At 43.4% G+C, this 60,948-nt stretch overlaps 2 protein-coding genes across 2 annotated transcripts; one reads left to right on the top strand and one right to left on the bottom strand.

The window, feature by feature from the left end:
• Positions 1 to 1,733: 1,733 nt before the first annotated feature.
• On the bottom strand, positions 1,734 to 23,796 carry LOC107227730. The gene is made up of 4 exons (XM_046734339.1): positions 23,665 to 23,796; positions 4,546 to 4,612; positions 2,274 to 3,064; positions 1,734 to 2,171 (listed from the first exon to the last, which is right to left on the bottom strand). Exons 1-4 carry the CDS (start codon positions 23,794 to 23,796, stop codon positions 1,734 to 1,736), a joined length of 1,428 nt encoding a protein of 475 aa, XP_046590295.1.
• A 682-nt stretch (positions 23,797 to 24,478) lies between these two features.
• Positions 24,479 to 27,804, top strand: LOC107227729 (cytochrome P450 4C1). The gene is made up of 13 exons (XM_046733617.1): positions 24,479 to 24,496; positions 24,719 to 24,833; positions 24,910 to 25,016; positions 25,085 to 25,175; positions 25,296 to 25,481; positions 25,565 to 25,634; positions 25,741 to 25,867; positions 26,063 to 26,138; positions 26,261 to 26,376; positions 26,628 to 26,696; positions 26,824 to 27,004; positions 27,114 to 27,293; positions 27,533 to 27,804. The coding sequence occupies exons 3-13, from the start codon at positions 24,915 to 24,917 to the stop codon at positions 27,697 to 27,699; spliced, it is 1,365 nt and encodes a 454-aa protein (XP_046589573.1). The 5' UTR covers positions 24,479 to 24,496; positions 24,719 to 24,833; positions 24,910 to 24,914; the 3' UTR covers positions 27,700 to 27,804.
• The last annotated feature ends 33,144 nt before the right edge of the window (positions 27,805 to 60,948 follow it).

Raw genomic sequence — 60,948 nt, 5'->3', positions numbered from 1 at the left:
GCATTGTGATATACCTAAATGCACTATACCTTCTTTTCACGAATTAATGTACGCGGCGATAATCTCTTCAATGCTCGAGGAAAAAATAAAGCGGCGAATGATCGTCGTAATGACGACAATAATGATGATAATAACAGTAAAAGGAGCAGAGAACAATCGCCGTGAACGGACAAACGCGGAAAGCCGCCACCAAGCACCGTCGAAAAGAATGTAGGTGTTATCATTATCATTATTATTATTATCATCATCATTATTATTATTAGAATTATTCTTCTTCTTCTTCTTATTATTATTATTAATATTATTACTATTACTATTATTATTTATATATATATAAAAATAAAAAGGTCATTTCTAACGGTGTAACGATACTTTCGTTCTTTGTTGCCTACGGCGATTTCTTGTTCTGCGTTGCGTTGGTGGAGTAGGATAAAATGAGATGAAAATAAGATATATATATATATGTGTTCAGGTTTCTTCTTTTGACTTTTTCTCTTCCATTAACGAAGCGAAGCTTGAACGAGAAGTAAAGTTTGGTGGTCACCGCGTGGACAACCATTTCAGAGCCTTGCGGTTACCGTTTTATGTAATGTTTTTTTCTTGCTATCCCCAAACTGCGTTGGGAATTTTTTTCGCGCGTTTCTTTCTTTCTCGAAAAACGATGTTTGTCCAAATTTTTTTTTTCCCCGTTTCATATAAATTGGATTACAATAATATTCGTGGGGTTCTTCACGCAATTAGATTTCACCTCCTTTAACGGTGTCCATTTCGAGGCTGTAGAAGCATTTCATATGTACACGTTATAATATATTATATATTGTATTATTCTTACTTTGCATAAAATAAGAAAAATTCACCCGACTCAAAATCACTCGCCTCGCGATTTAATTTGAATTATCGGTCAGAGATGATGGATTATTATTTTTACTATTACGATTATTATCATCATTATAATTATAGTTATTATTAATATGAACTTTATCATTGTTATTATCATAGTGTCTTTCAGCGGGATATGACTGATCATAACCAGATTCTCGATCATCGGGTAAGTGTAATGGAATTCATGATATCTATTTACACTGGATTTGGGTTAGCTTGTCTTTTCTTTCCTCTCGGTAATCATACCTACGTACAGGTTGTTAAGTTTCTATCTTTGTGCGTCACTGTATATATTTTGAAAATGTTTTCTTCTCATTTCGCTCTTGGCCCGACACTGCAATTAACCTCCGTTCCTAAAACTGCACACGCGTAGGAAAATAGTAAAACTATTTTTAATTACAACAATTAATATTATTATTTGTCTATTATTTTCACCACGAGTTTCACGCAATGATCAAAAGTCCAGTAAATTATTATCTCCGCGACTGTATCGATACATCGCTGTTGCGTATTAAAATTCAATGATACACAAACCGCTGCGCTTCGCTCCGAGTAATTACACGTTTTCAGCGAAAATAATTGATATCTTTTATCGTCGAAAGTCAATTAAGTAATTCGTGTCGTAATTCAGCGTTGATTCCCGCATTACAACCGCGCACCTGTTTCACATCACACGTAACCGATCAAAGAACAAAAATCTCTTCGAGTTTGATACGACGCGTTTAAAAATGAAGCTGCGATTCCTCGGCGAAGGTCGAGCAGCCGGTGTCGAAGTTGCGGTTCGGCGAAGAGTTTTGCGGGATATCGAGCGAGGTAAGCGATGAGGTGCGACACCCTCAGCCGGGGCTGCGTCACATGAACACGTCGCCAAGAGCGGCGAGGTTTTTCCTCGTCGGAGTAGAGCCGACGGCGGATGTGCCCTCGTCCTCGAAGGTCACCATCTTCTCCCGGCTCTTGGCGGCGTTGATGGCGTCGGCGATGCGTCCACCACCCTGCGGTCCCCCCCCGGGGGCCCGAAGCGCCGACGTTGCGGAGGCGGGCCTGAGAACGGAGGCCGGGGGCGGGGGGACGGCGATGTCGGAAACGGCGGCGGCCAGGTTGAACTCGCTGACGCTTCGTGGGACGAAGTACTCGAAGTGCGCGGGTCCGTCGTCGGGGGAGATTCCGGGCCCTCCGGACCGTCGCGTCGGCTGGCCCCGCTGGAAGTGAGAGTTGGCACGGCAGTCCGGGACGCCGATCTTCTTCCGAGGCAGGGAGTGGTGCCCGGGTGACGGGGCGGGCCGTTTGCTCTGGGAGATGTGCGAGAGGGTGTTGTGGTTGTGGGGGTGGGGCAGCGCGGGGGCGAGCTTGCCGTCCCCCGCGGTGCGGGGGTGTCAGGAGGCCGCGGAGACGACGGACATCGGTATGCCCTCGTCGTCGGGGGCGCCAGGGCCCCGACAGTCGGGGGCCCCCTCGGCCGGACCGGCGCCCCCCATGCCGCAGAACCGTCCGACGGCCCGGACGACGTGGAGAACCTGCTCCTGCACCAGGTTGAAGCACATCGCGATCAGGCCCATACCGAGGAGGATGTAGAGCGAGGTGGCGCAGAGCGAGAGCTCCTCGAGGATCGCCGAGGGCGCTGCCGCACCACCGGGGACCAGGTCGCCGAACCCGATCGTGCCGAGGCTCGTGAAGCAGAAGTAGCTGCTCTCGAGCAGCGACCAACCCTCGAGGCGATTGAAGAGGACAGCGCCGCCGCAGATGTACGCGATTATGATGAGCAGGCAGAGAGTTATCGGGATCCTGACGGCCTTCGGACACGGCAGACGATGGTGGAAGCCGTGGTGGAGGTGCCCCTTGCTGCCAGGGTCCAGCGCCGTCGACGACGAGGCCGCCTGCAGCCCCTCGCTGCCGCAGTCGAGGAGGACCACGCTCCCCGCCCTTCCAAGGTCGTCGCAGGAGCTGTCCTTGCTCGGGTAGTAATTGCCCCCGGATTTCGAGTCCACGTGGTTGTGGTACGCCTTCGACGGCTTCCGCGTGCAGCTTCGGGGGCGGCACAGCCGCCCGTAGAGCCGACCGAAGCTCCGCGCCAGGACGTCGCCGACGGTGCTCAGGTACACCAGCAGCAGCGGGATCCCCGTCAGTGCGTAGATTATCGAGATCAGCCGGCCCCACAGCGTCTTCGGCACGACGTTGCTGTACCCTGAAATCACACGACGGTCAATTTTTAAGAGGGTGCTGTACGGGTATTCTTATCGACCGGGTTGAATGTCGCTTAATTTGGTTGTTTTCAAAGCCTAGGAATTATCGGTGCGAAGATTGGGTCTAAATGACGTTAATATTTTCAGTAAAAAATACATCATCTTCATCATCGTAAACGACGTATCGATATTACTATCGTTATCTGTGTAAATTAGATGATTTTAGAAAAACAGAAGCTTCAGATCCTCTCAAGGATTCTAAATGGTTGCAAAATTTTTACTCGGATTTCGGGGAATCCCGAAAATTTCGACAGAAGTGATATTTTCGCGATCGCCGATGTTTTTTTTACGAGAAACCCGACATTTGACAAGTGAATCAGTGACGCGTATGCTTTGATAATAGTCGAAATAAGTGACATTTTACTCGGTCGATAAAAACTGACTATAGCATCCTCCTGATACAACTGTCTTGCACAGTTACAAATTTATGAAACCGTTGAAATAAATTATCAACAATTCCGGTCTCTAAATTTTGCGGAATGAAAACTGAGTCGCTCGGACAAGAGTGAGATTTTACTCTAGAAAATTAAAAAAAGAACTCTCTGAATCTCTAAATATTTTTCATAAATATCCCTACAAGGGTAAAATTTTATTACAGAAAATATTCTGTCCTTTTACTTTGTTTTTGATTTTTTTTGGAGCTAAGCGTCACTCCTCGTCAAAAAAGCTCGCGGTTTTTACTCTAACGTAGCGACACCTTGTACACTCGATAAGATTTAGAGTGTTCAAAGCGACAAGAAAGTCTGGCACTATCAGTGACCGTAATAAAGAAGAATCGTGACTAAATCAATTATCGTTTCTTACTCAGAATGATACATTTTATTTTATATTAAGCACCGTAAAATCGGTGATCCGCAGAGCTAAAAATTTCTCCCGTTGCACCGTGCGCCGTTCTTCGCGCACTATTCGTATAAACCAGCAGTGCTGCCCGGCTATTCCACGTCCTCGTTTCACCCTGTCTCGGTTTGGTATTCCTGGGCGTCCGGATCGACGGAAACGCGAGCTTTACGGCCCCTCGTAAATGCCCCTGGAGGACCGGGGCGACGGTCCCTCGCACCTCGCCATATGGGGGAACATGGAACGAGGAGGTAACCAAGGGACGAAAGCAAGCATCCGATCCGAGACATCGACGGCATAATTTGATCGCTTCGTGAGATGAATATTTCAGATTTTTTTCCCAATTTTTTTCCCGAGCGTGTCGAGGACGGAGGCGAGATTTATTTCCGGATTGGATAGAAGAAGATGGTGCGACGAGGGATTCTGACCGTCCACTTTGATTCGGCTCAATCAATAGTCATCGTAGGTTTATTACGCCTCGGTGCTGCCGGTGAGGATATCGCATTTTAATCGTCTTATGGCCCAAGGTTTCGGTCACGTTTTATATTATTCTTACTATTATAATTAAAAAGAATATTAATATTACACTTGGCTCCAATTTTAATTGGATTCACGCCTGGCAATAAAATATTCTGCGAACCTTCTTTGGGATACTAAAAGAAGTAAGACAGAGGGGAACAAATTACATGGAAAGGATTTGTAATCCGTGTTGTACGAGATTTTTCAGAAATTGGCAAAATTATCATTCGGCAGAAAGATTTTAGAAGATAATTCAACTCACTCCCTTACCCAGATGAATAGTTCCTGTAACCGAACTACGTCTCGCCGACAAACAGGAAATACAAACCTTATTCGAGTGTGCTCGATAACGTCGCAAACTAAAAGCGAATACTCAATAGTCGCAGAAACAAATAAACGTGTATATACAGGTATGCAAACTTTATCCGAATAGCAAACAGATATATAGGATTTTGATTTTTCTGATATTTGCACTTGGATTTATCTCGTTATTTCCGCTACGTGAATATATCGTGGCTGAATTCCGTGGATATACGACACTGTCATCCCTCGAGCTTTTGTATCGCGATGTAAATAACGTAATATGAATATTCACTCTCTCATGTTTCCGTTATCCCGCCTAGATATTCGAGATCCCTACAGTAGTTGCAGTTCGTATAATAACTCTTTGCGAAGAGGCATGGATCTGCTAAAAATTAAAAAACGAGGAAATTCAAAATTCTACAATAACGATGAACTTTTCCAATGCAGGAATAAAGCGCTCTGAATTATTTTCGTACATTGCATTGAAAAGTTCGACGCAGCTCATTATCCAGGAAAAGCGAGTATTTTCTCCAAGCAATAAAACACCGTCGCGACTTTTTTCAAGAGCAGCTCTTGAGCTCTGAGGGTTTTCAAAGGGATTCCCCGGAGCGAATAGAAACCCACAAAGATACTCTAGTTCACGGTGTTCGTCATACCGTCTTCGAAAGAATACCGGATTACGTGAAAGCTCGTAAATGGCAGCGTATCTTCTCATTAACCGAAACAAAGTCAGACACTGATCCGTCCTCCGCATTCCTACATCGCGACGTTTAGATCGTTCCCCGCATGGGTCCCTTTGTCGAGAAGCGACGAAGGCAAGGGGGTGGCTTTCCAACCCCCGATAACGGATTATGGCCAGCCAATTTAATGGCGGGTCGGAAGAAAGCTCTGCGAAGAGTGGGCGCGATAGCGAAGTTGATGTAACGGGGTGGGAAGGACGCCAGCGACTTGGCTCGAGGGTTCCATCGAGGGGTAGTTGACAGTGGATCGAGGCCGAAGAGTGTGCCAGACTCCCCTCGTGGGAAATCATCCCATTCGCTTCACATCGCTTTTCCTTTAACGGAGGCTCCACAATGAATTTTCCTCGAACGTGTCGCGCGCCTCGGCCAATAAGGAGCTGATAGTTACCGGTCGACAATTAGCTCTCAAACTTGGAGATGAGTTTCGTCTCGACCGGTTCGATATTCCCGGTTGGGTTCACGGACCGGATGTAAGAACGCTTTTAGAAAATTGGAGAAACTAATCGGTTATTTTTTATTGAGATTGTCACTTTGCAATGTATCATTTGTTGGAAAAAAAATCAAACTAATGTAACCAAGCTGACATTTTGCCGTTGACTGTCTTTTTTCGCGTGTAGATAGTAGAACAGGGATATTATTGATTATGTGTAATTAATTTATGTAACATGAGTGCCTAATTTGAAACCCCGAGAATTACGATTTGCTTCCATTAAAATTAAAAATTCAGGTTATTTGGTGATAAAATGGCGCCGATAACCAGGCTGTGACGTTATGAGGACATTTTCCAATACTGTTATAAAGGGTGAAATCACACCTTATGCCTTTTTTTTGATCTAGCAGTCGTCATAGATAAAATACACGTGAAAGCTATATCGAATGTTTATCAATAGAATAAGGCTGCTGCGTCTATCCAAATTATTGTAAAAGCAGCCTTGTTTTTAACTTCAATCTGGAAACACGTGTTGTGAATGAAAGCATTTTTCTTTGCCTCTTATTTTTCGCCTGTTTGGTCATTTATTTTCGCTCGCTATCGGGCTGCGACGCAGTTTTGCAGTAATATTTAAAGGGGATAAGATGTGGTAATATTTACCTGTTATCTGGAATTTAAAATGCAAAATCACAGCCTCTATTATTGTATAATTATGCTGCAGAATAAGAAATATGATTTGACCGAGAGGAAAATTTTGGATGATGCGGAATATTTTTCAGGTGAAAATCGGCTCGCATAAATATCGTGGGGGGTGAAGATCTTCTGCGTTAATGAAATGGGGTGAGAATGAGAAGCTCCTGACGAGCTTGCCGCCTCCCTCTTTTCGACCGTTAACGATCAAATATATTTATTCCTGTATCGCTAAGCACCTCCCAAGACTTTTCCAATACGTCCCTTTAACCAAATTACGCGAAAATGGTTTGATTTCCACAGAACGGCCAATGGTTCCTGGGAAATTCATGAATAACTCATCAAGTCGCGAGAGTCGAAAATTACGATTTAACGACACTAAGCTCGAAATTTCAAAATGCAATTCAACCGAGAATTCCAAGATGGTCTCTGGCCGATAAATTAAGGAATTAATCATACGGAAAATCCTCTCATTATCCGCGATACTCCTCGAGGAATTTCGTTTTTGTAAAAAGTCTAGCGAGCCGATTATCACCCGCTGTCAATTTAGAGTTTCCGGAGTAAGTTGCGAGTGTAACGAGATTATAGGGCAATGCGATACATGCGGAGGTAAATAAGCACGCCGCGTCGTCGAGTGGGCGCCGAGTTTTTCTGAGCGTGCATGGTTGTTGTTGATTACAAGTGTGAACGTGTGTTTCAATTACAAGTTTGCAATGCACACGCGAGAAATTAACCCCCCTGTGTGCTGAGCTTTGGACCGCCATTATTTATCACCGCCATGCGCTGATTATAATCTCTTCTTGCACCTTTTCGCAAGCCTTAAATTACACAGGCCTGAGTACCTACCTTGGCTTTGCCACCAGATCTGCACGCCACGGTCTCCCGTATTTTAATGGATTATTCGTGATAATATCCCACGCGATATTACGGCTGAAACGTCGTTTGTTGGCACTGGTGCCTTTGCCAACGGCAATAAAAGTAAATCTCATTTTTCAGTTGCTCTTCTCGCTTTAGCGTCGCGGTATTCTCGCCCCCACGTTACCCTTCATCCCCTGGTAAAGTGAAATACGAATTAAAAAAAAAAAAAAAAATATAAAAAAATAAGCTGAAACGCTTTTCGGAGCTTGATCGCGATCATTCGATAATTCCGTAACGTGAAACAGAAATGCAAATTAATACAACAAAAAAAAAAAAAACAAAGTTCACCGTGATCCTGTTTTACCAACGATACGTGAACTCTCGCAATAAGGTGTTGGAAAAATTGCGCTTCGGTAAATCCTGACAATGACAAGAGTGCAAATTCTGAGGTAAGTACTTTTCTCAATGGATTCCGCATGACGGATATTATCTAGGTAAGAGTACAACTTCCGTAGCGCCAATATCTGATGGTGAATTTTGGGTTTTCGCGTCGAAAGAAAGAAAAGTTAAATAGTGGTAAAACATGATATTTTAATCATTTTACGAGATATGTATTACTAAACAAATATTATCTCACAGAGGCCGAACTCTGCTAAAAGTAAACAATCGTCGAATATTGACATATTTTCAATTACCGTTAAAAGCGCTTATATTTGCTCAAAGAAGCCGAAACAGCAAATTTTTTTCACTCGAAATTCTCATGATTTTGCTGAAAATATCAAGAATCAATGGTCGAAAATTAGCGCCACGAATATCGCACCATCCTCAAATTCTGTGCTGCGACTGAAGCTACACGTTTTGTCTCGGATTCGATTTCCTCGTTGGATAACGTGTAACGCGGGTCCGGGGACGCAGACGGTGCTGCATCAAGGCTCCCGCACGTGGATTTCGGTCGATTAAAGCTGCAACGGTGGATCGCAGGTGGTAGGTAGACCATAGATCGTAGATTGGAGTCGGCAGCCGGCGGACGGATCCTGCAGCCGCTGCGGCTTATCCAAAGCGCAATGTTGATTGCTATAATCGGGAGATGAATGGGTCCTGCGGTGATGCTATCGGTCGACGCTGTCCGTTGATTACTTTGCACCGGGTTGCGCGATCCGACAAGGTGCCAGCATCAGCCGTGTCTTTCGCTGCTGGCTCCCGCAAAGCCACGGTGAAGTCACTTCGCACGGGAATTAACACTCGATCGATTCGCGGCGGAAATTCGATCTTGATTGTTCTGTCTCGTTTTCGTATTTGGTCGTTTTTCCACCGACGATTCGATCGGAAAGCGCAACCCTGCTCGACGCCGATTGCACGGAATGGGTTCGTGTAGTAATCAGATGATAGACGCCGAGATGTGAAGTCGCGACGAAATCCGGTCAACACGTCGAGCCCACCCTGACACGCGTACAAAATCGTGAGATATGACGCGGGTTTGATATTTAATGAGATCCAGAGACTGTTTTTACCATTAACTGTCAGAGGTGGTCGTGGGCCCGACTTGACGAGGGTCAGCTGATGTCGCTACGGAGATCGACGCCGTTGTTCCACGAGGACAGGGCGTCGTCCGCGTCCCCTGCGGAAAGGCTGACCACAGTTACGAGCGGATGTTTAACCCATTTCGAGAAACTCCCACCAATATTCTACGGAATTCGCGCAACTCCGGCCTCTCCTGTACGGTCCCAACGGTACGCGGTGTGTCTCTTTCAGTTTTCTCGTTGAGCTGTGTTGATATATATATATATATATATTTTTCAATCACATCGGAACTCGAAACTTGCCCCGAAGTTGCTGGGATCACGGTCCGGGAGTTTGGGTGTAGCTGTTCACTTTATTTGAGGTCCCATTTTCACTCGGATAACAAAGCGTCTCAAGTTGGTATTTTTGTGCGATCACGTATTTAACTACAAGTTCCGTTGGCCTGTGATCGATACTCAATTTCAGAGGATCCGGACATTGCGTCGATGATTTTATCAATTTTGAAACGTTCCTGTTTCATTCAGTTCACGATTAGCAAGTGCAGGGATTCTCTCACGTCTCGGACAATATTCGCTCTCAAGGATTATTGCTGGCAAAGCCCATTCGGAGATCGAGTTACATTCGTACAACTTCACTTTCTGTACTTTAGAAAGATTTTTAACCCGACGACTTTATAACTAAATTTTCTACAGTAAGAAAGTGGGCTCTTCTCCACAAGTCTGGACCTCGATCTATTTTTTTTCCCCTGAAAGACACTGAGAATCGTTGTTTCAAAGTAAAGTCGACTCTTAGAAAATCCATTTTCAGCCACACGAGTCCCTAAAAACATCCTTCTTCGGGCTGTCGGTTTATACACCCTCTGGAGGCTGCTAGTTACAAGAGAAAAGAAAGGTGGAAGTTTTGTAACGTCCTACGCTAAGCCCACCCGATCCTTTGAGTTCTCTTTGAAGACCTCTTTCAAAGTAAAACCGTGGTAAAACTGGCCGTTGCCAATGTACATACATACTTTCCGAGGCTGCAAGGAGGCATTAAATATTGGAAAAACACCAGGGGTCGAGAAAAATAACAGAGAATTTTCGAACGGGTCCTATAACCAATTCAGAGTATGAAAATCTTTTGCATGAATTATAGCGCGTGGAAAACCAAGCGGATTTATTCCCTCTTCGTTTTAGAGAGAAAAATTAATCGCAAAAGTACTTTCGCTATTCGCAACAGCTTTGCCAACGTACAGCGAAGAATGTGGTGAAGGGTGAAAAAATTTGAGGGTAAAAAGTGACGCCGAAAAATGGTAGAGGGCAAAGCTCGATGGTATAATGAAATCACGGTGAGATTGTTGTCGAAAATTTCTTTCAAACATGTTTATTCATCGAGCCACGAATCCGACTCGGTGCGATTTCAAATCTTGTTAAATTTCTGTGTTTGTTCTACCAACGTTTCGACAATAGTCTCGTTCACCTACGCTTCGCCATCGCAGCTGGTCCATTAATTCACGACTCTTCAAGCCGTGGCTTATACGGCTGATAGAGTTTGCGATGCAAATTGGGGCATAATGTAAACCGCGAAAAGTGGCTCGCGTTCCGCGAGGAGAAAGAAAGAAATGGAGAGGCATTGATCTCCATATCACACTACGCAATCGTGTATCGGTGTACCGACGTCGGCGTCTCTCTCAGCTTCGAGTGACTGTCAGGAGGATTGAGTGTATCGACTAGGTTTTTCCCCAGGGTGACCCGGGCGGAGTTGAAGTCTGCGTCGCGAGTAAATTAAAAGCACATTCTATCCATCATCGGTTGGCTTCCCTTGAAGAATGTTGTGAGAATAAAGTGAATCACTCTCGGCGTGTTTCGGGCATACGAGCTTTTCCGTAAGTTATTCTTCATCCCCCTTTACAAAGACGACGGAACGCCAGTCCATCCGTGGACGGTGAATATTTGTTAATTTTCCTGCGGCATAGAAAGCGATGCCATTTTCATTAATGCGGATGCTTTTAAAGTGCACCGTTCTTTCCCGTCTCGCTTGCAATCACGGATGCTGAAGCTAAAAAAGGAGGAGAAAAGGAATGTTCAATTCTTGAAAGTTTCCAACCGCGGTGTTTCGATCATTGTGCGAGTCGCTACTTTTTACGTCCATGATCATCGGTTGGAAACGGCTATTCCTACCGTCTGTAACATCGAAGAAATCGTTTAAAGAAGAATGCGTAATCATTGCGGGGAATTCCGTCTTTCGAATTCGTAGACACGTTTGTAGTTTAGTTATACATATACCGTTGAAAGTTGAGACTACTCCGACTTCTTTCGAGCCGCTGTTACGGCCAATAGAAAAGGAGGTAGGGATCTAGAGGCATTGACGTGAACCGGAAATTAACAGTACCAACTCTCGCGCCGTCTCCAGGGACGAACAATGGTCCTTTCGGGGTGGGAATCTGCGTCGTGGTAGAGAAAAATTCAGCTCTGAGATGGGAGCAGGCTTCAGAGTACGAATGTACACCGAGTTTGTTATTATACGGTTGAAGTGAAACTCTGTTGTTTTTATTGTTCTTTCTGAAAGTGTGGGTAACTCTGTGCACGACTAATAACGGCGGTTCGTTTGACAAAAGCGTTGAATTCTTTTTACAAATAAAAATTATCGTGTAAAATCACTTTATTCGAGTAGCCCGGTACTTTTATGGTGCAGTAATTATGCTTATGAGGGTTGAGCGATTCACCGAGTAACAATTACCGTCACAATGTGCAGAGCTCTGCAGTATAACTGGCTGGTCAGCTCTCTGATTTAATCCGCACTCCACGGATTTCAACCCTCTCTTCAAATTCGTTGGCAGCTTTATGTTTATTCCACATATTCATAACGCGTTTGGATTTCACTTTTTGTCAAATAGTTAAAAGTCGCGTTTATCCCGACCTGATTCAGACAGGTGTATCGTAATCCATGCGGAAAGATTTCAATACCGAAGACTGATCAGAACGTATACTTTGGGTTTGCCGGAGCAACTGTACCTGATTTAATAGCCGAAACGAATTTTGGCGAATAGTCAATTACGCTCGAGTTTGATAGATATCGATTCACCGAAGTCGCTGTCATCCGGGCGTAAGTGAGCTGAACGTGCATTCAATTCACGCCCAGTGTCAATTACTCCGTCGCAGTGATCATCGTGCAGACTAGCTAGACGTCTAGTCGGTGAGGGAGTGTGGATTTTTTTTTCTGTTTTTAACGCCGGTTAAAAACAACGCGGCCAGATCCATTTGCCAAGATTAAAACCACGGCGGCCTGTAGCCTGCAACGAATAAAATTACTCAAGCGAATTGCGCCGCTCGCAAAGAAATAAACCAGCCTCTACACGCCGCTGCATTCCTCTCTGCGAGATAATCCACGCCCGTGCGAACAACGAATGCGGGATTCAATGACGCCCATCAACCAGATCGGAGATGATAAAAAAATGCAGGTCTGCCGTCATTCCGGAACTCGTCGTTCACTTACAGGCGCATCGCGAATCACGAGAGTGATGATTCTGATTTACAAAAATTCTAGGGCGATGAATCACTTTTTACCGTGCGAAAATGTGTCATCGCGAAAAAAACTTGTCCGCATTATCATAAAATCATTGCAATGGTTAAAAGAAAGTATGGTACCTGCGATGATAGTGATAAAAAAATAATAGAGTCACATCCCAGATTTTCTCGTCACAGTTACAAAACCCGTTCTCATTTTATACTCGGAACCGTATTCTTCGGTTACGTTGAAAATTTAAAATAGTCGAGGACTACACAGGAACCAAAACTAGAAAATCCGCCGAATGTAACAAAGTTTTCAGGCCACATGCGCACGGCACGGAGTTTCCCGAGGTAAAGCCAACTCCAACACCCGGAGTGTCTGTGAAGGCTCTTTGACGAGCAAATTCGCGATTCGAAACAGCTCCCGGTGCAGTTCAGCGACAGCCCATTTACTTCCGCCGGCACGAACCGTTTCAAAGTGGATGAAATCAACTGTCGAGTAAATAATAGACTTTAGCGAGAGGAGCGGATTCTTTTATTTTTCTTGCAGGAAGCTGCAATCCTCAGGCGCTTTGGCAATCATATACCTTATACGCCGCGCCGTCTCGACTCACGACTCTCGGCATCCTGGCTCGATACTTTTTCACTTTCGGAAACATCTCACACAGGCGTACTTGCATTCCCGTGTGTGTACATAAGTTATGTACATTGTACGTATACCTTTACGACGTACGTTACACGTATATACCTTTCAGGATCACAGCGCTGTTCGTCAAACAAAAAATTATTACTTCGGTAAACTGTTTGATTTCGGAATCGTAAATCAGCAACGGATCTCGCCATACGGAAAATAGGATCAGTGATCATTCTTTGTTGGGCAAAGATAACAAGCCGCTGAAGCTTTTCGTCTCGATCGAAATTTCAGAATAATTGAGATTAATGACGTGAACTCTTACGCTCATTTTGGGTGAACTTCTACGGGAAGCGAGAATTGAATTTCCTGTAGCAATGACCCGTGCTTAACCCGAATTCACGAATACGCAAATATCTTTACGATGTGTGGACTTCGCATAACCGCGAATAACCATAAAAATCAAATTTCCGTACGCGACTCGAAGAATGGTACGAACAAACCGTATTCAAATTTATTCAAATATGTCTTCGGGCCTTCAAAAAAGAGTTTTCCAAACAGAGCTCTTCAATAAAAATCTCGTCATTTATTCAAATTTTTTAGTCTCCGTGTAAAAAAAATTCAATGTTTTTTCTCTCTATTCGGACGAGCTTATTGAAAGCGAATTATCCGTACAAAGACAACATTCGGACTGTTCGATTTTGAGTAAAATCTACTCTCTTATTCACTCCGTGTTTACGAGTATATTGACCGAACGTATTTTTGGAAAAAAGCATATTTTACAGGGATGAAAAGAGCGCGGGGATTAAGGACGTGAACGTAATGGTAAATAAAGAATCTAAGTACACAAATCACCATTCCTTTCAAAAATGTAACCAAAATCTAGTGAATCAATTCAAAGCACCTTAAAATCTGGTCGCAACGATGATTCAAACGATTCGCGAATGTGGAATTTTCACTCCAATTCTGACGTGCGATTGTCAGTCACGTCGGAGTTGACGTTTGCTCCTCTACGGTAGCGTTGGTTTAGCGAAGATGCACCCGACGTCAGCTGCTGACGGTGGTTCACGGTACCCCAGACACACCGTTGAATCATGAGATCCCGTCAAACGCAGCCTCCCGGTTGTGACTGGTTGCCCTGCTGAGCTGGCGATCTGGTCAGCATCTCGAATCGTATAGCTGCCACAACTGTTATGACCGTGCGTTTGTACCGAGAAACCCTTAAGATTCCTTCGTTTCGTCGAAGGTATCCGCTTCTGTTTACGAGCGTGAACTTGAAAAATTATATCGTGGTCGGTCCTACTTATAATCAGCTATTCAATAATCGTCGACGAGAAAACTAGCCGAAGATTTGACGGATCCTTCTCACTTCTTCCGGGCGAAAGCAGCGGGATGCCAAACGATCGGACGGCTAGGAAAATCGCTTCTTCGAGGTTATTCATCCCCTAAGGTCAACGGCCGGTTTGGCTCTGCACGTAAACCTTCGTCTCGGAGCGAATTATGTCACTCCTTAGGGTCGAACGTCGAACGCGCGTTGACGTGCCAAATCGGATTGTTCCCCGTTGACAATCCGATTGATCGACCTTGGCCTGGGAATTAGCGAGTGATTTGTGATATCCGGAGTGCAACTGGAATTCCCGCGGATACACTAGAGAGGGGACACGTTACGGAGTTTGGTAAAATTCGGAGTGGCTGGAGAGGATGGAGCCGTTCAAACGACGGGGCAATTAACGAGAACCGTTCGGGCAATTAACGAGATCCCCGACACTTGGGTTAGTAACGATCGTCCACTAGCTCAGGATTATCACCCCGCAGGGTGAACGGCACGCGTGCCAACGTCCCGAATCCCTTTTATATGCACCTCCACCTGATATACCTACCTGTCCTACGAGCTCCTCGAACCCTCTTCCGCACAGCCTACTCTGATCGCTAAGCCGTCGTGATACTCCGCGACTAAGTCCCTGATAATTTTGATCAACGTAACGGGCGATGCACCCCTTGACGCGATGCGGAATACCAAAATCATGGGCGATGAGACCGGACGTTATTCTGTATTGCAGGCCTCTTACCCTGCACTCGAACTTAGCTTCAGTGGCTGTAGGCTTGTCTCACCCCCCAGGAGGGTTGTTATGGTTCTGGTTTAATCGCCTTAGCGCTTGATTTCCGAGGCCCGAGTCCACTCGAACAAAGGATCTTAGCTCAAAATCTTCTTTTATGATGCAGTAAGCGGCTTCCGGCTTGTTCGAGTGTACCTTCGGACCGGTACGATATCCTCGATACCTGGATGTGGTTTCATTTCCAATCTCATGCCTCGAACGGCGGAGTGGAATAATTCGGATTCGGTTCCATCTTATATCCGTCCATTGACGAATCTCTCCCTTCCGTGACTCGAACCTGCATCTCTTAACGCACGTAACGAGCATTGCGGTTCGCGATACGCGAGCGCAGAGTAGTGCGTTCGAAACACTCGGCAGAATTGCGTTATGACATAAGTCGGCATTACACTCGAAGTTGCAGGGGTTGTAAGGAGTCGAGACAACGAGTATGGTATGGTAAATAAACTGCGAAGAATAATGGAATCGAAAAGTTTTCCGTAGAATACTGTTTCTTCGGGACGAAGTTTAGATCGGAACGCAGATTGATGGTCTTCGTAAAAGAATATTGACACACCGAAAGTATATTTAAGGTTCTATTCCCACACCTGCGCGGTGGAATACGTAATGGAGAAAGAGGGGGGGGGGGGGGGGGGGGGGGGGGAGAGAGCCTTTCTTTCGACAGCTGGAATTTCGACAATTTAGAACTTGCAGAAACTAAGGAGTCACGTCCTACTGCTTGAATAATTTGCAGTTGATAAACAGATTTCATAAAACAGAGGGTGGCTGCTGGATCATCTTTTCTTCCTCCCTTCCGTCAAATGGATCCAACGAATTTTGTATACGCAGTCCCAGCCCGGATTTTTTACATCCATGCAAGAAATTTATAGTTGGAGGACATGTTCGCGTCCACTAACGTACACACACACACACACACACATACTGCATGCAAATATCTCGAAAACGGGAATTCATCTAGACTTTTTCAAGTCTCAAAAAAGTGAAAATGCCATCGAGGTGAGCTGCCAATGGCGGGGGATAGGCCGAAGTGAGATGGAGCCAATTCGGGAGTGCGGATAAAGAGGGAGAGGAAGAGGAAGAGAGAGAGAGATGAAATGGCGTCCGGGTAGCGAAGCGCCATATAAAAGCTAAGTGAAATCGACGCCACGGCGAAGTGTCAGAAGTCGTGTAAGAGCCTGCAGATTGTCGATATTGTCGATATCGCGAGTCGTTGTCGAAATCTGTGAAATATCAGTTGATTTCAGTAGAACAAAGCAGACGCCGCTCGACTTCTTGTACGTGGTTATTAATAAGCAGCTACGCACGCGGGAAGAAAGAATCCGTTAATGAAAATTACGCGGCCTCCTCCTCTGAAGTTTCCCAAATAACAGACTGCCAGGGCGTATTGTAGAGGTTATATATACGGAGAGTGCGGTGAGAGGGCGAACCGGATATGAGGCCCTAATGGTCGCGTTTGCAATTACATTACATCCGGAGTAATTTCCACCTTCCCTCCCTGCAGCCACCTTTTCCTCGACCTCTTGTCTGTCTGGCCAAGATGGCGACTTCCGTCACGATAAACTATCTCCGTTTCCACAACCCGGTTGTCCCGGTTTTCCTTTATTTTTTCCCGTCGCGCTCCGCGAGCGGGAAGAAAGAATATTTTCCTCCTATTTTTCTCGCTCTTTCGCTCTCTTGTCGCTAGTTTATATAAAAATGCTGAATTGGAGTCGCACGCGGCTTCTTACAATATTATATATTGCTCGCGAATTTTTTCAATTCAGCTAACCAACCAATCCCGATTATCATTTCTCGCGATGTAATTTCGAAATGAAATTCTGGCTGGGGATACTCAATTATAAAAACTGGCTGGTACCAAGAAAAAGAGTCAGCTCGATTATGCAAATTATTCAACGGCTTCGTTCAAATCTTCCGAGGGGTGTTCAGGTCCGATTAACCCAATTTCCTCCCGTTAATGAAACAAGTATAAGGTAGAAATTGGGGGCAAGAAATCTTCACGGTTGGATCAGGAATTTTCAACTGTCAAGATTTAGCAAGCTAATGGCCGTAATAGCTGCAAACAGAACGTGCGGAGTATATTTTTAGATAATAATAATAATAATAGCTACGACCACCGCGTCGGAAATTTTCAACGTTCAGATTGCTAAATTAGTCGTTTATCATACACAAGTATTATACTTTCTTTTTTTCGTTACAAAGTCCGCATATTTTCCATTCTTATCTCACCATCGGGCAAAAGTTTTCCTTAATCATTAAACTTTGATTATAATAATGTCTTACGTTGTTTCATAATTTTTTAATGCGAACCTCGGTTTAACGTTCCCTTGATATTTATGTTCGAAGGACTATGTAAAGTAATACCATCTCTTGGTAAGAAATTTTTCTGGAAGAATACAGATCACTACAGCACGGCTGGTAGCGGTAAATTGATCTAACAAAAAAAAAAAAAAAAATGAGAAAAGCGACTTTCAGATCAAAAACGTGACTCAGAAGTGACTGATCAGAATTAATTATTGCACAGTAATTCAACGAAAAATGCTACCACCGTGTTGTTGATCTCATCATAAGCAGTCTTACTTTTCATTATGTCGCTGTAAACAACCTGTAGCTGATTTTTTCATAAAAAATACTACGATACTTGACAAACAAAATCTTGTTTAGCGGATGTCGCGTTGGAAAAAAATTGTGTAACAGAATATTTTTCTGCACGAAACTTATTTGCGACAGAAAACGTGACGATTCCTTGGAAAAAAGTGACAAAAAGTGACTGATAGGGAGAAAAGTAACCGACGACCAGCCCTACTATAAAATTTTATTGTTATTTCGTAAACCTATGGCATAAGAAAACGTTGGGTCGATCAAGATCGATTGCTTGTAAGAATAATTCAGATGACGGTGTAACGCATCATTCAGCCGCGATTGATAAGGTATAAGCGGCGGATTTGTCGAGGTAACGATTCGCGAGTAGAGAAAACTCGTAGAAGCGATAGCGGCAACAGACTAACAGGCAAATTTCATCTAACTACAATTTGCATTCTAATTAGCAGACTGCAAGAGCGACTGGGTAGAAACTAACGAAGTTTATCCTACACAGCGTATTTTATAAAAGATAAGGAAGAGAAAAATCGGCCGGTCATCAAGATTGGACAAAGAGAAAAAATTCATCTGCTATATAGTCACTCGCAGAAAATTTTCCTATAATGGATTTCGTAACATTTTCGCGTATTGAATATTAGTTTAATTACCAGAAAATGTGGCACATACGAGTGATTATTTAGTGCGATTATAGTTGTTAATAATAAATTTTTGGTCGTTCTAACAATGAACATGCTTATTTATTTAGCTTGCTATATTGTGCAAGTTAAATAAGGTGTTTACATCAATTTGTTGGCGTGCCAGCACGAAATCATCATACAATAGTTACAGGAAAATATTATACAGAAAAACAGTTAATACATATTAACACATGCCAGATTTTCTCGTTGCTACAAAAAAACTTACATTCATTTTGTATCCAGACGAACTACATTTGCCGATTTTACTTACGGACTGTAAGATTGATATTTACAAATTCCACAACTATGCAAATTTCTCCTGCTTTCATATTCGAATTCAGCACCGGTTCGCAAACCCGAGTAGCCATTTCTTGGCCGTATAACTCCTGGGCCGAAATGGTACTTCGGATTTCGGTTCGTTTCGCGGGCCCTGATCGCTGACGGTGATCAGGACGTCGGCTCCAACCAACAGCCACAGAAGGGGTTCCGCGGGCTAATGTCTCGTGTATATGGTAATGTGGGGACACATGCCAACACGCTGCGTTGCCGTGCGCGAAAGGCGGCGTTTGCTTAGCCGGTATATCTGTAGACCATTTCCGGTCATCTCTCCGGGTGGGTCTTAATAAGAGGACGACCTGGAAGTGGCGATAAGCCATTAAGCCATTAGCATTGACAGGCAATCATCGAACCGTCTTTAAATTATCACTAACGACAGCTGTCGGAGTTGCATCCAGTCTCCTTTCACCCGTAAACCCGCCTTATAGCTGCGGGACCCAAGGTGCGAGGCACCGATACGAGATGATGGATGATCCCGAAATAACGAGGTTCACGGAATCAAACGATCCGTTATGGAAGTTGCACCATATACCGAAGAAAAATTACAGATTTGTCTCAATACAGCACGATGCATAAGGTATTCCGAAATCGGGACGCCAACTGCATCGGCGTCCTAATTGGTATCTATAATTACGAGCTGTGGCTGTCGGAGGAACGTTAATGAACCGAAGATCGGATATCCGTGCTGATTACGGAGCTTCGTTGTTACGGGTACGCGAACTGCAGACTCAACCCCGGGGACGAATTCGAACCGAACGTGTACGAGGACGTAAAAGCGTCCTCGGGTTTATACGTATCTACACGTGATAAACGATGACCTAAAGTTGACCGTTCCAGTTTTAATTCGCGTTAATGGGGCGACGCGATGTAGGCGCACAGCTCGGCTGGACGGGTGCGAAGCAAGCTGCGCGTTGATGGGTAAAATACTGCACTGACATTTTCCATCTTGTGGAAACGACGGGTTAATACACTTCAGCTCCCCGAATATTATACGGGCTGGCAGTTATGTCGTATAAGTCGACATTTTTATTAGGTTGGAAAACAAATTGGTCCTGTAGTCGCTATTTTTCATAAGACAAAATTGCTGGTAGTTCAGACTTTTTTACTGCAACAACTTTCCTCCCGGAATGGTGCTTGATATCATTTTCATCGTTATTGCGCCTCTGCTGCAACATTCGTGAAATTATTAGCGATAGTGCGAAAAAAGCTGCAGCGCTGTGGGAGGTTAAATTGCGGATAACAAACCGGTGGCCATATAAATGCTATAAATCCAAAATTTGAAGGTTCTTTCGAATCAAGGTTCGAAACGGATTGTCCGAATATCGTGAAACATGCGCAAAGTCAGAGACTCTTCAGGCGGTTCTCAGCGTTAAGGGCAGGCCTTAGAGTGCCATTGACTTAATTAATTTCCCTGTGTCTAATATACTCTGCCCTATAACGACTCAAAGAAATCTCATGTAATCTCGATCCCCTCCGAGGTGCGAGACTTGTCTGTTGCATTAATACATTATATGTATGTCGCACATGAATTAAAGCTAGAGATGAAAGGGAAAGGGAGAGAGCCAAGGAGAGGAGAATATCTCTGACAGGAACGAGTGACGCTGAAATACGCGAGACTCGCGTTGTATTTCTCTTATGTTGGTGGAGTTTAATGAACGCGAAGTCATTCCGCGCTCTGCCACCCGCAGACTCATTTCCCGACATCTACGATTTAGGTACCAACGCCGTGTGTACGAACGAAACTGCAAGGGATTCAATCGCGGCTGGAAACACGTCGAGGACTTCAAATTTCACGGATATCTATACAGACCATTGCGATTTGTTCTCGTGCGTACGACAAAACGCGGCTAATTTCTACATACTTGTTTTAGAAGTTCGAACACGTCTTGACTCCGATCAAACGACGAGGGACTCGAATTGCGGACGGAAGCTCTACGCAGATTGGAAAATGGCTGAGATGGCTTCTCGGCATTCCCGACGGACCATTTCCATTCATGACGATCGAATTACTTCCGTGGAACTCCGACGGACGACGATATAAAACATTCTCCAAATTTCCTTCACTCTTTTCCATACTGTAGATGCGAATTTTTCAATTTCTCCGAACACCCGTTTTTTTTTTTTTTCCTTTAATTCTGCGCCGAATGAAAACTCGTTGTACGTACGAACTTTCAAAGTTTCCGTCACAAATTTCCGGCTCGTATCGTTTGCAGTTCAGGTGTTATTGGACGTGCGTATTTCCGGGGAAAATTCATCCCGTGCACTCTGTACCTCCTACGACGGGCTCGGCATAATGAAATTACAAAATTTACATAACGAGGGCAAAGAACCAGAAGGGTGCAGGCTTTATTCTTATACATGGGCTTTGTCCCATCTGCTTTTTAATCCACGACGATATTATGTTTTTTTTATTAACCACTCCGGAGCACAAATTCATCGGCTTACACGGGAAATAACAGCGTTGAAAATTTATTCTTCCGTGGTTTTTTTTTTTTTTTGTTACCTTGAAGCACTACGTTTGAAAATTTTTTTTACGGAATTCGCGAGAACGATGATTCGGAGAATATTAAGGCGTCCGACAGCAACGGCTCGAAACTTTGCGGCGACGATGTTACTTCAGCTATGAGGTCGCAATTATCAACATTCTAATTGATACGTTTGTAGGAAATTGGTAAAAATTACTCCGCGGCGTCGTGCCATTCAGTCTCATTACCTGCACTGTGTCCATTCTATCTGTATTCATTGCCGCGCTGCATGGAGGAAATGGGTTATAAAGGAACTACGCTGTTCAAGTTTGCAGTTAACTGCAGACTGAAGTAGAAACCAATTGAAATAGATTTCGCCCAGTCAGCCTTCTACAAGCTTACCACTTTTCATCGATGAATTGTCATTGATTACGAATGCGTCCTAATTATCAGAATTCGATTTCCCAGGAATAACCATGTAGTTCATGTTGTTATCACTAATAAGTCTCGAAAATGAAAAATCAGAGTGAATTGAACATGATAAAATTGTGCAAAAATGACGAGTGTCTCTTGTTTTTGTTTAAATTTAATCAAGTCATCGTGCTCATTCTTCACGTGAAGTTGGATGCAGAAATTGAAGTCGATTTGCGCAATTTCAAACGAGACGCGAATGAGTTTCGAAGCTAAAGTTATACGCGAATAATCGTCTCAGCGCCTCAGCATTCGACCAATTTTGTATTATTTTGGTATACAATACACCCTGATCCCTTCTGGAGATTCTATACACGCTGTACAAACTTCCGCCTCATCTCATCAATTATTTTCTCATGTCGTACAAATTTCACCGAAGCGTGCAGGATCTGAATTTTCAAAACATTCCAGGCATCAACGATTTTACTAACTTCTGCCAAGCGATCGGAGTGACGGTACAAGGAAGTATTCGTAAAATTTAACAACTTTCATTATTTCCACAGGAATTTTTGGTGCAGGTTCACACTTATTTGTTTCTGGGGTCAGATGTCAATAAAACAAAAATACCAATTACAACAAATTTGCGGAACAAATTTTCAGGACGACCACTTAATTCTTTTTGACTCACTTAATTCACTTTGGACATTCGGAACGTTTTATGCGATTGTAGATTTTTAGAGCTTTAAGCCCTATATCAATACGTTCGATGCGTGGAGAGCCGAAATATACCAGTTCTAAGAGGAATTAAACTGGCAAATCAGTGTTCTATCTTATACCTTATTCTTTCAGAATCAAATTTTATCAGTTCTCCTATGACTGATCTTGTTCTTTTTCTACAGATTTTTTTTACAGATAAGGTCAACGTTAAAAGTTGCGGTTATAGTTCCGGAGTACGAATAAATTACATGTTTTGGTTTTTTATTTTAAGTTCAATGGTGGCTGGTCGCAAAGTAAGACGATTTGTATATACAGATATCATCTAAAATTTATATAAATAAAATAAAAAAAAAAAGGTCTACGTCAGTTACAAACTAAGGTCAGTTAAGTAAATCTCTTATTGTTGATTCCTCAAAGAACAGGATTATAAACTAGTGGCACGTTTTTGTTCAATAGTAGTACGGACACGAAGGACGTTAACCATGTTTACAATATTTATAAATAAATTAAAACCGTTCGAAGACGACCTCCACAGTAATAGCATAATATACGTCTGCCCCCAACTCTTATTGGTTAGTATATAATAAATTGGACTGTTATTTATCTTTTTTAAGTTCTATACGATTGCGCAAATTGTTAACAAAGCAATTATACTTTGGTTTTTGTTTGTTTTTTTACTGTCTGCATAGAATAAAATTGTTTCCCTGAGGAGGGTCCACAGAACGGGCCGAAACGTTGGATAAAAAAAAATTGGTGTCTGTTTTTCGACGTTCCCTGACCTACGTATCCAAGAATTTCTCCGAACATTTAGATTATTGTGGTCAAGATTTTCCTCCACACAGTTCAATCGTACGTCATATATCTAGTCTTGCCGTCTGAATAAGAACGAAAATTCTTCATCGAATTGACGGTTTCGACGATATTGGAAATCTTACGATTGGTATATTTCGGCTCTTCGTGTATCGATGGCATTGATATAGGGCTCAAATGTAAGATCTCAAAATCTGGAAACGTACAAAACTTGTCAAATATCGAATTTCATCGTGAGAGGGTACAAATTGTGATAATATTTTCAGTCTTTTTAACGAACCTGACGCGGTCGGCGCCCGCCGATCTTGACCAAGTTAAAGCAAGAAAAGCGAGAAGCACCCGTCTGGCAGTAGCAAGGCTGAATCAATTACGGCGTACGCTATTCTGGCTCAAGACTCACCATCGATATAGAGACGTGGACGTGTCTTGTTTGAGCTATGTCGATGAGATATTCAGTCAAAGCGGTCTTATAAAGAGACAGCGATAGGCATGCTCTATCTCGTTTGCACAGCGGTGGACATATTCTGTGCATTCTTTAGGTAGGGAATACGCGGTGCATTCTTTATAATTATCATGAAAATCATCACGTGGGATCTACGTCACAGAGGCCAAGGTACGCCTTTACGACAGCATAGCCTTTCGCGCCGTTCCGTATGGAAGGAGTGCCTGAATCTAACGGTTCAACTCCATCACCTCGATTGAAACTGGTCAGACTCGTTATAAGAGTCGAATCTCACATCGCGTTACTTGGTCGATGCAAGAGGTATTTAGCTTCCAGAAATGAGTTTACTCCCGTTGTTTAGCCGATAGAAGAAAAAAAACTTCAATCTATTTCAACCGACAAAGTCTTTTCCGACAAAACAGTGAACATTTTCAAGTGAAGATAATCGATTGAAACTGTCCTGATGGTAAGTAATATATTGCTTCCTTGTATATTCTCACACGCAAATTCCCCGTAAAAAATTAAGCTGGACGAAAGAAGTGTTTTGAAGTAATTGTCATGATCTCAAGATATTGACGGAACTTTTTCGAATTGACGAATTTATGCAAAATATCGCATGAATTTTTTTTAGAAACGAGGTTCACACGATGCGGTATAACGAAGATTGATTTGGGTTTTCTTTCAGAGCAATATTTTGAAAGTTTAAGATCTTAATAGTGGCTTCTTCTCACGGTGAAAATTGGTCCACGGAGTCTTTGGGAATTTTGACATCATCTTTATCTTGGCGGAGGTAAGGCTTCCTGAAGTAATAATAATAACAACAATAACAATAACAACAACAACAACAACAACAACAACAACAACAACAACAACAACAACAACAACAATAACAATAATAATAATACGCATCAGCCTTTCAACTTTTTTATAGTAGCTCGTGAATTGCAAAATGGATCGTTTTGCACTGACCCTTTGTTTTGTCGCGTGTGTCGCATTGTACGCGATAATGAAAATCGTAGGGAGGCTGGGAAAAATAAGAGCATCCCTTGATCGTACTTCCGAATTTGAGGGACCGCCATGCTTGCCAATCATAGGCAACGCCCATATTTTCATTGGAGACAGTGAACGTGAGTGTTGGGATTTCATTTTACCCGCAAAATTATCACGTGTAAATAAGATGCTCCGTCTCCTGTGTTGTTACAGACATCATGAACAAAGTTCTGAAAGCCGACAAAATTTATTCGTCACCTTTTCGGGTGTCAATAGGCAACTTGTTATTCTTCGTAACAACCGATCCTGAACAATTGAAGGTGACAAAGTTTAATGTTATAATTCAAAAGGAGGAGGAATCGCGATATATGTCGACGTGTCGTTTCAGTTGGCACTTTTCGGCTCGAAGACTGTTGAAAAAGGCAGTTTGTTCGACTTCGCTCGACCCTGGATCGGTTCAGGATTAGTGACCGCTCCCTGTAAGTTGTACTGTAACGTACAGTGACTCGACGTCGTCTGTTACGTGTACTTGAATTGTTGTTTGGATTTAAGAAATCATTCATCGACTATTGCATATGCGAAGGTAACCTCTATTTCAGACTTGACATGGCAGGTGCACCGGAAGCTCATCCAGCCAACCTTTGGTCCAACAATTCTGAAGTCTTTTCTCGAAATATTTGTCGCCGAATCGGTGATGGTGGCGGACCAAATGGAGTGTGAATTGAATGGACCAGAATTTGAAGTGTCCAATTACTTTTCGCGGTGCACGATGGGCAGTCTCTGCAGTAAGTCGACTTTGGGTGACGTGCACTATTCCTTAATAATTAATCAACTTGCATTTCTGTTTAATGTCAATTTCTTATCGCAGAGACTGTAATGGGTGTGAAATTGGATGCATATGCGGGAGAGAATAATCCCTATGTCAAGGCATTCCGCAAGTAAGTTGATCGAATCTTCGGTCGAATGGGGCCAGTCTACATTCTTCCTATTACTTTGTTCGAGTAATCTACCGCAGTTACGGATTAGCACAATTCACATTCGCAGAGTAACGGCTGGTATAGTCCGAAGAGGATTCAGTCCGTGGATACACCCGGACTTTATTTTTTACCGCACAAAACTTGGCAAAGACCAACAGAAATACATAAAGTTCATGCATGACTTCACCGAAAAGGTGAATATTAAGTTTTCGATTATTTATAGTATTATCACTGCATGTACTTTTTCTATGAAATGCAATTTGGTGAAGAAATTCTTAATGGTAGAATGTAGAGTCTTTACGCCACCCAGGCAAATACACGAACGGTTATCCTAAACGCAGAACAAGTAGTTTGAATAAAAATTATTGACATCCACTTTCTCGCCGCAGTTAATCTCGACGAAAAAGAAACAGCTACTCGAGCGTGGTAATCGGGAAAGCAACGAAGATGCCGAAGACGATCGATGTAAGTAAGCACCGACCAATTCATGTTTAGGATTGGAATTATTTGGATTGTAGCACGACCAATATCGTGATCAAGTTCATATACCCATTCAGTTGTGAAGTAATCGATTTATTTTCGCACAGATAATACGGCGACACGACGCGAAGCATTCCTGGACCACATCATCAAATTATCAGAGCACACAAAAATACTGACCGATGAAGAGATTCGTGATCAGGTCCATACATTCATGGCTACCGTAAGCGTCACATTATTGCATACTTCCGCATGAGTCTTTATGGAGTATTCATTTCTTAGTCGGACTATAGTAGTTTGTCTTACAAAGACTGTTCCAGCTTAAAACGTAATTTTTTTTCAAGATCCGCAAGCTCAATTGACACTTTTCTCGTTTTCCCCATGAATCTACATTATATCAAAAGTAGAATCGACTCCCAAATCATAATTAATACATCATCGGTGTCATTCATTACTTTTTTATTTTCATTTCAGGGAAGTCTTTCAACGTCCGATACAATTGGCTTTGTCATGTTAATGTTGGCATCCCACCCATGTGTACAGGTATATATATATATTCACACTAGACTTGGCGTACGTGAACTTTTACTTTTTCTCGACGATTTCTGACCACTGACATACGAATTCTTCCGAGTCAATGTTAAATCACTGGCTTCTGACATTACATCAGGAAAAAGTTTACGAGGAGCTTTGTGAAATATACGGAGACGGTAATGGCGATGCACAATTGAACGTCACTCAAGAAGCGATAGCACGCATGACTTACCTGGAACGAGTGATTAAAGAAACTCTGCGCCTGTTTCCAGCCGTGCCTCTTATTGTTCGGGAGGTATCTGAGGACTTGGACATAGGTTTGCGAATCTTCGTTTCGTAATCTCATTCAAGTTCCCGCTTCTTTATTTGCACAGTCCAATGTACACGAAGCTCGGCTTACTCGTGTGACAATTAATGATGTTGCAGGTGGACGCAGTTTGCCTAAGGGAAGTACAATGGTACTCAACATCCTGGGAGTGCAGAGAAGCGAGAAATACTGGCTCGACCCACTCAAGTTTGATCCGGATAGATTCTTGCCTGAAAATTTTGCGAAGCAACCGCAATGCTCGTACATACCGTTCGGTGGTGGTCCAAGGAATTGTATAGGTAAGACAAATAGTAATGTTGGCTACAATCCCAAGCCACGATGCTTCGAAATTAACGGTGATGCAGCTCGCACAAAGGCAAAATTCTAAAGTATCGTCGTAAAGTCTGCTGATTTAATTAGCAACGCTATCAGGCATGCAAAATGTTATATTGATCATTCGGAAAGAGTTTATCAGCTTGTTCGAATTGCAGGCTCTGAACAAGGGTGAGAAGAATTTATCGATTCATTCAATTTTCAGCCCAGAAATATGCCATGCTGCTAGCGAAGACACTCGTAGCAACGCTTCTCCGAAGATATGTTTTGACCCACGATAAAATCGTACAGATAAAAGATATCCGAATAAAATTCGAAGTTGTATTGCTACCAGTAGAGCCAATCACGATCGGGATCAAGAGACGGACGTGAAAAACTGCATTACTCCAGGACAGTTGCCCTACCACGTAGAAAACTCCGAATGCCATGTACAATCATTAAATTTAACGATGATTAAAATTATACCATGACCTCAAATTCTCAAGTAGTTTGGCAGATAATACTTCTGAAAATTTCAGCAGTAATTCATTCGGTCGAGTCTTGTATAAAGATATTATCACGAAACTTAGGATAATCTAAAAACCATTTTATCCTCGTGCAGCAATCAATCTTTGCGCGCGGAGACCGAAGAGTCGCTTAACAATCAGCTTGCACGACTTGCAAGTCGAAAGTACAATTCGATTGCCCGATAGTTACAACCGCCCTTGCCTCCGTCTCCACCACACGTGACGCGACTACGTATTTAAACGTTAATCCTGGCAAGATGTCACCGGACGTCCGGCTGTCCAGCGCAGCGGGATCCTGCAGCAATCACGGGAGGATGCGGGATCAGGAGCCTTGGCAAATTGATAGAAAGTCGTATTCGTCGTATTAGAGGAGCGTATTTCGTCGAACCAATCTAGGCTGGACGGGTGAATCAGCAGAAACGCGAATTGGCAGAAACACGTCCACTGCAAACGCGCGATTATGAGCGTGTGTAACGCAAGGTGAAATGCGTCGCATGCACGTTACAACCGTTCATTTCATTGCGAACTGGGAGTAAATTCTTCGGGGCTGCGTGTGCAGCCTGCAGAGAGAGAGAGAGATAATATGCAGCGAGACACAAGCGGGGTTGTTTCAACCCCCGAGGATTCATGGTTATGGTCGGCACACTTTGTCTCGTTGTTTCGAGCACCGTATATACACGTATACTTTTCTCCAAGTTCCCCTATGCTTTTCATTTTCACGGTGTGCTTCTCTGCGTATCTTCGATTCCAATCTTCCCTTCTCCATTCACATCCTTCTTCTTCTGCTTCTTCTTCTTCAGGTGGTTTCGAGCGATCCGCTCTCGACTTGACCACTCCACCTATTGTTGAAATGGTAAAGATGATGTTAAACTCCGTGAATCTCCTACAATTCGTCGTTTTCAATTCCGAATTCGACCTTCACCTCTGCTCTCTGTACACGGTCAACGGTCCGAAATCGCTCGGAACTAAGTATAATGGCAACGGGTCAGATTTCCCCCCGTGTTTACCAGAAGGGTTGTTCTGCAAAGTTTTAGGGAGACGTGGGTCAGCTTGCAGGACACCGCTGACGCAGAGACTTCTGGTATGCTTGTTACTATTATAATTGTAAGAACATCTTGCAAGTTTACGCTGCTGTGGATTGAGGACTCCTCGCTTTGACGTGTCCCGGTTAATCCACCTGCAGGAATTAAATATATTCTCTCTTTTCCGGTAAGACAGACCTCGAGTCGAAATTAAGCCTGCAGGTACTAAGCGGAGCCTTATTTAGTACTTTTTGGTACTCGCGCCATATTCAGAACCTTTCAGAGAACTATATTGTTCGTAGTTGAATCCCTTGTGGAGGTTAACGTCCTATTATACCAAATACCAAAATACCAAAATAACAAATAATGCCCCAAACCTAGGATTTTCAATCAACCGAAAAATGAAATAACAAAATTAATAATTGTCAGATTATTAAAAACGATTTTGAATAACATTAATTATTACCAAACTAATGAGTATTTTTTTCATAAAATTTTCCGAAGCATTGATCTTAATATTCAATTACTGAAATTGTACATTCTATGGTAAAGGACCTGTAGGGTTTTTAAAGATGTCCTAGTTTGAACCTAAAGGTTCTCTTTGCAACCCAAAGTTAGTCCTCCGGAAGTTCTACTTCGTCTTACCAAACGTAGGACTCGCAAGCGCACACGAGTCTGAATTTCGACTCGGGATCATGAAAAGCGTAAATCAATCGGAGAATATTTTTCGATTTCCTCCACGCGACAAGTCGCCCTAAATTTTATCGTTACCAAATAAATGAACCTTTGAGAGATCGTTAATTGAATTTATATAGGACAATAGCGTCGCGGCGAAGCATCACAGACTATAACATCGACGCAAGCTGCGATGGGCTCGTTATATCCGTTCCTCATTATATTGCGACCTCCACACCGCCAACGTCGTCTGGAAATATTATTATCATTACGTAACTGTCATAAAATTCTAGCCTATTGTGTGTGCGACGGGGAAACGAGTACCTATACCTTAATCTTGGGGAGCCTCATTGTCTCAGCTTTCGTCGCTGTTCAATGCCTGCATTGTTGATCATTATTAAACTCAGCCGATTGCTTGATTCACTCGGGGGCTGTTTAAAGACCATCCCTTCGGTCGATTCGCGATCAATTTTGTCGCGAATAGTGTAAGCTTTTCCCCGGAACAATCTCCTCGATCCCAATAGCTTTGTGTTACACGAAAATCGGTCTTGCACGAAATATCGATAAGGTGGCAACAATCCAAGTCGAGAGTATACAAATACGGACTGATATTATTTTGCTAGACACAGGTTGATCACAATGAAAGAATCTCGAGACGGTTCGTCGAGTCTGAAAAACCGACGCAGAGGTTTCTTTGAATGAAAAATAATTAAACTTTCTTACAGTGGAAGAGAGTGCGGCATCAAAAGCTCTTGGTTGTAATTATATGCATGCAAATAATGCGCCCCGCGTCATAAGCAGAATCATTCCTTTGTATCCGTCTAATTATACCGCGATTTCAAAGAATCGCGCGGGCTGATCGAACTCAAAACTCACAACTCACAACGCACGTTAAACATGTCGTAACGAATCGGCTATAAACCGTTTGAATATAACACAAACGCGGACAGAATTATCAGGGTGGAAACTTTGCACTGGAATTAGGCGTAGGGAGGATGTAGTTAATTGGGTAGAACAGCGGCTTCAAACTTGAAGCTATCTCAATTTAGGGCTAAGATAAACAACCGGTTATAACCGTAATCGGGAAATTTGACCAACGATGAAAATTTCCTCCAGGAACGCAAGAATCCCGTAGAATTGAAACGCGACACGCCATGGGTTGTGAAAATTTTTACGAAATATTTTACTACCTTACTCTTCGACCGGAATGGAGTATTTATTTGCAGCATGACGTCATCGGGATACGGAAAATACAAAGAAAACGAAGTTGACCATCGACTTAACGCTATCCGCGAGGCCCGTTTGAAATATTGAGCGTCTGATTCATCTCGTTAAAGCGTAATTTAACCTCCGGATGCCGCAGAGCAATTCAATTTCACAGCCATCGGTTTGTCAAACAATCACATTCAACACTTACTTCTGGTTTGAATAAACGTTTACTCTCTCGTGAAAATATTCGAAGGAATTCGTCGTCGCGGCGCGGCGGTTCAGTAGGTACTCTCATAATATTTTCACGATGATTGTTTTCACTGGTTGTATTATTATAATAACGCCAACAACTCGTTTCGCTCGACAGTCTCTGTTGATTAAACGGGAAGTTAATTTTCGAGTGAAAATTTATTTTTGGCCATTAGTTTTTCTTTCGCTGTGTAACCGCGGTTGTGGTTCGACATCAATTGTCAAGAATTTTGCAAAAAGTCAGTGTCAACACGGACGTCAGAGTTCCGAGCTGGCGATTTCTTCACCGATAGACGATTCTTTGAAACGACGTTTCGCACACAATTCATTATTCCGTGACATTAGCGCTGATTACTTCGTTTCTATTGAAACTTTTTTGGCTAATTAGTGTAAGAAACTTGAGTGGCAATCCAGGTAGCAAACATCTGACAAAACAAGTCGAGTTAAATCGAAAAGTAGTAATAATATGCGTTACGCGTAGATACCTAAACGGCGAAATAAAGTCTTGGACCTCTCGATTATCCGTGAGGGAAAATTCCTGAGTTGCAGATACTTTCAGAGGGTTGGACGAACGCCAACGGGGTAGGTAAAAATCATGGTCGAAGGACTAAGCGGATTCCGAAGCCGGCTTTTGACGTAAATCAGTTGAATCACGGCAAGCTTTTCGGCTGTTTAGGTTCGTTTCGATTCGTCAACTCATCGCTCGCGCAGATGCATCGCTGGCCTCCAAGCACATAGAAATCACGTCTCACTCCATCAGCCAATTGGTGAAATACTCCACCCTCTTTCGGCTAGCGAACCGATGCGCGTATTATACCGCATCGCATAACTATAATCACCGAAATTGATTCAATGCGCCATTCGAATTCCGGCCGGGGGCGGATACACATAGACCCGACACATTAATTATGGGAAATAACCAAAGGGCGGAAAATCGACCATGAAACGAAAACGATCGTAGTCCGTGCCGAAGGCTGCCGCGTTATTCGAATAATTCGACACACAGCCAGTGAGTATGCTCAATGACTCGCGTTGGTAATGAACCCGCGGTGTTCTGAGTTATCCGAATTCTGAATATAGTTTCGGCCGCGAATTGAAACTATAAACTCGACTCCTCCCCCGCAGGATTTCGTCGAGGCTATTAATAAAGCGGGTTAACAATAACCCGGCGCGTTATCTCGCGCTTAATTCGGTGCTTTAATAATCTTACATTCGAATTCGCATCCGATTTTCACCAACGTCCCGTGAAATATTCATTGAACAGGCTTTCCAATCTCTGGTTGGTACACGGTGTGTTTTCTTTAAATTCGACGAGAAATGAATTTACGCAATTTTTGCCGACTCGCTGACTTTCAACGGATTAGCGTTATCGCGAGCCTCGTCTATAAGGTCAGGTATACTATCGAGGACGAAACGAACGGAAAATGGGACCGTGGCCGCGCACTTAAGCAGCGGTACTCAGGGTCGGTATATCGCACCTCCATCACCATAAAATCGGATTACACTCGGCTTTTCTAGAGATTTGTGCACCGGGTTTACTTTTCCGGCGGAAACTTCTCGCCAGGACTTACCTAACCTACCTACTACCTCGAGGATATATACGAGTACGCAGGTATAATACTTTCGATTCGATCGGCCGCGTACGGCTGGTAGATTCTTGTAATTTGGCGAATGTCAACGAGGATAACGATGAGGAGGAAGTAGAAATTGAGTTGATAAGAATTTTGCTTCTCGATTATTTACCTGCGAGATCCAACGGTCGGCGCGTTTTCACGGCAAATTATAAAGAACGAAGAGAGAAAAAGGTGTGGAAAAAAAACGAAAAACTTGTTTTCCAAGTCTGAGTATGTCTGGTTATATTCTCAGATTAATGAAGACGTTTTGGAATTTCTTGCGTACTCATAAATACAGTAGATAACTCGAGTAAAGAAAGTAAAAATGTTCGTGACTAACGAGTCTTCGCGGCCCCTTGGGAATTTCGAGTTGCCTTGTTATTTATGCGTTGCAATCACGAAACGATATTCATCACAAGGACAATGAAACGACCGGAATTTATTGTAACGAAATATAAGCCGAATCACGAAACGCAAAATTTTGGAAAATACTTCTTTTATTTTTACACCTTCACCATTTCTACAATTATACAAATTATTCAGGTGGTGCAATTTGTCAGAAGTTCTTTTTTTATACCATTTTATCACAACGAACCGCAATCCGAGGTGTATGAAGCTTCACGCAGGTGTCGGGAAAGACGATTTTCAATGGTAGGTATATTTTTTTTTCCATTATTAGACTTTTTTTTTCGTCCTGCCATTTGCCTAGTAGTCTGAAAGTTTTAATCAAAAACTTTTCCCATTCCAAGTATCCGGGTTCCGTCCGTGATGACAGGGAATATAATAATAATGCTCGTGGATGATAGGTATAGGCAGGTTCGACTATCGACCGCGGTATTCCGATCAATCACAATTCATTTTTAAGATCATCGATTCTTTATTTAAGCAAACACCTTTGACGAAAAAATCCCCACATTCGATTCCGAAAAGCAGTCGAATGAAAAAATGACGGGACCGTCTCGTGCCTTTTTATTAACGATTTCACTCAAAGAACACGTTCTGCATAATTCCTGGTCCAAAAAAGGCGACTGAATTACTTGCGCAAAATGGAAAAACTTGTACGTATATTACGCCGCGTTGTAACTGGAGAGTGTAATGAAACGATACGAGGCTAGACGACGGAATTTGCATGGCCTTTCTGCGTTGGCGGATCAGGTTGAATACCTCCGCCATTCCCAGACACAATGCCTATTTGTTTTGCCGTTGCCTAGACGTTCATTGATCCACCGTTTGTCCGCGTACATCTACGTAGATGCAACGCAATGCAACGCATCGAGGCCGAGGCGTGACATGGGAGCTGGTAATAAATGCTGGCCGCCGCCCCCGCATTTCCTCATAATTCACTCACTTTGCTTATTTATGTATATACGGCCTAGCGACGTACCAGATATACGTACTAACGGAGGATTAATTGCTCTATTACTTTAAATTTGCACGAGGCAAGCCCGGCTTATGGAACTCGCGCGCTAAATATTTCGCCGAAATGTGCGTACCTGTGACGATTTTGGCTTCCGGATGCGGATCACGACCCGCAGCTGCAGGCGCGGGATGAGCCACTATTTTACCCATTGAGTCCATTCAACTTCGCAGTACGTACATAAGTACGATACGCAGTGGGAGACGCGGGGATTTTATCACGTTTACCGTCGACGAAGGTGATTCAGAAATCCTTTCCTTTTTTTAAAGCACCGGAAATGGAACGAAAGCGCGGAACGCGACTCTAGGAAAATCGTTGAAAAAGTATTTTCGAGTCGGTTGCCGGCTGTTTGCATAATGTTTGAAAATATTATTATCAGATCGAGAAAAAAAAAACAAAAAACAAACAAGAAAAAAAACAAAAAAAAAAAAAAAGGAAGAATAAGAAAATAAAGACATTTCAGAATAAAGTAACGTTCGTACTTATGCTCCTGCTCAGATATTCACCCGCATCTATAACCGCGCAAGGCGAAGCACTGTCGGTAGTCATATTTCGTTTGACTGTTCAAGATTCCTAAGCAAATAGAATACTTGAAACTTTTCCCTCTGTAATCAAAAGCAAACTTCCCAGAGCACGAGGTTCGCAAAAAGACGACGACGAGGAATTTCAAAACTTTACAAAGATCTGCGAGGGGCCGCTGATGCCGGTTTCGACGTCGGAGAGAAGCGCAACAGCTAAGCCTGCGGCGATAAAAACGTCCCGCATCGCGATTCATCTGCACTCGGCTTTTCGACTTCGGACCACGTACTTGTCGATTTTCAATTCCAACGTACCGTGCGAACGGAATTCGACCGACGTTCGGAGTGTATTTATCGGTGCTTTGCTATTGATCCTAAACGCGACTTGCCCTTGTAACATAATCTCCGTCTCTCTGAGCGACAACAATGCATTGTCGGCGTTTAATGTCAGGAGATAAAATCGACTCTATCAAACGTTGGTCCTCTCCCGACATCGATCATAAGAGCCTTGTACGAACCTTTGAGGGGGGCGTAGAACGATCGTCAGAAAACCGACCAACTTTTACGAACCCAGGAAACGACGATGTTGGTTTTTAGTTACGGTCCAGCGAGCCTTGACATCGTTCGATTATTTTTTCTATTCCACTCCTCAGACTTTGGGGGGGAACGAGGAGCGGTTCTCTCTTCCGATCGTCCGCCTGTTGCAGGGTCCCTTGCAGCAACGACACGCGATAGTCGCGAATGGATCTTCGTAATTGTCGGTTGTTTAGGTGGGTTCCGGTAGGCGCTCCGGCGGGTCTCCTCTTGTTCTGCAATATTGATTTCCACGTCTGAGGGACTTTCGGCGTTGTGACCCCTCATCAGGCGCTCTTCGACACCGTGAACCTGCACGGGCCTCTTGTTACCACAACGGCTTAGGATTCACCTTCGATGAATAATAGCTGGGGGGGGGGTATTATGTAACATATTGTTATCCGGCGATACAGTTTCCGGACGGGCAGATGCTTCACTCGGCGTACCTACACTCCGCTTCACAATTACCATCTCGTATCGGGATTAATTAGCGCAGCCAAAGCGATTCGAGTCACGCCGTGTTCGCACACACGCGGAACGTGATACGCGAACGGGAAATTCGGCCCGTCATCACGCGTGCGGAAAATTCATCGGCGTAACGAAACGAAGAGCTGAATCCTTGCCTCTTCCGATACGCGGCACATCTCCGAGCGATAGGATGTTTCGTTAAGCACCGGCTAATTCGGAAGTACAATGCTTCGTTACTCCGGCACCTTGATAATTTAATCAACGTTCAGGCTGTACTCCGAGTAACGCGCCAATTCTGTAAAGTCCTGATTTCGTGCCCGCGGGGTAATCCAGCGATGAACAAGTCCCATTATTTCAGTTTCTGCAGCGACACGTATAGGTGTGTATACATATAAACTGCATCCTCTTGTAGTTTTACGACTAGAATCAGCGGAGTGGCTCTTGTTGTTGTTAAAGTGGCGCGGTAACTCCTGGCGTCTGAGTCTCTGAGTTAAAATACATTGTCTTTATCACCTGCCCATTGTTCTATGGAAAATAGACAAAGCATAGCATTTATCATGCTTATTTCCGTAGCTTCAAGCACCAGGCGTGGATTCGCCGGCGTCTCACCTCTGAAAGAGACGGGGAAAAGTCTCGCCGCGATTGTTTCTGCTGCAGAGATGACAATGAACGCAATTCGAAGGTATACTACCAAAAGTTGGTTCAGACAAATTTTACATATTTTTGCTCCCGAAGAAAATATTCATGGATTGCATTTGCGGTAAAATGGAAATTGTCTTCGTAAAACTTAGCATTTTTCGTCCACCTTAAAAAATAGAATAACGTTCATTTTCAGATAACACACATTTTCTTTACAACGTTACAATTTGGTCGATATGTTGAGGAATAATTGCTCAGACAGTCTGAGTTAAAAGTGAGAAACAGAGAAAAATACGTTCGAAATATCTCCAGCAACGAATCTGACGTTAGAATTTACTAATAACGCGCAAATGTAATTGCTGACGAACGTCTCTTTGGAGATTTTCACGGTGCACAAAAAAAGTTCAAGAATATTAAAATCGGATCAAGAATACCACAGTTTAATCATTTGAAACGGTCCAATCACAGACCCTTTTCTCAAAATATTGACACCTTAGCTCGTGTTATTCAAATTTGTCCAGATTCATTTATATTACACGGCATGGGATGTTGCTTCATTTACATTCACTATCCTTGTCGCGAAAAACGTTGCTCGATATATTTTGAACCGTCTTTTCTCTCTTTCCAGCTGTTGATAGGGACAGTAGAGTCCATTTATCTTCAAGTTCGTGCGAATACTGAGAAATAATCAGGGGTCAGTCGCTACGGTATTTTAACGAGGCAAGTTAACGGATCTAACCAAGAAGAGAAGTGAGGATACGTATACACGGGTATTAATATCTCGGCAATTGAGGGATGAGGAGGAGATGGGTGAATGATGGCGGTAAAAGGGCGGCGAAGGGGCGGAAGGGGGCGGGAGAGGGGGTTGCGAGCAATTTGGCGTTGATGATGATTAATACGTGGGAAATATGACGTCACTTCCTGTCCAAACAGACCCTCCCTTCTCCCTCCCGTATCGTCCGGCGGCGACGGTGCAGGTTTGATGGTTTGAGGTGGGAAAACGAGATAGGGATAATCGGAGGGAGGGAAAGAGGAGTCGACAGCTGGGGGGAGATGCAATATTTTATACTTTGTTATTCGGACCCGAATGATTAATTCTAATCCCCCCGATGTGTTGCGAAAGTGCGGTTGATACAAACAACTCGGAATCATTCCTCAACTACACTGGTAATTGTGACGAATGAAATTTTCCGCACAGTTTTGAACTCGCTTGTTTGAAACGAGACAGGTTTGTCCGAATCACATAACCGGAAATCACATGGGCGTCTGTCTGTCTGGTTTGTATGAAAAAGAAAAAAAGGACCGGATAGAAACTTCAAGGGTTTGTCCACTTGTAAGGCACTCACATTTTCGTCTCCTCTACTACACGTGAAAAGATGAATGGACATACGTTTATTGTTATACCGCAGAGCTTCCGATAAGAGTACTCACGTATTTTCTGCGAGCTCAAAGCAACGAAAATCGCTTTAAACATTTTTCACGGTCAAAGTGGAAACCTCTTATGCGATTACGATTTAGCTTTCTGTGCGACACACTTGAATATATGCGGGTATTTAGGATACTTTATCGGAACAGAAAATGACACACGTCGTTACGGCCGATAAAACATAAGTGTATTACAGATACGAATTGTTTTACGAGAGTAACAATAGAATTGAAATACATATATGTATATCGAAATGATTAGGGACTAATGGACGCTTGAATAACGCCGAAAATGATGATAGCAAATTGAGATCAGGAAGCTGAACGTGTATTTCTGCCGAGGTAAAGTATTAATTGGGGGTTAATCGGGTGAATTGATGGCCAAGGCGTGGATTGGAGTGATCTTTCCATTTCCCGAAAAAGTTAGTCGGCGGTAGGAATCGGTCGATGGGAAGGGGCGATAGCGCCGGTAGGCGTCATTCAAACTGATTCAGTCGCAACTGGTGAGGGGATGAGAAAAGGAAGAAAAGAATGAAAGCGGAGGGAGCAAAAAATCGCCACGTACGAAAGAGCTGTGCCGCGGAAGTTTAGGCTTTACGGTTGTTCTTTGAAGCTTGAACGGTGGCAATTAAGTCCGACGTGGTCGAGGCTCCGATGGTGGGAAGAAAAAAAAGTATGATACACCGACGGAAAAGCGCTCGAGTGAAACGAGAGTTAATTAGAAGAGAGATTCGCCCGAGCTGTAACTACAAAGAAGAGTCCGATGGTATTTTCGTGGATGAATTTTATTTTAGGGTTGGGAAAGAAGAATCTTTAAAAGTAGCTAAGGAAAATCTCGAGCTTTTCATCAAAGGCCACTCGCAAAATTATTTATCATTTCTGTCGGAGCACTTTGGTATAATCTAATCGACCGTGACATTCTTCACGATTGCTTTTGCCGTAAGTCTCGTACAATAATCACTGACAACAAGTGATCGCCAATTTGCGTATTTATGGCAACCGTCAGACGTTGCACTTTGTCAAATATACGGAACCTTTACCGTATCAGGTGACTTTCCTCTCAAATCGCGGTGCGGCAAAATGTTAAAAAATTGTTGCCATTTGCCGAAATCCAATTTCCGCCGGTTTCATTTTGCTTTCGGTTGTTTGTTTATTTACGCCACTTCGTCCTGCTTTCATCAAATCGAAACCGAGCTTGTTACGTAGGAAAAAGCGGTGCCGAAAGCACGGAAACGTCTGCCGACGAAAATGGTTGACGCGTGTTTTCGCATACGCAGAACCCACGCACCATATACAGCCGCTTGCTGTCCGCATACCAATGACCACTTTTGATGCCCGTTCGCAGGGCTTCGATGGGCGCCAATGAGCGCTGGAACTATGCCACCAAGCTCTCGGCAGCCACTCGGAAACAACCCCAACTGGTCGAGCCCGAGGCGTCGGCTGACAAGAACGTTGGTCCTTTTTTTCCTCTCTTCCCTCACTCTGAGTCTGTTTTTTTTCCGTTGTTTTTCTATTATTTTTTTTCTTTCTTTCTATGGTTACGTGAAAAAAATATCGACGCTTGGAGGTTTCAGATGTGTAGATGGTGGCTGTGTTCCTCTATACCTATGCACACATCATCTATATGTACACACACGTACATGTATATATATATATATACACATATATACAGAAGGCAGAAAATTGTTTTTTCCCGACAGCTATTTACCCAGCATTCGCGGTGAAAGAAGAAAATAACAATTTCACCCGCAGGTATTTCGAAGGATACACGCGTATGACACAACGCGTTATTAATAATCAATTTTGCTCGATTGGAATGATGAAGAATGATTAAAGAGCCAGCATTTCTTCTCTGGGATTGACAGTTCTCTAGAACACCGTGATTTGGTATTTTCATCAGGATGTCACAACGACGGTTGTGGGAATGTTACCTCCCTCAAAAACAGTATACGACAATTCTTGATAAGAAAAAGAGCATGTTTCATGCATCTATTAACTAATTGAGCGTATAGAAGAACGCGGCAAAAGTTATTCAATTCCTTCACACTATTAAACGTGGATTTGAGTCAGACGGTTCCTAGTTCACATAAATTTTCAATATACATGGACGAGTTTCCAAGAAACTTCATGTTTTCATAGCCGCCATTTTAATGGTCACAAACGACGTTCGATTATTCGATAACTGAATATTTATACCCGGCGGTGAACAAGGGTCTAAGAAAGTCTCGAAGATCACAAGAGAGAAGCTTCGTTAATACCCTGCAACCGGGAGTGTAAAGTCGAGTGACTTTGTGAGCTCTTTCTGCAGTAATTGAGAGGCGGTGAAGCTGGTGAATAGCAGAGGAGCGAGAATCGAACTAGGTTACAGAAGAGAGGAAAATTGGAGAAGAAGCATCGGGAATCCCGCTCTGCCGATAGCTCGGATGCTTGTTTCCACTGCTGTTCACGTAGGTACCTAACTCAGTCATGATATTACCAGTGACAATGCTGCCCGTTACACTAGCTTACTCTGCAAGGACACGTGTGTACGTGTGTGTGTGTGCTCCTTTACCGTAGCGCCACTGGGGATTATATCGGGGTTGTCGCCAAGGATGCGCAGAGCTTTGGAGGAGCACGGTACGAACCAGGTCGCTCCCTGATGTAGTCTTCCGTGTGTATTCATTATTGACTATTATTTTGAAGGGGGGTGCAAGCTGCGGGGTCTTGGGGTCCTGCAGTCGGTTGGCCCATCGCCATAAAGCCGCAACCAAGGTGTCCCTGGCACTGCGGTGGAGAGCAATTTGACGCCCATTAGATTCGTAACCGGATTGGCTTTGAGGCGGTTCGCCGCCTTGTTGAATATGAAATTAAAGACAAAATAAATGAAAGCAAATAAAATTGGTACGCTTGTTTATCTCTCGTCCCTTTAAAGATCCTTCGTCAACCGTTTTCTTCCTTGATTATCCCGCAGTCTATCCGCGATAACAGGTGCAGCAAGCTTAAGATTGACAATGTGCCGGGAAATTAAAAACATGGCAATAATCTAAAAGCTTTTCAATTTTTCAGCATATTGTGGTGCCTGGCTTGCTGTTTGCTAGACGTGCTGCGGAGCCGCTTCTCTGCAGCTCGTCGTATTATTTTCTCTTCAAATTCCACGCTAGCGAAAACTCATCGCTTTCACTGCAGCAGAGCGGCTTCATTATTTCCCGCAATTCCGTAGTCTGTAGTTGTTCCTTTATCCCGCTTACACATACTTGATACCCACGGCTTGAGGTAAGACCCAATCGAACGGCGAGGCACGAATAGCTCCGACTGATACCTACGGAGGAAATGGAGACCTTCTTCGGCGATACATCAGACATCTTTAAATGAAAATGTTAACGTAGCGGAGGGTAATACGTCCCGACTTCACTTTGATCACACGCCTAGACCTTCGATCGCATCTCGGGTCAAAAGAAACTCGCGATTTCATCTCGCTCGAAAAGTCGAACGATCTCGCGGCAGCGAAACGTGTTCAGTGTCAGTATCCCGAGATGTTTGTCGAGTCAGCCATTTGAGAAGACGGAATTTCTAGATTGTTCTTGCCGAAATATCTGCTTATATACATGTTACCACGTTACCACCAGGGGGTTAATGCTGGAGTGAGGGGTTCGCATTACGATACGATGTGAATACATACATTTACTTCAAAATCGTCCATCAAAATACGTTCCCAAACTGTTTTAATCGATTAACATATTTCATGAATAAACAAACATTTAAACTGACTCATTTCTCTTCATACTATTGGACATCGTGTCCATATAGATATATTGACATATTCTGGTCGAAAAAATGCCGGCTATTCAAATACAGATTCGTTTCAATTATACCAGTGCTAATCAAACAACGGCAATATTAAGCTATTCCGGATTTCGAAGCGAACTTGGCGTCTGCCATTGGTGCATTTTGTATCAAATCAATCGCGTTAGCTGTTAGGATGAGGTTTCATTGGATTGCGTCAAGTGACTGGCTCGGATCAACTCAGATTACGTTAGCTGGTTACGTTGGTACAAGCCGGGTTGGCCAGAGCGGTGTTTCGCCATTGGCGGTAAATAGTTGATGGCGTCATCTCCACGTCACACGCAACACGTAGCGCGCAAAAGTTCCCGCAAGCTTGGCGTAGACGCGTCAAAGCCGATGCGCCAGGAGCCTGGAATAACTATTCAATATGGTGGCACTGACAGCGCGAAGTTAGCGACACCCGTTCCCATCAAAATTCACGGCTCGCATTTTCCGCGATTGTCGGGAGGTTACAATTTTCGAGTGAGATGAACTCGATGAGTTCGAAATTCGCAATAGCTCTCGTGATGCAGGAATTCGTTCATGCCCAAAGGACGAGGGAATCTTCCAGATGAAACAGGACGAAGAATTACTCGACGGTTCAATTCATGCATTAATTGTTACTCGCGGCACGTGATTGTGCTTCGGGTTATCTTCAGGGGTCCGTAATTCAAAGAATCAGAGAATCAGAAACTACGGGAATTAAAATTTAAACGGCAGGGCTAGTTAATTAATATGCAACGACATCCCCAAGCACGAAAAATATCGACGTAACGGTCCACCCTTCTCCCGGTTGTGTTGGAATTTTTGTGTTTTTGCCTTCGGAAGGTTATGAGCAATATCATACTTTTTTACGAGGGATCCTAAAAAAAGATGCTTCCCCACTCGTGCGATTCGACACGAAATGCCAGAAAAAATTCTTCTGTAGTACTAACGGGGCAAATGATATTGCTTCTCATTTGCTTCCCCATGCACTTAAAACGTCCAAAAATGACCACAAATTGTATGAAAATGAATTTTGATCAAATGGCAAGTCGATTGCAAACAAAGTCCTTTTATTTCGAACATACGAATCTCTACAGAAGAATTTTTCAACCGCAACATTCGATCGAGGGTCACTAAAATTTCATCCAATCGGACTGAATAATCGCAACAGAGACGTGAAAACGTGAAAACCTTGTATAAGCGAAATTGGAGAAGCAGAAGACGACAGGGTGAAGGTCTCGAGTTGGCTTGAAAGGAGAAGGAGAAAGCGAGTTTCGGTCGGTGAGTTGAGCAGTGGAGGAACGAGGGTTGATGGTTGGAGCGAGCGGGAGCAATTCGACGCACTCGGTAAGTTTGAATCAGGCAGTGATGTCCGTGGAAAGTTTGACACTTGAAACGTGTCTTAGTAGAGATGAATTCGACCTTGGCTCGGATACGGGGTTCGTTGATTACAAGCCCGAAACTCGGCTTCCAAAAGTACCAGCTTCTCGGAAGAAGCGAGGGGCTCGATATCCATGCCCGGGAATCCAGCGAGCGGCGCGAGCATTTCGATCCGCAGGGAAAACGTCCGCCTGAAACGCAGCCAAAGGACTTTGCCACATCCCAACTTCCCCCGGCCAAGCCTTGTGGAGCGAACCGCGTTGCATTTCGCTCTCGAACGATGTTGCGATAGGAATCCTCCCTGAGATCCAAGTGCACGAAATATATGCACCTGGCAGTGTAGACATATCGTTTCTCTTATTCAAACTCCTGAATTGAATCACTCTTGTGACTGTTCCGGAGAGAATCGACGTATTATTTCCGAATACGGTTATACCACACTGCTACATTATTTGTACTAATAATATTTAGAATTTTCTCATTTATGTTAAATTTTTCCGTATATTTATCTGGTCAACTCGTGAATTTCGTGAATTATGTACTTATGTGGCGTCACCCAGGGACACCGTCTCACGGGCATGGTGATAAACAGTATTCTATTCTATTTCTGCAATAGTCTCTGAGTTTCGTTCCACCCCCCGAATGTTGCTTCGAATGTAAATTCGTGGTCAAGGAATAAATATCATGCGTCGGTTGGTTGGGATATGTAATACGCATGACTAGTTTTTTTTTTTTTTTTTTTTCGTTACTCACCGGTGGTCGTGATGAGCGTCAAGGAGTAGAGAAGGCTGCTGCTGAAGGTCCACCGATGATGGCGGGTCGGATGCTGCCCGGTGGTAGCAGGAAGTGCCTGGTAAAGCTGTTTCCTGAGAGTGTGAACGAGGGTATTTTGGAAATCGAGGATTTCCTGAGCAGCCAAACGGGTCCAGTTGTCCTTGTAGAGTATATTAAGGTCCTCGGTGATGCTCCACAGCTTTTCCACCGTGAGTGAACGGATCTCCGCGCCCAGAACAGCCGCTTCTTCCGGTCCAGACTTCGAGGATATTACGGCCGACGAGTCCTACGCACAGACTGTGAGCTACAGGTATAGCTTCTACTTGTATTTCTTAGGTGGAAAGAATACCGAGCGTGTTCCTTAGGGCAGGTAAAGATAAGAAAAGGAAAATAAGTAGGAAAGGTGCTTCTAGTGTCTGATTTTTCCTCACGGTATATACATAGAATATCGCGTCGACGCCTCAGAGGACGTATTCACCTCTTTTCTCATCCGGAGAAGGATCGGCTGAGTCAAATCCCTCAAGGATTTGTCACTCACTAATAGAAAAATATTCATGACGGGACGTGGCGAAAAGAAAAATTACTCCCTGGCCATTTTCCTTTTGTACTGTCAGACGGGTTGTTCAAAATAAAAAGACCACCTCATATAGTTTGAACCTAATTTCCATCCTCTGCGAGGATAAAATTGATGGAAATTACCTTTCTTCATTGGAGTGGATCTTTTCCACTGTTCTTGGAACAATATGAGAACACCGATATGATCCAATATAATTTAATCCGCTCCTTGTGTTTTATGAGAATGTCATTTCATGAGACTTGTCTGCGGATGCTTGAGCTGATCCGTGCAACGTTCTTATCCGATATTGTACTCGCGATGAAATAAGTATTTTTGAGAAGGAAAACGGGAGTATGGGTCTATGCCAAATATCAAAGTTAAAAATTTTGTAATAAACGTCAGGGACATTCCTCGACGCATTATTAATTTTAAAACAACAACAGATTACGATATTTTAATCCTGTAGTATTTGACACGATAATATTTTTCTCGCCACATGGTAGGTAAAATTGCATCAACCAGTGCAGGATAAAAGTTAAAGCTTTCGGCGGCTGAACGTCGTGATGCGGAAGTTGGAAATCTCAAGAATGCTAAAGTTCGAAAGTTCGACAAGTAAAAATTGTAGAAATTCCTTCAACTTCATAATTGACCGATCAAAAAGTTGGCAAACATCGGTATTCCCGCAAGAGCCGAGAATATTAAGTTAGAAAAAAAAGCTCCCAAAAACATGCCAAAACAACGATTTTGCATTCGAGTTTAGCTGTTACGTTCAAAGCTGCTTTGAGCAAACAATTTTCGTCTCGCGGTTTTCAAGGCTCGGGGAAAAAGCTCTTCGGCCGCAAAAGACGACACCCTTGAACATTGAAAAGCTGTAAGTCTCACCGACTGCAGGCCGCCTTCGACGGCCATGAAGGTGAACGCCCCTACGAGGGTGTAGGCCAGAACGAAAATGCATACGCCAAGGCTGGTCAGCAGACTCGGAGACGCCGACGCCGTGCATGTGCAGCAGCAGCACAAAAGCTCCGCGGCGCCGTGTCCCTCGTCCGTCGATCGACCCGTGCAGCATGTCTTGTGATAATATCCGCCGCTGCCGTTACGACCGCCGCTGTGATCCCCGGCATGCATCGCGGGAGCCTGGGTCTCCTTTGAGGGTGGTCAGTGGCGGAGGGCGGTGGTCCCGGCTGATGAACGACGCGACGACCGCGACGTCGCCCTCCAAGACTACGGGAAGCTCTGAAAAGTCACGAGATTTACGTTATTTTCATTTTTTTTTTAACAAAGTCGCTGAAACATCGTAGGAAAGTCGGCCACGTAGCTATGATAACGGTTTAAACTAGTACTGTACGATTCATCGATCAATCGTTTTCCCAATTAATTGGTCAATCGACGGTTTCGATTCATATACCGATTGACCGGCAGAATTATTACGAGGTAGCTTTGATTAATCGATTAATCGGAGAAACGATTCATCGAAGCAGCCAATTAATCGCACAGCACTAGTCGAAACATTGTTGGAATTGAAAGGAAATGTGATACAAGCTGCTAATTAGGACGTGATTATATGTACAATATATGGACCTCAGTACCGTAATATTTTCTCATTGTCGCAACGTTGAATCTGGTTTTTCTAATCACTATGTATATTCCTTCGGTTAACCTTTAGCTGGTAACTTTATCTGGTATAACATTGCTAGCACCTTGAGATCGTTGAAGACCCCGACTGAAAATTGCTTGCAGTAACGAAGCTATTTAATATTTTGATGTTTTTTTTTTTTGATATTAACCTAAGTGTCTTTTATAAGATAAAAAAGGTCATTAATTTTAATGAAGTAAAAAATTAAGTCGCATTTTCAAACTTTCAAGTTATGAAAATCTTGATTAAAAACCCTTACGTCACGAACGACCCCAAGGTGCCAGTTAAAAGTTAATTAAGGCTTTGATATCGATTTGTTGTTTTACCAACATTAAATTATCCATCTTAACAGTTACGAGAAAGTGTAATACCTTACCATACTCAAAAAGTATAGCAATGCATACTAGATTTTCTGGTCACACTTACTTACTTACAAAATTCGGTTTCATTTTTAACCCAAAACTAAATTTTTCGGTTATGGTAAAAAATCTAAAACGTCAAGGACTGTACCGCAACCTTGAACAATATTCCATAGCTTGTTAGAATGAAAATTCTGCGGTTTATTGTCATAATATTCTCAATTATTTCATATCCAAGTAAACAGATTGTTCCAACTTTTGTCCAGAATCATTGATATTCTAATTATGTTTTTCCCTGGCAAATTTTTTGTTCTTCGACTCCGCCATAATTTCCAGGTTTTTTGGCGCTGCGACCACCCTGCTTAAATCGTCCGTAATTTACTCCTGACTTGTAGTATAATTAACGGTGTTAGTGGTGAGATAACAAGGGTTCCAAATTGGAGTCGCGGGAATTATAATTGTCATTCCAGATTTTGTACGTGAGGATTTTGAAGGAATTTCACAGCGTCAAGTTTTCTTCAAATCTATTACTCGGAGGCGTGTTTAATTAGGAGACAAAACAATTGATTGTTGGAAAATTCACCGAGCAGATTGTTCCAGAATTCCGTTACGCATCAAGCGCCGAGAAGTTCAGCATTGCCGGGTATTTCCGCGTTCACAGTTGTGTTCAAGCGAGTTTAAGCACGTGCGTTGTGTTTCATCCCCAGCAGGGTCAGAACGCGAATAAATTTCAGGCATTCCAAGCCGTTTGGACCAGTGGCGAACCCTCGTCTCCTTCAAATAGAACCTTGACTTTGAATTTCCTAGTACGATAATTCACCGAATGATCAACGATTTTCATTTTCTTTATACATTTGTATTCCCATGGGCGAGGGAAATTATTTCTTCCATTTCTGATTGTGACTCAATGTACGCAATAGAGGAAAGAGGATTTCGTAAAAGTTCATACCCGATTTCGCGATTAACTACATTGAAATGTCGAAACAAAATAGAAGAAAATAAAAAAGGAAATAAAAATAAATTATTCGCATGCTTCAGATGCAATTTCAAGCCCTTCGGTTCGCAGTATCGAACGAACTAATACGATTTAATTAAACCGTCCCTATGAAGCTACCACTGCAATGCGGGAGCCGAGAAACTAGTTTCGAGTCAGCACTATAAAACACAACAGATCGGACAAGTTTGACGTGCAGTTGTTGTACCGATGTTGAATTCAGCCGTGATCGCCGATGAAAATCGTACCACTTGCAGTAGTTTATACGATAAAATTTTTTGCTGTTGCGCGATAAATATACGACCCGAATCCCATTAACATCTTTCAAACGAATGGCGTAGCACTTCAGGGGCGGATGTATGGCTGTTCGAGTATCGCCCTGAAAATATACGCGTGAACTGAAAAGCGAGTCTTTTGAAATAGGATCGATGAATGAGCGAAGTTCAACTCATATCAAATCCGCAACCCTCACGGCATTGGGGATGAAAGTTTGCCGATTAATTTTTTGGCGAACAATAATTCTTGGGTGAATAATAACGAGGAAAAAAAACAGACGCCCGAAATTTCATGTCTGTCAGTAAAAATTTGAATTCTACTGAATTCGTAATAATTTTGGTAAGATAATTACTTTAACGCTCGATTCCCGTGGGATATTTGCGGCAACGAAAGCAAGACAAAATGTATTTCCCCAAACCTCTGACTTGGACAGACGAATGTTTTGGTTTCCCTCTCTGAGATAAATCAAATTTGAGAAATTTTTGACGCACAAAATTTCTAATCGCTTTGTTATTCGTCAACGTATTATAGATGAGCGAATAATATTTCAACAACGTATTAAACCTTTGTCAATTATAAACTTAACTAACAATGTGTTTCGTTGAATATTTTCACATGAGACTGTGTGCAGAAGCTACATGACAATGTTTTAATAATCCGAAACACTCAGCTGCTCGGTTCTCGGTGAGTTTGAAAATTCTTTGATAATTCTGGTTTAAACTAAAGAGGCACCGGGAGATAAGTTTTTCAGTTACCTCCCACAAACGGAGACGGAAATCGTCGGAATGAATATCAGTCTGGGCTAATGAAGCTACAGCTTAGTGATATTTGTTTTCATTATCATGAAAAGTAGAGAATTTTTTTCAAGCTCTTCACGCTCTCCAGGCAGATACGCCCCACGTCTCTCGGCTTGAGGATGTTCATTTTTACAATTTGTAATCCTTCCTAGATCCGGGATCAAGCTGCACCGTGAAAATATTTTTATATAATATAACAACAGCTTATGCCGCTGAAGAGCGTTGCGTGTTTGTTCGTGCAAACACTTGAACCGTTTTCATTTATTTTATGGAAACACCGAGCGCCCTGATCAATGACTGCAAGAGCTTTTAGCGCGGCTCAACAATATACAATAATAGTACACTCTCGTCGCGTGCTACTCGTTGACAGGATGACGCAACGTTGTTCATCAGTCCTCACTCTTATGGTAATAAAAGCATTATAAAGCACTTGAAATTTATACCATTTCTGGTAAATTCCTAGGATCAGCATCTGTAACGCGCTGACATGAAAATCTCCTATTATTCGAGGAATGAAGTATCACTAGGTACGATTATAACCGTTTCGTATTTCCTGAACGAAAGTTATCCGTCAGGTATAAAATATTGACAACAGCATGGCGTAGGAAACGTTGTCTCGTCAAACGTGTAAAGTTATACGTGTAAAAAGAGTCGTGAAAAATATACGAACGCGAATGAAACGCGATGGAACAATGCTGTAAAATGAAACACAAAAACAAAGTAAATCTGGAATATGAATCTCGTTTTTGACCCGATCGGTAGCCGATGTGAAGCGCTGCTGCGCTGGTTTTCTACTAGGAATTAAAAATTCGTTTGAGCATTCAGCGCTCGCGTACGTACAACAAACACAGTTTAAAATTATTGAATTCCAACTGGGAGGTATGCATGAAAGCAATTTTTCTACCCAAGCGTAGAAATTTCCACAATAATCCCCGGGAATCGTGTGTAATAGAAATAAAGAAGCAAAAAAAGCTCAGAGCTCGACTTTAATAAGCTTTATTAATCTCGTACGCGCACTCAAGTTTCGAACACAAACTACCGCCAATCACAGTTACAATCGTCTATTCTCCTACAATCGAAGGAGACTTTTTCACTTCAGCGCATCTAATGTTTGCATGAAATTTGCCGCTGTTAAAGCATGATCAATTTTCACTGTCCGAAGCCCACGGTTCGGATCAGAACCCGAGTGATCGAGTAATGTGGGTATCATAAGCCCGAATACATCCGTTCAGCGAATATTTTAAAGCCCATTCTTCGAGACGCGGGTATGCGGGTAACCTTATCGTAATGCACGTGTACGCGTACACACCGAGGAATTGTCATTTCAAACCCATCCGCGTATAACAAACACAATGATCGTCAGTCCCGTGGATTTCTTTTGTCCACCGGAGCGAGGCGGCATAAACCACGAGAGAAATGCTAGCACTCGAATATCAAACGTGATTCCTTATAATTCCCAACGTTTCAGAACCCGAAATTCATACCTAACCATGAAATTTATAACCTGCCGCCACACACTTCAGTCTCCGGTAACCAAATCATGTGACAAAACAAAGGCTCGATTATCAGTACAAAGTTTTCGGTACCTTGTCGTTCGTGAAACCGGACTAAAGCGATCAGCTGATCGCTCATCCCGGCGCCATGTTGCTCATTGTCAGGCCGTATTTTCTATTCACTAGGAGCTGAGAGGATGAAGACTGATCAGTTTTAGAGTTCTCTCATCTGGTATAACAAGATTTGGGAGCGGTTGACTGATCACCGTGCCGTGAGAGAGAGAGAGCGTAGGATCCATACCGGAAGTATAAAAGTCGTTACGATTGGCAATTTAGCGAGTTTCGCGTGGCGTGGTTCCTGTTCCCGATTACTTACCCTTCATCCCCGTTTGATTCAAGTTGATAAAATTGGTAGAGGAGAAGTGGCGGGGTGGGAAAGTAGATTCAGATTTGTATAGAGCCGACGGTTGGCCCAGTTGGTGCAGCATTGTGCAGCCTCGGTCCGAGATAAGGTATGAAATTAAATGCGCCGGAATATAGGTCGTTATATTCAGTACGACTGCACAGTGAGCGTCAGGTAGCGAAGCGGCGTGGTTGAGAATGCTTCCCGACGCTCTCTTTCATTGTGTGTACGAACCGGCTCGGCGTTATATGCACAGGGTTGTAACTTGTGACCGGGATACGTTGACGTCTAGATATAAGTGCAGACGAGCATTGCCGTTCGTTTCGACCAGCTAATTCCGGCGCTCTTGACGTCGAGTTCAAATCGATGCTCGTACTCGGCCATCCGTTGCGATCTACGGAGGCATAAAGTGAGAGAAAGAGGGACGGAGGGTGAAGGGTTGAAGGGAGAAACGAAGGGAAAAATTATTCCATCCGTCCCGAGCCGAGAAGTATAAGAGAGGAATTTGCCGGCAGGCTGTTTGCCGCGTAAGGTATCGTTGTTATTTCCAGTTATCCCTGCCTTCCCGTTTTTATCCTCTGACTCGTTCCTCTTTCGTTTCGCTTTTGCGAATTTATTATTGCCATCTCGAAGGGGAAAGATTCGGCATCGAATATTTGAGACCTTGCACGGATATCTGCAGCAGAAAAGCTCGGAGATGTAGGATTGAAGATGTTTGCGGAACTGGGATCGATTCCCGGCTCCTTTAAAAACACAACGAACTCGAATCACCCACGCCTTGACAGTTCGTACGAGATTCAGTCGGAGTAAGGCCGCATGCAGATGCGGCGATGGAACCGGATCAATGAACTTTTACTATAAAATCTCAGCTTCGTTACCATATTCTTGTGTAATGTCACGACTCGCTCGATATCCTCTGGAGGGAAACGAAACCGCGATAGAGGAGGAGCGGAAGTATAAGGATATTGAAAAGGAAAGGGAGGGGGGGAACGAAAAATTGGGAACGATCAAATTCTTCCCATATCTTGGAAAAATACACAAGAATTGGCAACGTGCAGGATATCCGTATCCTCTGATGATTTGTGTAAAGATGATATGGAAACCAAGTTTCAATCCAAATAATAGGAAGCTAATATAAAATACGAGAAACGCGAAATTTGCAATGATTGTAAATTATCAAAACGTTGTTGCAGAAACAACTTTTTTCAGTTAAATCTGGGTCAATAGCTCAGTCGAGTAAAAAAAAATTGTAAACACGAGAATTCATTGCAGATTAGTTCTGCACGGTTGCCACAAAATTTACCATTCATCAGACTACGCGAATCGCTTTGAATAATTATCTGCGCGACATTCACTTGTAATTCTCTGGACATTATACTGTGATGAGCAGCTGGAACGAAGTGAAATTCCTCTCATTGTCAGTGATTCGTCAGTGATCGTATATCGAAGTCTGAAAGGCAGCGCCGATGGATGAATATCGGAATAAGCGTGCAGGTTTGACTCGGTAGGTGATTGCGGCGTAGATACTTTTTTCAGCCAACATCGGTTCCGGGTCACAAATCAGGGCAGGAAGAAAGCGCGATGTACATTTTCAGGTCCGGAAGATAGGCCGCGGGGCGATTGTGGCGGAGATGCGTCGGCTATCACAATGCCGGGGGCAATGTTGCGTGAGGAGTTGAAAAATTGCCACTAGTCCCGAACGGAAGTGCGAGCCGTGGGTGGAAAGCTCGATATATCGCAGGTTCGTGCCTTCGGCGATCTTGGGTCTTCCATCGAGTCTGCATCCCGCAGCGTAACCTTGAAAAAACCTCATCATCTTCAACCCCTCCTGAACTTTATTTACCCCCGCAAACTCAGCCGCGAGTGATTTTCCAGGTACGCCAATAAATCGTCTTCCGCGCTCTTTCCATCGTGGCCCTTCTACGTGCACGGATCGAACGATTACGCAGACGTTGCGTTAAACCTGAAAGAAGATAGTCATTGAATCAACTAAATGTGCGGTCACGGATGGCGAAGTAACTATTTATTTGTGTCGATTCAAGATCTGTTCGTCTAAAGAAATGTTTAGTTGAATACTACCAAATTTTGCTAGACCAATAGATCTGAAATTGATTGACGGTCACCACACATTTGGTTTATTCGATGAATTTTTCTCTCAGTGATAGACTCGACGCACGCTTAACCGGAGAAAGAAGCTCGCTTTTAACGATCTGGTAAAACTTCCACCTGACCCGGCATGCACCGGCAAATTAGGTCGTTCAAAGCTGAATGCATAACTAAATCGAATTTTATATAACGTCGGCTAGGATCTCTCGAGTGTCTTCTACAATCTTTCGCGCGAAGTTACGAGTTAATCCTTCTTAGCGCAAACTTAGATTCATTCACACTCTGCAGTCTGCGCTACGTGCTAAGCACTTTACCATCATTCTCGCAGAATTTTCAAGCCTCTTGCAATAAAAATCGTAGCACGATGTGCACAGGGTTATAAAACGATACTAAGCTTGATGTATTTAGTTATTCGTACAAGCGATTTATTCATCCATTGATCGGTTCACCGTACCGAGAATTATACAAGTGCACGAAAAGCGAGAACTAGCTGATATAATAATGCGAGAAAGAAGTTTGAAGAGTTCATCTCCTCGTGAAATTTCTACATAGCAATGCATTTTATCACTCAACTATTCTCGGGCATTAACACCGTTCCATAGTGCCCTAAACTTTCAAGACTACTCAAAGAGTGGTAAAACTTTCGGGGTAAAAGACTGTGGATTTAATTCTTATCGATAAAGTTTTCATCAAACTTGTCTCCCCTGCAGCAGAAATAGTTTATTCTACGTGAGATAATGTAAGATAAAATCACTAGCATGTAAAATGTCACTGTGCTTCTTCACAGCTTATTGTGAGAGTAAAAATTCCCCTAGTCCGGAATCTTCGCAATGTTCGTGATAAAAAAGCAGCGGATAAAAATGATTAAACTCAAGTGGATGAGGGGCGGAAAATGGGGGTACCTAGCTGTTACGAGGTTTGCGGGAGATTAAGTCAGACTTGCGTGAAGTAGAGCAGCGATCAAGCCTGCAGCGGAGTGCCACGTAGAAGAATAAAGGTAAAAATGGCGGGTGGAGGTATTGCTTGCATTATGGAATGTTGTCGGAGTCAACAGCGATAACTGGTCCCACCCTAAGCCTCGATCGAGAGTGTGTAGGGACAAAGAAAACCCAGCCTTACCGGGTCAAGGGTTTTGGGTTTGGGGACTGCAGGGAGGATTTGGCGATATTTTTTTCCGGTGTGTGTGTGTGTGTGTGTGTGTGGTTTTTTTTCCGCGGTCGATCGATCCGCGGATACACACGAAGAGGCGTGTAAAACGCTGAAAGTCGTCTTTCTCTTTTCCCTCTTTGAAGAAACGAATTTCTCCGAATTAAAACTTTTCCGTGAGTATAAACCAGGGAGGGACTTGAATACGCTCCCAAAACCGACGCGACACGGGAAAAGTGTAATTGACGCTGACGTACGCCGTCAGCGAATTTTCCCGAAGGTCTTTTCTTCATTTTCCCGGATGCCGCAAACCGCGACAATTTGCAAGAGTACTTTTCCCCAAGCCACGTGCCTCGCGCAATATCTTCAAGCCCGGCTGCTCTCACTTTTGGATTCGAAACTATCGACGAATGCCACCAACTTTGCAAATAAGGAAGGAGGCCAAGGGTTGATCTCTTCTCTCGCATCGAATATACGTCGATCGAGCGAAACGAACTTTTGCGAAACATCTTCCCTCGTTTGGCAAGAATTTAACTCGATTCAAGATTGATTTGGGAAATTTCAATCGGCGATTACAACAACAACAACAGCGATCGCACGATCGTTATACTTCTTCAAGCTGTACTTACAGGCGATTATGTCAAGCAGCTGGTACAAATGTCAACCAGAAACTCAAGCACCGTCGTCATTTGAAAAAGAGCGCAAATTGACATTGAACGTAATTCTGGCTGACAATGGGTGGGTAAGAGCTAACGAAACGAGCCTTCCCGAAAGTGGATTTTCCTCGGAACGAGGCAATTCTTGAAAAATAACCCCGGAAAAATTGTATCAGGCAGGCGGGGGAAGCGACGGAGGCTGGATGTCTCATTGTCAAAACAATTCGGCAAACCTGAGGCACGGTAATGAGATCCGGACCGTTTCTTTTCATTTTCTACGGAGAAAAGACTTACGGCATTCAACAATATTCGGCCATTTCCACGGCACAAATTATACGCAGTCAGAATCTTTTTCTTTCCCTCAATTGTTAAAAAAAAAATCCCAATTTTTTTTAAACAATTTTCCCAGCACCGACCGCCTCGCTTGGTCTCAGCTCACTTGCTCAGCGAAATATCATGTGCCGAAATGTCTTAAAAACAAATCATGTATCGATTCAATTACGCGTTATGCGTCTGAAATCTGGTACTTTTCAAAGAATTCGTTTGAGTCAGCGATTCATCGAGTCGTTTTTTCTCGCTTTCGGTATATCAACCTCCTCCAAGGCGGGGAAAAAATTGAAAGGCCTAAATTTATGTGGCGCGAAACAGAGCTGTCCGGTACCGAGAAGGAACGGCGGATATCCAGGGGTGGAAAATCGAGGGATATGCGAGACCTGGAAGGGACGAGGATGGTGAAAAAGCAGCGATCCGGGTCTCGTAAAATTCGGGCGAAAATTTTCGGCCACATGGGCGCGTGCCGGTGAATTTTTAGGGAGGCGAACGAGCGTCCGGATTAAACGTCGAAGAAATATTCGACCGAGGAATGCTTGAGCTGGCTCGAGGTTGATGCGTGGTCCATACCTCCGGTCGCGTCGATCATCTGTTGCTGCCCGAATAACCCATCAATTATTCATCACGAGGCGTAACAAGATTCCTCTCACTGGCGCCGGTACGATTCGTACAGCCGCGGGGTGCTTCGGTTAGTTACAGCGCCTGCAGGAATTAATTGGAGTTATCGGAAATGGAGCATCACTTGGCCCGCCTCTCCGATCCTCCCGTGGCTTCAATTTCGCGTTATATCTACCGTTACGCGTGCAGCCGGCCCCGCACGAAAACCGGATTCTGCTACATGAGGCTAATCATCCGAAAGCGCCTCCGTAACGGGGCGTGCGTACACCAACGTGTGTACTTGGTGCTGGATCGCAAGGGTGTTCCGGGATCCTGCGCGTGTACGAAACAGGGGGAGAGGTCCGTCATTCGGCCAAATAGGTGGATCCAGGTTAGTCGACCTCATTGATTCACGAAGGGTCGAACTACACCATTCGGAATAATTTCTCTCGCAACGCTGGGTTTGTTTCCATTTCCAGGCTCGCCGCTGTCGCGAGCTTCTAATTCCACTCTGCTTTGCTCTCGTCTGTTATGATAATGCTTGGGGCGAGCATAATGCATGAAGTTCGTGGCGATCGGCGATATTCTGACTGTACGGAGTCCCTCGATCGGTACAGTTCACTTCATCGCACTGCAACCGTCTCGTTCCATCTCGCGAAGAATGCGTCGCCGGTGATGGTTAACTGCACTTCGTTTTAAAGTATACCGTTATTAAAGGTGATATTTTTAAGTGCACGCAGCTGAAGGGCGGCTTTGTTTTTTTGTATTTGTGTTTTTAATTTTTTTCTTCATCACCTCAGCAATACCGACGAGCTTTGAAAGTCGCGGATGTCATTGTTCTGCCGAGGAAGGTGCGGAGGGATATGAAATTTCATTAGGAACGCTTTTAAAATAATGTTACTGAAACACTCTCACCTCGCCCTCTCGGGTTTTAGGCCCTGCAGCTTCACCCTTACCCTTTTTCGCATCCCTTTTGTAGGTTCGAGTGACGCAACGCCGGATCGCGAGTCAGCAAGATTATCGCACGCAGGCGTGTCGTGAGTTTGGATATGCTGGTGCCTGGGATACTTTTCGCATATCGACGCGCTGAACGAATCGCTCGGTCCAAAATTTTTTATTTTCTTCTCGCTTTACCCTTTATTTATTTATTCTTTTTAACTCTCCTGCACTGAATTACCTCCATCTATACGCGATGATATTTTATTCCGGATGTATTTTATGTTTTTAATCGGCAAATGGAACACGGAGGCATGTGGTTCGTGCGTGGAATTGTCGGGAAGTATTAGTCGGCGAAACATGAGCTATTATTGGAATATTGGAAGTGGTTGGTAATCGAATTTTATATTTTATTTAATTTTGTTCGTATCTATATTATTCAAATACCAACGGATTGAAAAAATCCCTCGTGATAGTCACTCCGACCTTTTCGCCAAACTTTTTACATATATTATCTCGATATCCTCACCTCGTCCCCGATATAAAACATCAGCTATAAATAACGAGACAAAAAAGAGAATTTCTTATTTGTATTCTGCCGATATCTTGAAATGACATTGTGCGTAAAATATAAACTACCCATATAAAGTATCTTATCGATGCTCGGATGACCATAATTCTAAAAAATAAAAAAATAAAAAAAATGGGGATCATCCATGTATTCGACAAGATCGGCCGTTACGCCTCTTGGCTATACCTTTCTGTATAATATACGTATATGTATACTTTCCTAGGTAGTCCTTGATAGGCAATGTATATCGGCTTTAACGCCTTTTCAACAAAGAAATATTACCGCTCAAGAACATTTCAAAATATATATGTATACGTATATCTACGTATACCTCTTTGTCAAGGTGCTTAAGATATTTATAAGATATTTTATGGGGCGTATGCTTCAGACCCTTCCTGCCGGAAGTCCGTTTTCCGAAAGCAGTCGCGTTTCCTACGGAAATTCAAAATGCTTATCGAGTGCGAACGATCGACGGGTATATACCTATAATACGTATACCTCGATAGACGTGGCGGTGCAATTCACGCTCGACACCCGAGGGAAACGTCCATTAAATTATTGAACAGAAATCCGAAACCAGGAGGATGATGTAAGGAAACACTCCGCGCAAACCAGGCGAGCAAAATAGAGCTGCAGAAGCTTGAGCGATGTTGAATTAAAATTTTTTTTTGTCCCTGTAGAAATAAACTGCAAGCTAGGCGATGTTTTCTTGTTCAAGATCAGATCGGTGCTAAAAATCTTGCAGAAGTGACGACTCGATTTCACAAATTGGATAATCCAATTATCGCAAAAAGTATTTGCGGAGCAGTGAAATTCACGAGATCAAGATGTTTCTGCGTTTAATAACCGTCGTTAAACTATGAGTGCTTAATACTGTGTTATCAAGACGTCAAATATATACGTATGCGTAGTGCGCTCGATTAATCTCACGTGTTCGCTTCGCGGAGATTGTATGGCTTAATCGGGCGCCATAAAACGACGGAATTAAAAGCTGCTTGGATAATATTACGACCTTTGCCCTATAACCCCGACAATACAAGCATACCGGCAACTACCAAATTCCTGAATCAGTTTATAGTTCGCTCCTTCGTTGGCACCGCAACGCAGTCGCTGGAGTTCACCGTCGGGTAAACCAAACCTTCCAGCTAATGAAAATGATCAGAAATACCTGCACAGCTCCTGGGATTCGGGTTTTGTTCAGCACCGATGCAGCCATCGGAGAACCGTAATGTTTTAGTCCGGCGTCCGATGCGCGGTGCTTGTCGGTCCGGGGGCATCAAAAGATCACAGAGATGGCCAGGATTTGACGCGCACGGCCCTTTGCAAGCCACGGTGTGGGAAATTCAGCTGGGGTTATCCAGCCAACGGTGAGAGTTACGTCGAGTGAGCGCGAGAGCGAGAGAGGTCCGGAAAGGCGGATAGAGACGAGGAGAGACGAGGAGAGGAGAGGAGAGGAGAGGAGAGGGTATCGATTGCCGGAGGCCACTCTAGCTATTCGACATAACTCGCCGTCTACGTGAGCGACACAGCCGTGGAGGCCGACGTCGAGGAAGATGAGAATGAGATCAAGATAAAGGTGGCAGAGCCCCGGGAGTCTATGACGGGGGTTCTCCCGGATGTAGTAAAGGGGACAACGTGACTCTGTCGACTAATTATCTCGTCATGGAATCATGTTCGTGTGGTTGTTAAATCTTCTATCGTCATTACGCAAATCTATTGTGATGTTCCCGTTGTTCCGTTTCTTTTTTTTTTTTTGTTTTTCTTATTCAAATTGTGGATTGTTCGTCTAAGTCGTTTGAAACATAGGAAGAATTTGAATTTTGTAGAACACAATTATCCAGTGTACAGCAAAACCAAGTAATGCATGTATATCACGTAAATCGGGACGTGAGAGTTTATAAATTAGAGCGGGGAGGTGGCTTATGTTGAACATTAATCGTATGTTAAAAATTATGGAAATGAGGATGAATTTAATTTTTCGTATTCATAACGCATGGCGGTAGGGCAGTAAGTATGGCGGTATAAACTTATACCTTACATTAGAACGTTACCCGTCTCATTTAAAAGTGAATTAAACAAGAGATGATTACTCGGGTGTTTAGTACGGGAATGAAACTTGTAGAGAGACCGTTGGCTTACACTTCTCATATCTTGTCTTCTTTTCTCTTCTGAAAATATGTACCTATGCTTCTACTGAGTACGCAAGTTTCAGGCTTGCTCCAAAAAAAATGGTCTGTGATTTTTCTCGTCACACATACTCGGCGCTAAACAGTGTGGCGTTTTAAGAAGGTCATCCATTATAAAGTCGAGCGTTCGTCTCAATGGAGGGCATTTTGGATTCACTTGAAGTTACGTCGAGTACGTATACAAGGTACCCAGAGCCAGCAGACCACGATAAACATCCTCCCTCACATCAGTGCTTGGTTCGGTCAGAATTTCATATAGTATACCAATTGTAAGTGTTTCTAACTCTTCACACTAAATTGTTCACGTGCGTGTTTAACGATTATTAAAATACGGATGAAAAAGCTATTTGAAAAGTGATCCTGAGAATAAGGATGTGTCTTACTGATCGCGGATATTCACGTTTGATGTGTTCCTGAGTTCCTCGAAATTTCGCGACGGAAGAAACAGGCCTTTGGAGTACCTGTCCAGAGACCTGGTGACCTCTCGTGGTTGGCTGCGACGAATGCACGAACCGTGGACTCCGCTTAAGAACCTAATATGTCTTCTGTCGTGAGGCGAGACACCGCAAACCCACGGGACGCATCCCGGAGCGACGCGTGCCTCTGCGAGCATCTCCCTCAGGCACACTAGATCTAAGGTCCACAATTTTTTGACCTCAGGTACACGACAGCAGTGATAATAGTGACGTTCATAATGCACTGTGCCTATTAAACAAGATCTCCTTTCTCGTTTTCACCCTGCTTGTACCAGGATTCGTCTCACTATCTCGAGCGATCGGTTCTCACCTTTTTCTAGACTCTCTAAAACATTCCAGGATCTTTGGAAATGTAGGATTGATTGATCGAGTGATCTGGAATCGAGAGTCTTCCGCCTGATCTGGCAGTTCTTAAAGAGCTACTCGAGGTGATCCGTAGCTCATTTTACATATAACCGGGAAAATGTGTCAAGCACTTTGTAGTAATCAATAAAGTCAAGCATACGGTACCTGCGGCTGATTTTGATCATATGGGAACCATGCGTCACATGTGGAGCATGTGATCAAAGCCTCAAGGTTTTGTTCCGCACGTGGATATAGTTCAGCGATAGGTTGTGGCGCGATGAATAAGTGTGTTCATTGTGATTGCGCATGAAGGGAATACCGAAGGAAACCACGGTATGAATTTTCGAACATTCTCGACTTGTATTGGTGGCTCTCGGAATCGTTTTGCCGTACGTTACACGAAACATTGACTCGACTAAATTCACCGCCAGTTCTCTTCGTAATACTACCGTCATTTCCACCTGGGACCGTGAAGGCCGGAAAAGGTTTTTCCAGAACACGGAATTCGCCCTGCATCCTTTACTCTCCTTCCGTGACAACATGGCTTATGTATGGGGTACACGTATAAAACTATCATTACTATTTTTGCCCCTACTGTTGTACCTCGTACTGAACAATGCAGGATAAGAAACTTTACCACTGCTATGCGTATCGCGTACAATTACGGGTACAATGTAATTACACCTACTTCTACAGTCAAGAACTTATTGAAAGGCCTCAATAAGTATGCACGGGTGTGCATCAAATGCACTTGCAATTTTCCTCAGTTAATCTTTGGAGTTGGAAAGTGAGTTATTTGGTAAGCACGTCAATTTGTACACGTACCTACCTTACAAGGATTGCCAGTTAGGTGTCCTCCTTCGAGTTCGTTGCAACTCATGCACGTCATAGAAAAGTTTAAAGGGGTGAAGACGATCTCTAAGGATGGGCACCCAACGGGGTGGTTTCTTGATGCGCTTGATGTATTCGAATGAAACCAACGTAGTAATGTTTCCATCGATGATTGGACAATTTTATCCTAAGTTTCGTTCGAATACATGAAGCGCTTTTATCCGAAACTGAGAAATCACCTCATTGGGTGCCCATATTTGGAGGTCGTTTTCACCCCATTAAACCGTTTTCCACCGATAAAAAAATTCGTGCCTTTTCCTTTTCAATGTTCTACAACATGCATGAGTTGCAACGAAATCAGAGTTGGACACCAAAGTGATGTTCTTTGTTACACGAACCTTATATAATATTTCTAGTAGTTCAAACCAAGTTAGGTATTAATGATATTCTCGCCTTGTTTGCTGACGAATAACTAAATCAGGATATAAGATGACAAGTTCCGAAATCGTTTTATCCCAAAATCACAAAACATAATCATGATTGAGTCACGTACGCCAAGCACCAACTGAATTAAAACTTTGACAAGCTCGGCTCACCTGGCTCAGCGAGTCGTCAAAAATGGCTCTATTTTTTGGGTTGATAATGCGCTGCTTCGGAATATTGTCAGCGGGAATAT

The sequence above is a fragment of the Neodiprion lecontei genome, chromosome 3 (assembly GCF_021901455.1).
Source record: "Neodiprion lecontei isolate iyNeoLeco1 chromosome 3, iyNeoLeco1.1, whole genome shotgun sequence".
In the NCBI taxonomy this organism is placed as follows: Eukaryota; Metazoa; Arthropoda; class Insecta; order Hymenoptera; family Diprionidae; genus Neodiprion; species Neodiprion lecontei.
The sequence above is the reverse complement of the archived record's forward strand: the minus strand, read 5'-3'. Positions and strand labels throughout refer to the sequence as shown.

Bases quoted from the DNA above. Each gene is read 5' to 3' on its own strand.
- LOC107227730 (XM_046734339.1), bottom strand. From the start codon at position 23,796: ATGCACAGAATATGTCCACCGCTGTGCAAACGAGATAGAGCATGCCTA. The intron at 4,613-23,664 runs GTGAGTCTTGAG...TACTTCTTTTAG, and splicing joins TCCACGTCTCTATATCGATG to TATCCCAAAGAAGGTTCGCA. The intron at 3,065-4,545 runs GTAATATTAATA...GTGTGATTTCAG, and splicing joins AATTAAAATTGGAGCCAAGT to GGTACAGCAACGTCGTGCCG.
- LOC107227729 (XM_046733617.1), top strand. From the start codon at position 24,915: ATGAACAAAGTTCTGAAAGCCGACAAAATTTATTCGTCACCTTTTCGG. The intron at 26,377-26,627 runs GTAAGCGTCACA...TTTTCATTTCAG, and splicing joins TCCATACATTCATGGCTACC to GGAAGTCTTTCAACGTCCGA. The intron at 27,005-27,113 runs GTTTGCGAATCT...ATGATGTTGCAG, and splicing joins ATCTGAGGACTTGGACATAG to GTGGACGCAGTTTGCCTAAG.